This window comes from Salvelinus alpinus, chromosome 14 (genome assembly GCF_045679555.1).
Source record: "Salvelinus alpinus chromosome 14, SLU_Salpinus.1, whole genome shotgun sequence".
NCBI classification, from domain to species: Eukaryota; Metazoa; Chordata; class Actinopteri; order Salmoniformes; family Salmonidae; genus Salvelinus; species Salvelinus alpinus.
Window position 1 is genome coordinate 28,559,850 of NC_092099.1, and position 72,089 is coordinate 28,631,938.

Genomic DNA, 72,089 nt, shown 5'->3' on the forward strand with positions numbered 1-72,089 from the left:
ACAATGGCACCATCCATATGGCACGAGTGGTCACTGAATGGTTTGATGAGCATGAAAATGATGAAAATCATATGCCATGGCCAACTAATTAACCAGATCTCAATCCAATTGAACACTTATGGGAGATTCTAGAGTACCTTAGACAGTGTTTTCTACCACCAACAACAAATCTCCAAATTATGGAATTTCTCATGGAAGAATGGTGTCACATCCCCCAAATAGAGTTCCAGACATTTGTAGAATCTATGCCAAGGTGCAATGAACCTGTTCTGGCTTGTGGTGGTCCAACACCCTATTAAGACACTTTATGTTGCTATTTCCTTTTCTGGGTAGTTACCTGTATATATGGGCCTGACTAATGGAGAGCCACTGATAGAACTTTGTCTGTAAATGATTAAAACAGCAGTGGACTCAAACCCATTGTTTGGAAACTGGTGGGTTTCCAACAGACTCCTGCTGTGACCTGAAAAATATTATGCAAATCTCTCTCCTTCTCTCTCTCTCAGGCTGTTTTGCCCTACATCTTTTCTTTCTATCGCACTCTCTCTTCATCTCATAGTCTCCTTGTTCCTTCCTCTTCATCATTTTCTACCCTCTCCTATTTGTTCCGTGTATCAGTGACGATGACTACCTCTATATACTGTAGCTAAGTAGGTCAATCTTCAGGATCATTCCATTTGACCGCACCCCTGATTTGAACAAAACTTTCCATACATATTTGCAGTCAGAAAGTGAAATTTTGTACCTGAATGCCAAAACATTGAGGATATAGAGACATAGACCACCATGCCATGAGACATTCATTACTTCATCACTGGAAAAGATAAACAGTTGAGTTTGATATAATTGAAAAGAAAGCTAACAGGGATGTCAAACTATTTTATAATTTCCTGAAGAAAAAAAGTTTTTAATAATAAAATAAAATAAATCTTTATATGACTTTAATATCAATGATCTAAAAATGTGTAAACTCAGATAAAAACTAAAAAAGACATACTGAAATGGGAATATAATTAACATTTTTACTTTCAAATGGTACCACAAAGATGGTTGGAGGTCCACACATCACAGAATGTTGACTTGAATGGGAATATCAGTTGTTATAAATTGTACTGTCAATCTTCCATAGGAAACCTATTGAAATCATAGAAATATAGATAATAGAATATAACATTCCCAGATCCTCTCATGACTGCGGCCACCCGTCTGCTAGAGGCTTCAAGAAGCACTCAAACCGACTTGATCTAACTGATCTAACTGCTGGTGAAGCCTATGTATTACTTCTTGTCGTTTATTTTGATTTTCATGTGCTTTGAGATTCTGTAATGAAAAGTTTTTAATAAATTATTATTATTATGTAAATTGACATCTTTGTGGTAGTAACTGGAAGTTACAATTTAAATTCAATAAAAATGTAAATGCTGTACCAGCTAAATTGCAGGAGTCTGAAGGGATAGATCCATTCTGTAAATCCTACTTCTATGATTGAAATGACCTACCTTCTATTCAAGAGGATGCTGTGTCTCAACCAATGTTGGGCGCAACACAAACACCTCCGATTATGTTAATTCGGGTCTAAGACAGAAGATTTGTGAATATTAACTAAATCTGAGTTTAAATGTTAAGACAACTGGGGTTAATGGTAATTTTTTAAATATTTTTATTAAAACACAATTTTTCAAGAAATAAAAAAATATTTTGACAAACCTGTTTGTTACCTTTTAAATGATAACAGTCTAAACTGTTAATCTTTTCCCGTGATAAAGACAACTCTTATCTCCGAAATGTTTTGTCATTCAGGTTCAAAAAGTAACTTTCTGACCAGTTTCATTCAAATTAAAAGGGGTGCAGTCAAAAAGTAATTGAAATCAAATGGAACAACCCTTCAGTGTTTCAGATTCCCCACCTCTGCAGTTCTGCTCTCCCACTCCCACATCACTCCATAATCCACGCCGCCTCCTCTCTCACTCCTCATCCCCCTCTCCCATCCCCCAACCCTTTTTCACTCCCACTCTCTTAAACCATGTCTCTCTCTCTCTCGACCACTCTCACCTCTCTATTTTTTTGTCCCCTTAATATCTTCATCTCTTAGTTCTACTCCCTCTCCGCTCATACCTTCCCTCTCCTCTCATACCTTCACTCTCTTATTTCATCCTTTTCTCTCTCTCTCTATATGCCCCGACCAGTGGGGGTCCTTACTGTATCATCATATTATTCCATGGGAAAAGCATGCACCATTTAACAATGACCACATTCAATTATGGTTTAATATGAGACATGATATGTTTGAAATCTTGCACACACCCACACAGCTGTTAACTTTCATGTGTGTGTTTAACCCCCCCCCCCCCCCCCCAGATACACACACCCCACTCAAGCCCCATTCTCCACACTCCACTCCTCTTACGATCCCAACAGCCACACACACCCCACAGTCCCTAAACCTCTCCCTCTCAAACACTCCTAACACTCAGTGACAGTCCTCCTCCAACACATTAAATGATCAGGGAGCCTATTCTTTCACACCACCACACAACCTTTTCTCTCAGTTGCTCTCTGCCACCCTGTTTCCAATACCACTACTTTTACCCCAGCTCCCTCTCACCCTCCCCCCACACTCCGCTCCAGTTTCATATTTACTCCTGCAAACCGACAGCCCAGATGAACAGGTTCAAATGCGTGTGTATGGACAACACCAGGCACACGCGCACATACACACGCGCATGCACACGAGCACACACACACACGCACGCGAGCACACACACACACACACACACACACACACACACACACACACACACACACACACACACACACACACACACACACACACACACACACAGGTCCTGACTAGCCCAGACATTGACCCTGACACACAGCCCCTGGCCCACTGACACAGCAGCCAGTTATAGCCCAGGGAAAATAAACAAAGTCTGGAAGGCCACATATCACGTGGCAGGAACAGGCGGCTGATCATCACACAAGGAAGTGTTCTACTCAAAATAACCACTCTTTCACTGTGAGGGGGTGAAATTCATGACTGTAGCAGCCTTTGATGTGTTATATTGACTTGGCAGTGATTAAAGGGATACTGTGAGATTCAGGCAATTAAGACATTTTTCTACTCACCAAATGAACTTGTGGACACCATTTTCATGTTTCTGCGTGCAGTACGAAGGAAGTAAGACGTAGTTTCACAAGCCAACGCTAACTAGTGTTAGCGCAATAACTGGAAGTCTGCAGGTACAGTCATTGCGCTAACGCCAGTTGCCATTGGCTCACACTACCTTTAACTTCCTTCATACTGAACACCAGGACATAAACATTAGTGATGGCGCCGGAGGGGATGGCTGCCGTTTTATGTGCTCTTCACCAACTGTGCTATTTTGTTCATTTTTTCGCATTGTTTGTAACTCATTTTGTACATACTGTTGCTGCTACCATCTTTTATGACTGAAAAGAGCTTCTGGAAATCAGAACAGTGATTACTCACCTTGAACTGGATGAAGAATTTCTCTTTAATGAGTCGGACGAGAGGGATTTACTACAGACACACAACCAGGCCCTCAAACCCCTTATTTGCAGGAGAAAGAGATGGAAAAGGTATCACAGAAGGAGATCGGAGTGCCTTGTGAGCATCCGCTGATGAGTGGCTAATCTGCCTTTGCCATTGGTACTATTGGCCAATGTACAATCACTGGATAATAAATTGGACAAACTAAAAGGACGTATATCCTACCAAAGGGACATTCAAAACTGTAATATCTTATGTTTCACCGAGTCGTGGCTGAACGACGACATGACTAACATACAGCTGGTGGGTTATACACTGTATTGGCAGGATAGAACAGCAGCCTCTGGTAAGACAAAGGGTGGCGGTCTATGTATACTTGTAAACAACAGCTGGTGCACGATATCTAAGGAAGTCTCGAGGTTTTGCTTGCCTGACGTAGAGTATCTCATGATAAGCTGTAGATCACACTATCTACCGAGAGAGTTTATTTGTATTTTTCGTAGCTGTCTACATACCACCGCAGACCGATGCTGGCACTAAGACCGCACTCAATGAGCTGTATACCGCCATAAGCAAACAGAAAAACGCTCATCCAGAGGCGGCGCTCCTACTGGCCGGGGACTTTAATGTAAGGAAACTTACATCAGTTTTACCTCATTTCTACCAGCATGTTAAATGTGCAACCAGAGGGAAAAAAACCTCTAGACCACCTTTACTCCACACACAGAGACGCGTACAAAGCTCTCCCTCGCCCTCCATTTGGCAAATCTGACCATAATTCTATCCTCCTGATTCCTGTTTACAAGCAAAAATGAAAACAGCAAGCACCAGTGACTCGGTCAATAAAAAGTGGTCAGATGAAGCAGATGCTAAGCTACAGGACTGTTTTGCTAGCACAGACTGGTATATGTTCCGGGATTCTTCCGATGGCATTGAGGAGTACACCACATCAGTCACTGGCTTCATCAATAAGTGCATCGATGACGTTGTCCCCACAATGGCTGTAGGTACATCCCCCAACCAGAAGCCATGGATTACAGGCAACTTCCACACTGAGCTAAAGGGTAGAGCTGCCGCTTTCAAGGAGCAGGACTCTAACCTGGAAGCTTATAAGAAATCCCGCTATACCCTCTGACGAACCATCAAACAGGCAAAACATCAATACAGGACTAAGATCGAATTGTACTACACCGGCTCCGACGCTCGTTGGATGTGGCAGGGCTTACAAACTATTACAGACTACAAAGGGAAGCACAGCCAAGAGCTGCCCAGTGACACAAGCCTACCAGACAAACTAAATTACTTCTATGCTCGCTTCGAGGCAAGTAACACTAAAACATGCATGAGAGCGTCAGCTGTTCCGGACGACTGTGTGATCACATTCTCCACAGCCGATGTGTGTAAGACCTTTAAACAGGTCAACATTCACAAGGCCACAGGGCCAGACGGATTACCAGGACGTATACTCTGAGCATGCGCTGACCAACTGGCAAGTGTCTTCACTGACATTTTCAAGCTCTCACTGTCGGAGTCTGTAATACCAACATGTTTTAAGCAGACCACCATAGTGCCTGTGCCCAAGAACACTAAGGTAACCTGCCTAAATGACTAACGACCCGTAGCACTCGTGTCATTAGTCATGAAGCCATGAAGTGCTTTGAAAGGCTGGTCATGGCTCATATCAACAACATTATCCCAGAAACCCTAGACCCACTCCAATTTGGATACCGCTCCAACAGATCCACAGATAATGCAATCTCTATTGCACACCACACTGCCCTTTCACACCTGGACACAAGGAACACCTATGTGAGAATGCTATTCATTGACTACAGCTCAGCGTTCAACGCCATAGTGCCCTCAAAGCTCATCACCTAGCTAAGGACACTGGGACTAAACAGTACCTCTGCAACTGGATCCTGGACTACCTGATTGGCCACCCCCAGGTGGTAAGGGTAGGTAACAAAACATCCGCCACGCTGATCCTCAACACGGAGGCGCCTCAGGGGTGCGTGCTCAGTCCCCTCCTGTACTCCCTGTTCACTCATGACTGCACGGCCAGTCACTACTCCAACACCATCATTAAGTTTGCCGATCACACAACAGTGGTAGGCCTGATCACCAACAACGACGAGACCGCATATAGTGAGAAGGTCAGAGACCTGGCTGTGTGGTGCCAGGACAACAACCGCTCCCTCAACGTGATCAAGACTAAGGAGATGATAGTGGACTACAGGAAAGGAGGACCGAGCACGCCCCCATTCTCATCAACGGGGCTGTAGTGGAGCAGGTTGAGAGCTTCAAGATCCTTGGTGTCCACATCACCAACAAACTAACATGGTCCAAACACCAAAACAGTTGTGAAATTGGCACGACAATAACCTATTCCCCCTCAGGACACTAAAAAGATTTGGCATCGGTCCTCAGATCCTCAAAAGGTTCCACAGCTGCACCATCGAGAGCATCCTGACTGGTTGCAACACTGCCTGGTATGGCAACTGCTCGGCCTCAGATTGCAAGGCACTACAGAGGGTAGTGCGTACGGCCCAGTACATCACTGGGGACAAGCTTCCTGCCATCCAGGACCTCTATACCAGGCGGTGTCAGAGGAAGGCCCTAAATATTCTCAGACTCCAGCCACTGTAGTCATAGACTGTTCTCTCTGCTACCGCACGGCAAGCCATACCAGAGCGCCAAGTCTAGGTCCAAGAGGCTTCTGAACAGCTTCTACCCCCAAGCCGTAAGACTCCTGAACACTATTTGCATTGTCCCCCCCATTTTTTTACGCTGCTGCTACTCTGTTACTATCTAGGAATAAGTCCCTTTAATAACCTACATGCACATATTACCTCAATTACCTTGACTAACCGGTGCCCCCGCACATTGACTCTGTATATAGCCTCGGTATTGTTATTTTACTGCTCCTCTTTAATTATGTTACTTTTATTTCTTATTTTTCTGTAGGTATTTTTCTAGAAACTGCATTGTTGGTTAAGGGCTTGTAAGTAAACATTTCACTGTAAGGTCTACTACACCTGTTGTATTCGGCGCATGTGACAAATACAGTTTGATTTGATTAAAAATCACTTTGAAAAAGCCCCTTGTGAATCCAATCCATCAACATAATCATCATCATCACTCCTGGATAATGTGCTAATGTGAATTCCCAGTCCAAACACAGGGTAAGGTGCAGGTTTTCCTGGCAGTGTTCCAGACACGGTATTCCCATTCTTCTTATTTCATCTGTCTGTCTGTCCCCTCAGCTGTCAGCCCTCTAACATTTACATTTAAGTCATTTAGCAGACGCTCTTATCCAGAGCGACTTACAAATTGGTGCATTCACCTAATGACATCCAGTGGAACAGCCACTTTACAATAGTGCATCTAAATCTTTTAAGGGGGGGGGGGGGGGGGGGGCAGAAGGATTGCTTTATCCTAGGTATTCCTTGAAGAGGTGGGGTTTCAGGTGTCTCCGGAAGGTGGTGATTGACTCCGCTGTCCTGGCGTCGTGAGGGAGTTTGTTCCACCATTGGGGTGCCAGAGCAGCGAACAGTTTTGACTGGGCTGAGCGGGAACTGTACTTCCTCAGTGGTAGGGAGGCGAGCAGGCCAGAGGTGGATGAACGCAGAGCCCTTGTTTGGGTGTAGGGCCTGATCAGAGCCTGAAGGTACTGAGGTGCCGTTCCCCTCACAGCTCCGTAGGCAAGCACCATGGTCTTGTAGCGGATGCGAGCTTCAACTGGAAGCCAGTGGAGAGAGCGGAGGAGCGGGGTGACGTGAGAGAACTTGGGAAGGTTGAACACCAGACGGGCTGCGGCGTTCTGGATGAGTTGTAGGGGTTTGATGGCACAGGCAGGGAGCCCAGCCAACAGCGAGTTGCAGTAATCCAGACGGGAGATGACAAGTGCCTGGATTAGGACCTGCGCCGCTTCCTGTGTGAGGCAGGGTCGTACTCTGCGGATGTTGTAGAGCATGAACCTACAGGAACGGGCCACCGCCTTGATGTTAGTTGAGAACGACAGGGTGTTGTCCAGGATCACGCCAAGGTTCTTAGCGCTCTGGGAGGAGGACACAATGGAGTTGTCAACCGTGATGGCGAGATCATGGAACGGGCAGTCCTTCCCCGGGAGGAAGAGCAGCTCCGTCTTGCCGAGGTTCAGCTTGAGGTGGTGATCCGTCATCCACACTGATATGTCTGCCAGACATGCAGAGATGCGATTCGCCACCTGGTCATCAGAAGGGGGAAAGGAGAAGATTAATTGTGTGTCGTCTGCATAGCAGTGATAGGAGAGACCATGTGAGGTTATGACAGAGCCAAGTGACTTGGTGTATAGCGAGAATAGGAGAGGGCCTAGAACAGAGCCCTGGGGGACACCAGTGGTGAGAGCGCGTGGTGAGGAGACAGATTCTCGCCACGCCACCTGGTAGGAGCGACCTGTCAGGTAGGACGCAATCCAAGCGTGGGCCGCGCCGGAGATGCCCAACTCGGAGAGGGTGGAGAGGAGGATCTGATGGTTCACAGTATCGAAGGCAGCCGATAGGTCTAGAAGGATGAGAGCAGAGGAGAGAGAGTTAGCTTTAGCAGTGCGGAGCGCCTCCGTGATACAGAGAAGAGCAGTCTCAGTTGAGTGACTAGTCTTGAAACCTGACTGATTTGGATCAAGAAGGTCATTCTGAGAGAGATAGCAGGAGAGCTGGCCAAGGACGGCACGTTCAAGAGTTTTGGAGAGAAAAGAAAGAAGGGATACTGGTCTGTAGTTGTTGACATCGGAGGGATCGAGTGTAGGTTTTTTCAGAAGGGGTGCAACTCTCGCTCTCTTGAAGACGGAAGGGACGTAGCCAGCGGTCAAGGATGAGTTGATGAGCGAGGTGAGGTAAGGGAGAAGGTCTCCGGAAATGGTCTGGAGAAGAGAGGAGGGGATAGGGTCAAGCGGGCAGGTTGTTGGGCGGCCGGCCGTCACAAGACGCGAGATTTCATCTGGAGAGAGAGGGGAGAAAGAGGTCAAAGCACAGGGTAGGGCAGTGTGAGCAGAACCAGCGGTGTCGTTTGACTTAGCAAACGAGGATCGGATGTCGTCGACCTTCTTTTCAAAATGGTTGACGAAGTCGTCTGCAGAGAGGGAGGAGGGGGGGGGAGGGGGAGGAGGATTCAGGAGGGAGGAGAAGGTGGCAAAGAGCTTCCTAGGGTTAGAGGCAGATGCTTGGAATTTAGAGTGGTAGAAAGTGGCTTTAGCAGCAGAGACAGAAGAGGAAAATGTAGAGAGGAGGGAGTGAAAGGATGCCAGGTCCGCAGGGAGGCGAGTTTTCCTCCATTTCCGCTCGGCTGCCCGGAGCCCTGTTCTGTGAGCTCGCAATGAGTCGTCGAGCCACGGAGCGGGAGGGGAGGACCGAGCCGGCCTGGAGGATAGGGGACATAGAGAGTCAAAGGATGCAGAAAGGGAGGAGAGGAGGGTTGAGGAGGCAGAATCAGGAGATAGGTTGGAGAAGGTTTGGGCAGAGGGAAGAGATGATAGGATGGAAGAGGAGAGAGTAGCGGGGGAGAGAGAGCGAAGGTTGGGACGGCGCGATACCATCCGAGTAGGGGCAGTGTGGGAAGTGTTGGATGAGAGCGAGAGGGAAAAGGATACAAGGTAGTGGTCGGAGACTTGGAGGGGAGTTGCAATGAGGTTAGTGGAAGAACAGCATCTAGTAAAGATGAGGTCAAGCGTATTGCCTGCCTTGTGAGTAGGGGGGGAAGGTGAGAGGGTGAGGTCAAAAGAGGAGAGGAGTGGAAAGAAGGAGGCAGAGAGGAATGAGTCAAAGGTAGACATGGGGAGGTTAAAGTCACCCAGAACTGTGAGAGGTGAGCCGTCCTCAGGAAAGGAGCTTATCAAGGCATCAAGCTCATTGATGAACTCTCCAAGGGAACCTGGAGGGCGATAAATGATAAGGATGTTAAGCTTGAAAGGGCTGGTAACTGTGACAGCATGGAATTCAAAGGAGGCGATAGACAGATGGGTAAGGGGAGAAAGAGAGAATGACCACTTGGGAGAGATGAGGATCCCGGTGCCACCACCCCGCTGACCAGAAGCTCTCGGGGTGTGCGAGAACACGTGGGCAGACGAAGAGAGAGCAGTAGGAGTAGCAGTGTTATCTGTGGTGAGCCATGTTTCCGTCAGTGCCAAGAAGTCGAGGGACTGGAGGGACGCATAGGCTGAGATGAGCTCTGCCTTGTTGGCCGCGGATCGGCAGTTCCAGAGGCTACCGGAGACCTGGAACTCCACGTGGGTCGTGCGGGCTGGGACCACCAGGTTAGGGTGGGCGCGGCCACGCGGTGTGAAGCGTTTGTATGGTCTGTGCAGAGAGGAGAGAACAGGGATAGACAGACACATAGTTGACAGGCTACAGAAGAGGCTACGCTAAAGCAAAGGAGATTAGAATGACAAGTGGGCTACACGACTCGAATGTTCAGAAAGTTAAGCTTACGTTGCAAAAAAAATAAATAAAATAAAAGATCTAATTGACTAAAATGATATAGTACTGCTGGCTGGTGAAGTAGCCTGGCTAGCAGTGGCTGCGTTGTTGAAAGTGAAGCTGGCTAGGTGACCTCGACAATTTCTCTAAATTTCTCTAAACTACACAATTATCATGGATACAAGGACAGCAAAGACAACTAGCTAACACTACGCTAATCAAGTCGTTCCGTTGTAATGTAAGTTTCTACAGTGCTGCTATTCGGTAGAAGTTGGCTAGCTAGCAGTGTTAGCTAGCAGTGTTGGCTAGGTAGGAGGACGGCAGCGCGGCAGGCGAAAATAGCTGGCTAGCTAACCGATAATTACTCAAAGCTACACAATTATCTTAGATACAAAGATAGCAAAGAAAACTATGTAGCTAGCTAACACTACACAAATCAAGTCGTTCCGTTGTAATGTAATCGTTTCTACAGTGCTGCTAATCGGTGGCTAGCTGGCTAGCTAGCAGGGTTGACTACGTTACGTTACGTTAGGACGAGAATACCTGGCTAGCGAACCTCAGCGAACCTCGATAACTACACAATTATCCTTGATACAAAGACGGCTACGTAGCCAGCTAAGTAGCTAGCTAAGATCAAACAAATCAAAGATAGCAAAGACAACTGTGTAGCCAGCCAACACTACACTAATCAAGTCGTTCCGTTGTAATGCACTCGTTTCTACAATGCTGCTATTCGGTGGCAAGCTGGCTAGCTAGCAGTGTTGGCTACGTTGCGTTACGTTAGGACGAAAATAGCTGGCTAGCGAACCTCAATAACTACACAATTATGTTTGATACAAAGACGGCTATGTAGCTAGCTAAGATCAAACAAATCAAACCGTTGTACTGTAATGAAAATGAAAATCAGACCGTTGTACTATAATGAAATGTAATGAAAAGTTATACTACTATTGGGTAGACGGTGGACGTTTGCTAGCTGGCTAGCTGCTGGGCAGATAGCAGTGTGGACTACGATAGACGACGAAATACGATAATTACGCAATTATCTTTGATACACAGACGGCTATGTAGCTAGCTAAGAAGAAATTGCTAAGGTTGGACAAATTAAACAAATTAAACCGTTGTACTATAATGAAATGTAATGAAATGTAATGAAAAGTTATACTACCTGCAGAGCGAATGCAAAGCATCAGCCACATGAAATGGATCCATCTCGTGTGTGTGTGTGTGTGTGTGTGTGTCTTTGCAGAGATTCTAGACAAGCCTCAGATCGTGTTCTTAATTTCACCTGCCACATTATTTGACATTATGAAGCTTACCGTAGTTCCCCAGAACAGTTGAGCCAGTCAAGTGTTTGTTTGGAAATAGCACAACGGAAGAAAGTGGGAGCAGGTGAGTCCAGCTGTGTATCAACAGGGGTCACATTTTAGATTGAAAGTCAACAGTGTTTTTTTGCTACAATAGAGTTATCAGGGGCGTGTAACTATAGTTTTTTTCCACAGAAAGTACATTCGTGCAACATAATATGCAGAAAATAGCTTCATTTACATCAGATGACAACAGAAGTGCAACGCTATTTGGCTGGCAGCCACACAAGTAAATGAGAGTACAATGAAAAAACAATGCATGGACATCATATTTCTAATGTTTATCATAGAAATTATGTAACCAGCTACAATTCCTAATGTTTTGCTTAAAGGTAATCTTGCATTTTACCAGAGAAAAATAGTAGGCTATAGGGCTGTTACGGTGACCATATTACCACCACACCAGAGTCATGACAGCAGTCAAATTCCATGTGACCGTTTAATCACGGTAATTCGGCTTTTCCAAGCTCTGATGCTGCTGATGATCATTAGTAGCATATCAAACTTGCTAACTGCCCGCACTTGTCCCTCTAACCACTCTGACATCAATTCAAATGTAATCACAAATCTGTTTCCAGACAGGTGCATGATAATGGTCCATTCTAAATCAAAACAAATTTCACACATATATGATTTAGTACATGTAAAGACAAGATTAAATCAAGAATAGTGTGAGTGACAATATTATCCTTTCACTTGTGAAGGATATATTATAACTTGTGAATGATATATTATAACTTGTGAATGATGCCCAGCTTAAGGAAAACAGCGCATTATTTTTTTAGCGTCTTTTTCAAATCATAGTCTCACACCTCATGTAGCCTAGCCCGTAGGCCTGTATGTTTTGATAAGGTTGATAAGGTTCATATCACAACTAACGTGGCCAAATAACGTCTTAAAATTATGCACATTCATCCGCTTTACAAGGGGTGTAGAGCCTAACTGGCATACATAAGCAGCGCGTGAGTTTCAAGTTTGGGGAATATTATTTACACCACAAAAATACACCTTTATAATAAAAGCAATACATGCATAATCACATTTGTGGTCACTTTTGAGAATGGTGTTTTCCTGCTAACGGAACATTTGTGCCTGCCGTGTGTGCATTGCTGTGCTTATTATGTGAAGAAATAGCCTAATAGTTTATCAATATTTTAAGCTAAACGTTCTCATCTGTTGAGGCCGGCTCGTTGCTTAAAATATGTTTTTTTGATGTTAGTGGTTGTATTAATTTGGGATCGATTGCATCCCACAACTGTCCCAGACTATGTTAGGAATATTTATTTCTCACACAGGTCAATAGGTTAACTTTTGTACTATGGGGATAGTAGATTGACATAGGAGAGTGCGTTTGCTGTTCAGTAAGCCTACTCATCTTGTTGGCTGATGAAAAGTAAATGTGGACTGTTCTTCCAATATCTTCAAAATGCACCTCAGAATTGGATAAGGAAGAGGATGTGTCTGATGTGTCTGTCTTCACTTGTAGCCTGTGACAGAAAGGTGCGTCAGCACACAGCTGGGGGAATTGAAATATAATTATTATATTCAGTCCAAGGGCACAATGGCCACTGGCCACAATAGGTATAGATTTTTTTAGGGGGCATTACGGCCACACAAAGGGGATGCAGCCAGGTAATTCGAGGCATTATCAGGTGCTTGTCAAACTGTGAATGAGAGACTGATGACGTGTGTACAGCCTGCGCAAAACACAAAGCAGAGTTCATGCCTTTCATGCAACTTTTTTCAAATGATTATTAGTCGCATCATACAGACTTAGAATGTATAACACATCTAAACATCTAGCCCAACATTTGTATCACAACGAAAGTTTCATAAATAACTTTAAATTACGCATATACAGTTGAAGTCGGAAGTTTACATACACTTAGGAAGGAGTCATAAAAACTCGTTTTTCAACCACTCCACAAATTTCTTGTTAACAAACTAGTTTTGTCAAGTCGATTAGGACATCTACTTCATTATTGACACAAGTATTTTTTCCAAAAAATTGTTTAAAGACAGATTATTTCACTTATAATTCACTGTATTACAATTCCAGTGGGTCAGAAGTTAACATACACTAAATTGACTGTGCCTTTAAACATTTTGGAAAAATCCAGAAAATTATGTCACGCTTCTGATAGGCTAATTGACATCATTTGAATTCAATGATGAGTTGTAGCTGTATTTCAAGGCCTATCTTCGAACGCAGTGCCTCTTTGCTTGACATCATGGGAAAATCAAAATAAATCAGCCAACACCTCAGAAAAAAATTGTAGACCTCCACAAGTCTGGTTCATCCTTAGGAGCATTTTCCAAATGCTTGAAGGTACCACGTTCATCTGTACAAACAATAGTATGCAAGTATAAACACCATGGAACCACGCAGCCGTCATAATGCTCAGGAAGGAGACGTGTTCTGTCTCCTAGAGATGAACATACTTTGGTGAGAAAAGTGCAAATCAATCCCAGAACAACAACAAAGGACCTTGTGAAGATTCTGGAAAAAATTATCTAAAAAGTATCTACATCTACAGTTAAACGAGTCCTATATCGACATAACCTGAAAGGCCTCTCAGCAAGGAAGAAGCCACTGCTCCAAAACCACCATAAAAAAAGCCAGACTAAGGTTTGCAACTGCACATGGGGTCAAAGATTGTTCTTTTTGGAGAAATGTCCTCTGGTCTGATGAATCAAAAATAGAACTGTTTGGCCATAATGATCATTGTTATGTTTTGGAGGAAAAAGGGGGACGCTTGCAAGCCGAAGAACACCATCCCACGGGGGTGGCAGCATCATGTTGTGGGGTCACAAACTTGGTTTGCTGCAGGAGGGACTGGTGCACTTCACAAAATAGATGGCTTCATGAGGAAGGAAAATAATGTGGATATATTGCAGCAACAGCTCAAGACATCAGTCAGGAAGTTAAAGCTTGGTCGCAAATGGGTCTTCCAAATGGACAATGACCCCAAGCATACTTTCAAATGTGTGGCAAAATGGCTTAAGCACAACAAATTCAAGGTATTGGAGTGGCCATCACAAAGCCCTGACCTCAATCCCATAGAAAATTTGTGGGCAGAACTGAAAAAGCGTGTGTGAGCAAGGAGGCCTACAAACCTGATTGTTACACCAGCTCTGTCAGGATTCACCTAACTTATTGTGGGAAGCTTGTGGAAGGCTACCTGAAACGTTTGACCCAAGTTAAACAATTTAAAGGAAATTATACCAAATACTAATTGAGTGTATGTAAACTTCTGACCCACTGGGAATGTGATGAAATAAATAAAAGCTGAAATAAATAATTCTCTCTACTATTATTTCACATTCTTAAAATAAAGTGGTGATCCTAATTTTTACTAGGATTAAATGTCAGGAATTGTGAAAAACTGAGTTTTAAATGTATTTGGCTAAGGTGTATGTAAACTTCCGACTTCAACTGTAGGTGTACCTGTTTCATTGTTAACTGTTCAAAACAGAATAGCCGCATGTGCACACTCCCTCAAATCGTTTGGAGAAAATATCCTTTCTATTTTATTCAGCTTTTTTCAATTGTATTCTTCATACTATAAAATAATGACTCGGAATTCTAAGTAACTCTTGTCTGCAAAATGAACTAGTGTAGCCCACAGCCATTTGGCATAGCCAGATCAGGGCCTAACATAACGACAACTCAGAGTATGCTATTTTGTTATTTTGAAATAGACTACATTTTCTTCATATCATGTTTCTTTAGACCTGTCTAAAATAAATAATTGATTCATTGTTAAGGTGAAGGCTATATTACATCGACTTATTAGACTTCTTAAAATGTAGATGTTCCAAAGGTCTGCATTAGTGGCTTGTAGACTATTCGTGGAAGCCAGGAGATGCTAAATGTGTTTGTTAAATAACGGTCAAATCCGTGACACCGGCAGTCATTTGCTTGACAATCACCAGCTGACAAAATCTGCAATGTCTGCTGAATTCCCATCTGAGTGGAGAAGTGCAACTGAAATACAAAATGTTTCTGAGGCCGAGCAGAAATTACCGTAAGAAGCATTTTAGATCTGCATTTACAAAACGCAGAAAGACATTTCTTATGTATTGTATCTTTTGTCTCTGCTAGTTATCTAAGTAAGTGGCTGAATTCTGGATATCGCCCAACCCTACCCAGACTAGTTAGATCAGAGAAATACCCAGCAAGAGTCAGAGGCCAAATACTGTAGATCCAAGCCACATCCATCCATCCAAAAGTATCATACTTCTGAACACGCTTCTCATATCCTTCAAAAACTGCTGCCGTAATCAATCATGCAAAAAGGAGCTCATTTATACTGATCAGTAACTGTGGTAGGTGAACATCTCAACATGGGGGAACTACTTTACATTGTCACAACGGGGGAATTATTTTAAGTGAACACCTCTGGAGTTCCAATGGCAGCCAATCCATCAAGCTTTCCTCTGGGGAACCCTTGTCACATATCCCTTCCCTATCTATCCGGTTTCCAGGATAGCCAACAGCATAAATCATCCCATAATTATCATAGGGGGTTGTGACTTGGCAACATGTGTCCCAACAGCTGACCTAAGCCAGGGTCTAAGAGGGCCCAAGAACAATGTGGACTGAGAGGGAAAGGTCTAGAGCTCTCACCATTAGCCTCAAGCTGGCTATACTCGGACCTCATCAGTTGGCACAGACTTTTGGACGGAAACATCTATAGAAATTCTGAATAAAAATGGAATATTAGAAGAAACATATTAGGAAATATATGGTGTATGTGATCACTCAAAATGCAGACAGGGAAAAAATAAGCTTTTTCCTTGCTTTCTTACCACTTCTAAAAACAAACAAACTGTTCTTCTGGGGGTAGACTACACCTGACAAGGGAACGGAGAAACAAAGATGGGTATCAAAGAGAGAGAGGAAGATACGTGTAAGACGGAGGCAAATAGAAAGATAGAGAGAATGTGATGAAGAGAGAGAGAGAGAGAGTCAGACGGAAGGAAGGAGAGTAAGTGAGTGGAGCTGGTGATTTCTCCCTGGTGACGAGGAGGCTCCATGCTGTGCTGCTAGTGCCACAAGCCCACACCCTCTACCACCCTCAACCAATCTGGACTGAGCAAGCAGCCAGATGGGTACACACACACCCAACACACATGCACACAGACGCACAAGCACGCACGCACCCACATGCAAGGACACACGGACACACACACACACACACACTGAGAAGGGGAGATCCCTGTTGAAAGGAGGCAACAGGGAGACAGCAGAAGGGAGCTGTCAGTGAAAGAGGACCTCTTAAATCAAGTTACCATGATGGATCAGTTACTGAAGCTTCTCCAAGACCAGCCCACATTATACAGCCCAATAAAATCAGGTTAAACACCAGCAACCTCAAATCTATACACACACAAATATGCATGCACTCGCACACATGTGAGCACGCCCTCACACACACTAGTGTTATCTCAATACCAGAATTTTGATTTCAATACTGATACCAGGTTAAGTATTACAAAACTCAATACCATAACGATATCACCGCCAAATACATAAAGAGGGGGAAAAAATGTGTCTCTATATTTAGTGAGCTTTCAGACCCATCCAGCAACTTTTATTGGTAAAAGTGGCTAGTGACAAATTCAGCTACTTTTCAGGCTGCCTTTGGGGAGTTTTGACACCAAGACTTTCTATGGTTTTGATAGGATTTAGGGACTTTTCCCACTCAATTCTGCCGCAAACTAGAGTGGGAGAAGCTGTCCGTGCAACGGAAGTCACAGCAAACAGCGATTCTCACTGGAATAGTTGGCAACACTGCCAGAGTGGTGTCTGAATGAGAGACAAGAATTTTACTCTTCGCTAGCAGAGTCTCTTCGCTAGCAGTTGCTTCCAACTCAAACATTGAAAAACAACCTAACGTGTGAACAAAACGGTATAAATAGCCAAGAAACACCAGGACAAAGTCACACTTCAGTAGAGTTTCGGGTTAATTCGACCAACTTCTATGCCTGTGAGCTTCTAAAAATGAATCGATCAGCACTTCACTCATAGTGCGCAGAGCAAGGCACTGCATCCAGATGGGTGCACGCACGCACGCACGCACGCACGCACGCACGCACGCACGCACGCACGCACGCGCACGCACACATACACACACACACTCTCTCTCAGCATCTGGGTGAGAGCAGCCCAAGGACCTCTGAAAATGGGATGATTCCCAAATGTTGTACTGCCAGAGGGGTGTGTGTGTGTGTGTGCCAATAAACCTGGTTTCCCTTTCTGTGGTGCCGCGGGCATGGTCTCAGAGCAAACAACAGCACACAGCAACAACAAAACGTCTGAAATGAGAGAAAACCCCTCCCTTTGAAAAGAAAACAACAAACGGTCTCAACATACTGGAAATACTAGATGATTTTCATAGAGATATGCAGAACAACAATTAACATAGATTTCCAATTTCTACAAAATCATGTTCCCTAAACTCTTAACAATTATGTTCACTACATTCAGGCATGATTTACATGTTTTATTTTTATTTCACCTTTATTTAGCCAGGTAGGCCAGTTGAGAACAAGTTCTCATTTACAACTGCGACCTGGCCAAGATAAAGCAAAGCGGTGCGACACAAACAACAACACAGAGTTACACATGGAATAAACAAGCGTACAGTCAATAACACAATAGAAAAAAAGAAAGTCACTATACAGTGTGTGCAAATGCATGAGGAGGTAAGGCAATAAATAGGCCATAGTAGTGAAGTAATTACAATTTAGCAAATTAACACTGGAGTGATAGCTGAGCAGATGGTGATGTGCAAGTAGAAATACTGGTGTGCAAAAGAGCAGAAAAGTAAATAAAAACAATATGGGGATATGAGAGGTAGTTTGGGTGGGCTATTTACAGACGGGCTATGTACAGCTGCAGCGATCGGTTACCTGCTCAGATAGCTGATGAAGGGACCATCTAGTACACCTCATGAAGTTAACAAATGAAGTGAGCCTACATTCTTACACACACTGACACACACACACAATCTTGAGCGGTGAACGCTGACATACCTCATAGTGACAGATCCGTGCGCTGCTCGATGCTTCTCTCCAGGTGGGAAGTACAATCCAGGAACTAGCTGGTAGCTTCTCCAAAGAGATGAACACGGTGAGAGAGCGATAGAGCTAGAGAGCAAGAGCGAGAGAGAGAGAGAGAGAGAGCGTGCGTGAGAGAGTGAGTGAAATAGAGAGAGTGTGGGTGAGTGAGAGAGCGAGACAGAGTGCAACTCCCTCTGTAACAGCTCTCTCTGCATCTACTCCCATAGGCTAAGAACCTCCACTACTAACCCATCAGAGTCCCTCGCTCAGCAGAGAGAGAGATAGAGACAGAGCGAGACAGAGAGCGAAGCCGTAAGCATGTGGGTGAGTGTGGAAGATGGGGGAATAGACAGAAGGAGAGAGCACCAGAAGGGTGTACCAAAGAGAGAGAGAGAGAGAGGCATATCATATCAAATATAAATTCATGCAGAAGATCTGAGAAATGGTTTGATGAAGAATGAAATCGAGCAACCTTCCCAACCAAAACACAGACACCCAGAAAACCTGACTTTTTACTATGTGGAAAAATTAAATCAATACCGGAATACAGTAAGAAAAAGAACAGAAAAAATATGGAACTGCATAGCAAAATACCATACGAAAGACCACGTATACACCCTTATTGACAAACAAATGAACCAAAACAAAAACTAAAGTATTTTCATGCTTTGTTTACTTCGAGAAGCTTTTGACTCAATTTGGCATGAGGGTCTGCTATACAAATTGATTGAAATTGGTGTTGGAGGAAAAACATTATAAAATCAATGTACTCAAACAACAAGTGTGCAGTTCAAATTGGTAATAAACACAATATTTCTATCCTCAGGGCCGTGGGGTGAGACAGGGATGCAGCTTGAGCCTCACCCTCTTCAACATTTATATCAATGAATTGGCGAGGGCCCTATAACAGTCTGCAGCACACGGCCTCACCCTACTGCGGCAGAAAATAAAATGTCTACTGTTTGCTGATGATCTGGTGCTTCTGTCCCCAACAAGCAGCACCTAGATCTGTTGCACAGATTCTGTCAGATTTGGGCCTGACAGTGCATCTCAGTAAGAAATAAAATAATGGTGTCCCAATAAAGGTCAAGTTGCCAGAACAACAAATACAAATTCTATCTAGACACTGTTGCCCTAGAGCACACAAATAATTATACCTATCTCGGCCTAAACATCAACACCACAGTTAATTTCCAAAAGGCTGTGAACAATCTAAGAGACACGGCAAGAAGGGCCTTCTATGCCATCAAAAGGAACATAAAACTGGACATCCCATTTAGGATATGGCAAAAAAATACTTGAATCAGTTATAGAACCCATTGCCCTCCATGGTTGCATGGTCTGGGGTCCTCTCACCAACCAAGAATTCACAAAATGGAATTGAGACTCTGCATGCAGAATTCTGCTAAAATATGCTTTGTGTACAACAATAAATTCCAAACAATGCATGCAGAGCAGAATTAGGTATATACCCACTAGTTATCAAAATCAAGAAAAGAGCTGTTAAATTCTACAACCACCTAAAAGGAAGCGATGCCCAGACATTCCACCACAAAGCCCTCGCCTACAGAGAGATGAACCGAGACAAGAGTCCCCTCAACCAGCTGGTTCTGGGGCTCTGATCACAAACAGACCCCAAGAGCCACAGGCCAACAACACAATTACACCACCAAATTATGAGAAAGCAAAACGCTAACTATTTGACACACTGGAAAGAATCAACGGAGCAAATTGGAATTCTATCTGGCCCTAAACAGAGAGTACACAGTGGCAGAATACCTGACCACTGTGACTGACCCTAAAATAAGAACATCCTTGACTATGTACAAACTCTTGAAAGAAGTCGCTATAGGCAGACCTGGCTCTCAAGAGAAGACAGGTCACTGTCCACAAAATGAGGTGGAAACTGACCTGCACTTCCTAACTTTCTGCCAAATGTATGACCACATTAGAGACACATATTTACCACAGACCCACAAATCATTTGAAAACAAAACCGACATTGATAAACTTCCATATCTGTTAGGTGACATAGCACAATCTGCGAACAAAGCAGCAAGATTTATGGCCTGTTGCGATGAGAAAAGGGCAACGAATGGAGCACAAAAAACATTGTAAATACCACCAATACTTAACTGTTTATTCATCTTTCCCCGCTAACATACTAGAACTATTTGCATATTGCTGAAACACAGTACATACAGTTAAAGTCGGATGTTTACATACACCTTAGCCAAATACATTTAAACTCAGTTTTTCACAATTCCTGACATTTAATCCTAGTAAAAATTCCCAGTCTTAGGTCAGTTAGGATCACCACTTTATTTTAAGAATGTGAAATGTTAAAATAATAGTAGAGAGAATTATTTATTTCAGCTTTTATTTTATTTAATCACATTCCCAGTGGGTCAGAAGTTTACATACACTCAATTACTATTTGGTAGCATTGCCTTAAAATTGTTTAACTTGGGTCAAATGTTTCGGGTAGCCTTCCACAAGGTACCCACAATAAGTTGGGTGAAATCTGGCCCATTCCTCCTGACAGAGATGGTGTAACTGAGTCAGGTTTGTAGGCCTTCTTGCTCGCACATGCTTTTTCAGTTCTGCCCACAAATTTTCTATAGGATTGACGGCCGGGGCTTTGTGATGGCCACTCCAATACCTTGACTTTGTTGTCCTTAAGCCAATTTTCCACAACTTTGGAAGTATGCTTGGGGTCATTGTCCATTTGGAAGACCCATTTGCGACCAAGCTTTAACTTCCTGACTGATGTCTTGAGATATTGCTTCAATATATCTACATCATTTTCTCTCCTCATGATGCCATCTATTTTGTGAAGTACACCAGTCCCTCCTGCAGCAAAGCACGCGCCCAACATGATGCTGCCACCCCCGTGCTTCACGGTTGGGATGGTGTTCTTCAGCTTGCAAGCCTCCCCCTTTTTCCTCCAAAACATAACAATGGTCATTATGGCCAAACAGTTGTATTTTTGTTTCATCAGACCAGAGGACATTTCTCCAAAAAGTACGATCTTTGTCCCCATGTGCAGTTGCAAACCGTAGTCTGGCTTTTTTATGGCGGTTTTGGAGCAGTGGCTTCTTCCTTGCCGAGGGACCTTTCAGGTTATATTGACATAGGACTCATTTTACTGTGGATATAGATACTTTGTACCCGTTTCCTCCAGCATCTTCACAAGGTCCTTTGCTGTTGTTCTGGGATTGATTTGCACTTTTCGCACCAAAGTACGTACATCTCTAGGAGACAGAACGCGTCTCCTTCCTGAGTTGTATGATGGCTGCGTGGTCCCATGGTGTTTATACTTGCGTACTATTGTTTGTACAGATGAACATGGTACCTTCAGGTGTTTGGAAATTGCTCCCAAGGATGAGCCAGACTTCTGGAGGTCTAGATTTTTTTTCTGAAATCTTGCTTGATTTCTTTTGATTTCCCCATGATGTCAAGCAAAGAGGCACTGAGTTTGAAGGTAGGCCTTGAAATACATCCACAGGTACACCTCCAATTGACTCAAATTATGTCAATTAGCCTATCAGAAGCTTCTAAAGCCATGGCATAATTTTCTGGATTTTTCCAAGCTGTTTAAAGGCACAGTCACCTTAGTGTATGTAAACTTCTGACTCACTGGAATTGTGATACAGTGAATTATAAGTGAAATAATCTGTCTGTAAACAATTGTTGGATGTTGTCATTTTGGATTTTGTCATGCACAAAGTAGATGTCCTAACCGACTTGCCAAAGCTATGGTTTGTTAACAAGAACTTCGTGGAGTGGTTGAAAAACGAGTTTTAATGACTCCAACCTAAGTGTATGTAAACTTCCGACTTCAACTGTAGCTAATAACATAAAACTTGAACCGTCTTTATCTTTTTGAAACCTCTGAGTGCAATGTGTACTGTTAATTTCTGATCGTTTTTTGTTGATGTTGTTCAATTTGTTTCTTCTCAGTTTTGTTTGTTTATTTCACTTGCTTTTGCGATGTAAACATATGTTTCCCATGCCAATAAAGTCCCTTTGAATTGAATTGAATGAGAGAGAGAGAGAGAGCTAGATAGATAGAGTGTCTGTGTGAGTCTGTGTGTGAGAGACAGAAAAACAGGAGTCTAAATCTAAAGCCCACAAGCGGCTGGTGAGAGTGAGTGACACAGAACTTCCCGACATTCTGTGTTTGTGTGTGTGTGAGTGTGTGAGCGTGTGTGTGTATGCTTAAGTACGGCTGGAGGCTCAGGGGTTGTCATTAATATTGCGTCTCTGATCTGCCTCTAACACTCTCACAGAAAATCGTCATACAAAATAACACACACATACACACACACACACACACACACACACACACACACACACACACACACACACACACACACACACACACACACAGCAATAGACACAGGAACTGAGGCAGTTAGGGACTGAACTAATGATGAAAAGCACAACATAGGAGAACAAAAGGTATGTGCAACAGAGGTAATGAGCCAAAGGAACCTTCATCATGCCATCCTCTCCTCACGCTCTCCTCCCTTCTACTCTCTCCCCTCCTCTTTTTACTCCCTCCTTTCAGGGGCCTTGTCTGTTTCTCCTCCTCTCTCTGTTGGTTCTGCCCGCCCTGGCCTTCATCAACATGACAAAGACTGCTGGCTGACCTGCAGAGAGAGGGGGGGGGGGGGGGGGGGGTTAAAGAGAGAGAGGGCAGGAGTGGGAGAGCGGGGGGTTGAGAGAGAGAGATGAGGGGAGGAGGAGGAGTGAGTGAGTTTGGAGGAGGAGAGGGGAGATATACACCAGTTTAAAACTTGTGTGAGTAAAACTAAACATAGCAACATCAATTCAATCTAAGTACCAAACACAACGTTTGTGAACTATCTCCAGCTGTCTCTCTCAGAATGTTCAGTTTGAGCTGGTCAGACACTGCCCTATTACTCTACCATGAAAAATACAACCCCAGTTCCTCTCAGGGGGGACCTCTTTCAATGTGATACCAGCAACTAAACTATACACAGACCACTAGCTTTTATGTGTTTACTGTATATCTGCCAGTTCTCTAGCGTAGACCCTTAAAACAGGACTACAGAAACCAGGGGATGTAGAGAGGGGAGAGAGGGAAAGAGAGGGGGGAGAGGAAGAGAGGGGGGGTTGAGGGATACAGCTAGAAGGGGGGAAGAGAGGGAGAGAAGGTGTGAGCGGGGAAGAGAGCAGAAGAGAAGAAGAAGGAGGAGCAGATAGAGAAAGATAAGAGAGGGATGGGGGAGAAGTGGAGATGTGGAGATGTGGAGATGTAAAATACCACAAAAAAAGCTGAGGGCCTTGAAGGAAGGCCAGAGTATAAAGCATTATTTATCAAATGGACATAATCTGGTTCCACTGTTCTGTCACACGCACAGACACACACAGCTTGTCTTGTTTCTCCAGCTCCACAGTTGGATTCCAGGCAAATGCAGCTAGCGCCATATGAATTATAGATCACCTTATTTGAGCAGATCCCATCATGCAGTTAGTCTGGAGAAAAAACAACTCTATGAAATGGTAATGTTACAAATAGCTCCTAAATAAACAAACAACCATTTTAGTCACATGCTGTGGCGAGTATCAATTAGTATCCATACTATCAAATTAAATCACAACAGAAGAGGCAATGTTAATGGCACTATAATGATGATGGTAAGAGTTGCCGGACAGTACCACAGTGTTTGGACTAGCAATCAGACTAGTTCTAACCGGTCTGGTTGGTAACAAGTCAAAGCCCCACTTGCATCAAAAATCCACACTCCAGTCTGCCAGTTCTGCTAGAGGATCTTTGGATTAACCTGATTATGGTGATTTGCTTCGGATCAAAGTAAAGCTGCCTAAATACAAGTGTAGTGCAGAGCGAGTGTGTGTGGTGTTGTAGGGAGGCGTGTGTGTACTGTAGGTGTGTAGAGGTATGTGTATGTGCATGCTTGCGTGCGCTTGTATGCCATGCATGGTGGAGTGTGTGTGTGTGATAGGATGATGCATGGTGGAGTGTGTGTGTGTGATAACATGATGCATGGTGGAGTGTGTGTGTGTGTGATAGCATGATGCATGGTGGAGTGTGTGTGTGTGAAAGCATGATGCATGGTGGAGTGTGTGTGTGTGTGATAGCATGATGCATGGTGGAGTGTGTGTGTGTGATAGCATGATGGAGTGTGTGTGTGTGATAGCATGATGCATGGTGGAGTGTGTGTGTGTGATAGCATGATGCATGGTGGAGTGTGTGTGTGTGATAGCATGATGCATGGTGGAGTGTGTGTGTGTGTGATAGCATGATGCATGGTGGAGTGTGTGTGTGTGATAGCATGATACAGAAAGAGAGAGCGTGCTGGAGTATGATCCAGATTCAGGAATCACCTTTAGCCCCTATCATCAGCCAGACATGACCAATAGGAGAAGGGGGGAAATTAGAGGGGGAGAGGTAGGTGGGAAACATTGAAATGGTAGTAGAGAGGGAGATGGAATTGGAAAGACCATAGATAGATTGGGTACGGAAGGGGCTGTGGAAGAGAATTTGGGCAATCTCAGGCGCTTGTGTTTTTGTAACTGTGTGAGATTAGATGAGTTTATTAGTCATATGAGCAGTGTAGCAGATGTAGTCGCAGGGTACAGTGAGATTCTTATGCTCCGAGCTGCAACAGTGCAGGTCAAAAAGAGAAGTGAATTAAACAATACATTAAAATAATAATCTATACATATTTACAACTGTAACAATGATACAAGTATGTGTGGGGGGGTTGGGTTAGAATGCCCAAAGGAAATGTCCAGAGGGGGAGCAGCAGGGCGGGAGAAGTGGATGAATAATACATATTTACAACTGTAGCAATTATAATATCTCCACGGCGGGGCGTGTCCAGGCTGGTTCCTCCTGAAATCCACAATCAGCTCCTTTGTTTTGTTGACGTTGAGGGAGAGGATCAGTCTGGAGGGGGTAAAGTTGCCTACCTTCACCACCTGGGGACGGCCCGTCGGTTATTCCAGGATCCAGTTGCATAGGAAAGAGTTCAGTCCCAGGGCCGTGAGCTTTGTGGTGAGCTTGGAGGTGTTGGAGGTGTTATTTTTTTCCAAGTGGGAAAGGGCAGTGCAATAGAGATTGCATCCTCTGTGGATCTGTTGGGGTGGTATTCGAATTGGAGTGGGTCCAGGGTGTTTGGGATGATGATAACCAGCCTTTCAAAGCATAGAAGGCATCTAGCTGGTATGGTAGGCTAGTGTCACTAGACGACAGCTTGTGGCTGGATTTCCCTTTGTAATCTGTGATAGTTTGCCACATCCGACGAGCATCAGAGCCGGTGTAGTAGGATTCGATCTTAGTCCTGTATTGACACTGTCAATGATGGTTCGTCGGAGGGCGTAGCAGGATTTATAAGTTATAAGTGTCCGGTTTAGTGTCCCGCTCCTTGAAAGCGGCAGCTCTAGCTTTTAGCTCAGTGCGGATATTGCCTGTAATCCATAGTTTCTGGTTGGGATATTTACGTACGGTCACTGTGGGGACAATGTAGTCGATGGACTTATTAATGAAGCCATTGACCGAATGCCATCAGATGAATCCTGGAACATATTCCAGTCTGTGCTAGCAAAACAGCCCTGTAGCTTAGCATCATCTTCATCTGACCACTTCCGACTTGAGCTTGACACTGATACTTCCTGTTTGAGTTTTGCTTGTAAGCAGGAATCAGGAAGATAGAGTTATGGTCAGATTTGCCAAATGGAGGGTGAGGGAGAGCTGTGTACGCGTCTCTGTGTGTGGAGTAAAGGTGGTCTAGAGTTTTTTTCCCTGGTTGCACATGTAACATGCTGGTAGAAATGAGGTAAAACTGATTTCAATGTATGTGTTTGTGTACACAGTCTCAGCAAGTACACAGCAGGTTTCATTTCCTGATTTCCACCCTGCCACTCATTTCTCTTTGAAAATCGGCTTCCGCCAACACACCAGTCGTTGCCATGGCGCTACACAAATATATTTTTGGGGAGAGGGAGGGGGAGCATCTTGCTTGACACATTCGCCCATTAGGAGGACCGATCCCCCTCTCCCCTTCTCTTCCTCCTCCATTGGCGTTTGCACAGCCGGTTGGTGTTTGTAAAGCAATCAAAGAGCTTTAGGTCTCCTTATTTGTTTGAGCTTTGCCTCCACCACTCTCTCTCTAGCTCTCCCTCTCGCACACTGCTTTCTAAACGCCATTGCTCTGTTTATCTAAAATGGTGAATCTCTCTCTCAGTAGTAGTAGCTGGGTGCGATGCCAATGGTCTGATGGGGAGGGGAGCGGGAGACACAGGGCCCAGACTCCAGGGGCAGGACGCCCAGTTAAGAAGTGACTAACCAGGGTGCTTTGTGTCTCTCTCTCCCTGGTGCCCTCACAGACAGAGGGAGTGTGCGGCATGTGTGTGTGTGTGTGTGTTTATTGAGAAGGGGGGGGGGGGGGCACCATTAGTTGGAACTGGAAAAGGACAAAATCATTGCAGATATATCAAGGTTACAACACAAATCCAAAACACTATGATACAATGCTAGAACCAGGGAAGAGAACATAGTTATACAACCCGTGTGTCCCTTTTCCTGATCCCTGAGGAGGACTTAGTGAGCCGGGGTTTGTTACAATGGCTTCTACAATCAACACATAAAACAACAATACAGCACATTCTGTAACTATAATTCTGACACGTCTCTTTGCTTCTGTATTTCTCTCTCTCTTTCTCTCTCTGTGGCCGTCTGCCACACAGAAAATGATCTCTTTGTCCTCTTCTCTACCTGTAATATCTTAACTCTCACCCCTCTCCTCTCCCTAAGGGTATGTCTCCTCTCTCAGACACTGGAACCGAGTTTACGATTTGCCTGGCAGGCACGCATCCCGCTCATCTCTCCTTCTCCAGACAGTCTGTGAAAGTGAAAAATAATGACTCAGAAACATTATAATGAGAAAAAGATGTATATATTTTGCATACAGAGGAAACAGATAAGGTCAGTTAGATTAATCTAAACCAGTAAAAGTATTGACTCTATAACAACCAGAAATTACCAATATCATACTGATATTACTAATGATACATGGCGCATGACTCAACATCATCACTACCATCATTATCAGTATAATCAGGCCAGTTGGCCCTAACCATTGACATAATTCCTGTCACATATATCTGGTTGAGGGTATAAGGAAGAGAAGAGTTTAAATGTCACCCAATTCTTCTGACAATCCAGGGTGGCGTACAAAGTATGATGATACAGTCTCAGAGGAGAAAACTGTGGCATTTTGATATTTCTATGAGGAGAGAAAACAATTGAACGCTTTAGGGCTGTGGCGGTCACAAAAGTTTGTCAGCAAATAACTGCTGGTCTCAAGGTAATTTACTGTAAATTAACACAAACACATTTAGCATCTGCTGGCTTCCACACACAGGCTACAAGCCACTAATGCAGACCTTTGGAACATCTACATTTTAAAAACCCTAATAAATCCATGTAATATAGCCCACACCTTCACAATAAATCCAGTATTTATTTTAGACAGGTCTAAAGAAGCATGATATAAAGAAAATATAGTCTATTTCAGAAGCAAAGAATAGCATACTCTGAGTTGTCCTTATGTTAGGTCCTGATCTGGCTATGCCAAATGGCTGTGAGCTACACTAGGTCATTTAGCAGACAAGATTTGCTTAGAATTCCATTATTATGCATTATATTATATTATTTTATAGTATGAAGAATACAATTGAACAAAGCTGAAAAAATATAATTATTTTCTCAAAACGATGAGGGAGTGCACACATGCGGATATTCTGTGTTGAGCAATTAACAAAGAAATAGGTACTCCTATATGCTTAATTTAAAGTTATTAATGTGACTTTAGTTGTTCTACAAACGTTGGGCTATATGTTTTGATTTTTAGTACATTGTAAGGCTGCATGATGCGACTCTAATGATGATTTGAAAAAAGTTGCTTGAAAGGCATGAGCTCTGCTTTGTTTTTTGCGCAGGCTGTACAGTTTATTAGTCTCTGATTCACAATTTGACAAGTACTTGATAATCCCTCAAATTTCACGGTGGCATCCCCTTTGTGGCCGTAATAAATCCTAAAAAAATCCATGCCTTTTGTCCATTCCTTTTGCGGCCGTTGTTCATTATGCCCTGGGCCTGGAGTGCTGCGTTGTGCCCTTCTCCCAGAGTGCTGCCCACTTCTAAGCACCTCTCACTCACATGGCTCTCCATCACCTCTCACTCACATAGCTCTCCATCACTTCTCACTCACATAGCTCTCCATCACTTCTCACTCACATAGCTCTCCATCACCTCTCACTCACATAGCTCTCCATCACTTCTCACTCACATAGCTCTCCTTCACCTCTCACTCACATAGCTCTCCATCACTTCTCACTCACATAGCTCTCCATCACTTCTCACTCACATAGCTCTCCTTCACCTCTCACTCACATAGCTCTCCATCACTTCTCACTCACATAGCTCTCCATCACCTCTCACTCACATAGCTCTCCATCACTTCTCACTCACATGGCTCTCCATCACCTCTCACTCACATAGCTCTCCATCACCTCTCACTCACATGGCTCTCCATCACCTCTCACTCACATAGCTCTCCATCACTTCTCACTCACATAGCTCTCCATCACCTCTCACTCACATAGCTCTCCATCACTTCTCACTCACATGGCTCTCCATCACCTCTCACTCACATAGCTCTCCATCACCTCTCACTCACATGGCTCTCCATCACCTCTCACTCACATAGCTCTCCATCACCTCTCACTCACATAGCTCTCCATCACTTCTCACTCACATGGCTCTCCATCACGTGATCGGGTCTTTCTCACAGGGTACAAGTGAAGACAGACACATCTGGGACGCAACTGCACACCTCCTTATCCAATTCCCAGGTGCATATTGAAGATATTGAAAGAACTGTCCACATTTACTTTTCATCAGCCAACAAGATGAGTAGGCCTTAACAAACAGCAAAAACACTAGCCTATGTCAATCTACTATCCCCCATAGTAAAAAGGTTTACCTATTCTATTCTGTGATAGAAATAAATATTCCAAACATAGTCTGGGACAGTTGTGGGATGCAATAGATACCACATTAATACAACCACTAGCATCAAAAAAAATGTTTTTATGCGATGTGGCTGACACAACAGATCAGAACATTTAGCTTAAAATGTTGATAAACTATTAGGCTATTTCTTCACATTATAAGCAGAGTATTGCGCAAATAGGTTAGAAGCGCGAATGTTCCATTAGTGGGAAAACACCATTATAAAAAGTGACCATAAATGCAATTATGCATGTAATGTTTTTACTATAAAGGTGCATTTTTATTGTGAAAATTATCTTCCCCAAACTTGAAACTCACGTGCTGCTTATGTATGCCAGTTAGGCTGTAAACCCCTTGTAAAGCGGATTAATGTGCTTCATTTTAAGAAGTTATTTGGTCACTTTAGTTGTGATACAAACCTTATTAAAACATACAGGCCTATAAGTGATAATATATCATTCACAAGTGATAGGCTAATATTGTCACCCATCACACTATTCTTGATTTAATCTTGTCTTTAAATATACTAAATAATATATGCATGACATTTTTTATTTATTTAGAATGGACCATTATCATGCACCTGTCTGGAAACAGGGGCAGCAGGAAAAAATACATGTCATCTATGCACTTAAGTAGCGAATGGAGGACACTTTTCCCGTGGTTCATTTTCATGCCAGCCAGGTAGGCTATACTCCTGTGGTAAAGATAAACAATGTGCTTAATATTAGGAAAGTTACGAAATAAATATAGTAGACCTAACATCACAGAGCTTGGAGAAGCTTGGAGAAGCCTAATGACCGTGACTAAACCGTGACTAAACAGTCACGTGGAATTTGACTGCCATCATGACTGGTGACCGCCGGTGTGGCGGTAATACGGTCACCACAACAGCCCTATGTTTGACCGATAGATAATGCTATCAAGGGCCTATATTTGACAGAAAGTTGAACATTTTAAAAGTGGCCGGTATTTAAAGAAAATACCTCAGCACATCTCCAGTGACTGAAGATGATAGTGCAGCTATTCAGACAGCAACTCATTTGACTGCAACACTGTTAATATGTTTGAAATCGCAAATTGTTTGCATAGTCAACTTACACAAACACTTACCCCACCAGATATGCCACCAGTGGTCTTTTCCCATTCCCAGGTCCAGAACACATTCAAGGAAATGAACAATATTATACAGAGAAACAAGTGCTTGGAACTTCCATCTTATACAGTACATTTACATTTACATTTAAGTCATTTAGCAGACGCTCTTATCCAGAGCGACTTACAAATTGGTGCATTCACCTTATGATATCCAGTGGAACAACCACTTTACAATAGTGCATCTAACTCTTTTAAGGGGGAGGGGGGGGGGGTTAGGAGGATTACTTTATCCTATCCTAGGTATTCCTTAAAGAGGTGGAGTTTCAGGTGTCTCCGGAAGGTGGTGATTGACTCCGCTGACCTGGCGTCGTGAGGGAGTTTGTTCCACCATTGGGGTGCCAGAGCAGCGAACAGTTTTGACTGGGCTGAGCGGGAACTGTACTTCCTCAGAGGTAGGGAGGCGAGCAGGCCAGAGGTGGATGAACGCAGTGCCCTTGTTTGGGTGTAGGGCCTGATCAGAGCCTGAAGGTACGGAGGTGCCGTTCCCCTCACAGCTCCGTAGGCAAGCACCATGGTCTTGTAGCGGATGCGAGCTTCAACTGGAAGCCAGTGGAGAGAGCGGAGGAGCGGGGTGACGTGAGAGAACTTGGGAAGGTTGAACACCAGACGGGCTGCGGCGTTCTGGATGAGTTGTAGGGGTTTAATGGCACAGGCAGGGAGCCCAGCCAACAGCGAGTTGCAGTAATCCAGACGGGAGATGACAAGTGCCTGGATTAGGACCTGCGCCGCTTCCTGTGTGAGGCAGGGTCGTACTCTGCGAATGTTGTAGAGCATGAACCTACAGGAACGGGTCACCGCCTTGATGTGAGTTGAGAACGACAGGGTGTTGTCCAGGATCACGCCAAGGTTCTTAGCGCTCTGGGAGGAGGACACAATGGAGTTGTCAACCGTGATGGCGAGATCATGGAACGGGCAGTCCTTCCCCGGGAGGAAGAGCAGCTCCGTCTTGCCGAGGTTCAGCTTGAGGTGGTGATCCGTCATCCACACTGATATGTCTGCCAGACATGCAGAGATGCGATTCGCCACCTGGTTATCAGAGGGGGGAAAGGAGAAGATTAATTGTGTGTCGTCTGCATAGCAATGATAGGAGAGGCCATGTGAGGATATGACAGAGCCAAGTGACTTGGTGTATAGCGAGAATAGGAGAGGGCCTAGAACAGAGCCCTGGGGGACACCAGTGGTGAGAGCACGTGGTGCGGAGACAGATTCTCGCCACGCCACCTGGTAGGAGCGACCTGTCAGGTAGGACGCAATCCAAGCGTGGGCCGCGCCGGAGATGCCCAGCTCGGAGAGGGTGGAGAGGAGGATCTGATGGTTCACAGTATCAAAGGCAGCCGATAGGTCTAGAAGGATGAGAGCAGAGGAGAGAGAGTTAGCTTTAGCAGTGCGGAGCGCCTCCGTGACACAGAGAAGAGCAGTCTCAGTTGAATGACTAGTCTTGAAACCTGACTGATTTGGATCAAGAAGGTCATTCTGAGAGAGATAGCAGGAGAGCTGGCCAAGGACGGCACGTTCAAGAGTTTTGGAGAGAAAAGAAAGAAGGGATACTGGTCTGTAGTTGTTGACATCGGAGGGATCGAGTGTAGGTTTTTTCAGAAGGGGTGCAACTCTCGCTCTCTTGAAGACGGAAGGGACGTAGCCAGCGGTCAAGGATGAGTTGATGAGCGAGGTGAGGTAAGGGAGAAGGTCTCCGGAAATGGTCTGGAGAAGAGAGGAGGGGATAGGGTCAAGCGGGCAGGTTGTTGGGCGGCCGGCCGTCACAAGACGCGAGATTTCATCTGGAGAGAGAGGGGAGAAAGAGGTCAAAGCACAGGGTAGGGCAGTGTGAGCAGAACCAGCGGTGTCGTTGACTTAGCAAACGAGGATCGGATGTCGTCGACCTTCTTTTCAAAATGGTTGACGAAGTCATCCGCAGAGAGGGAGGAGGGGGGAGGAGGGGGAGGAGGATTCAGGAGGGAGGAGAAGGTGGCAAAGAGCTTCCTAGGGTTAGAGGCAGATGCTTGGAATTTAGAGTGGTAGAAAGTGGCTTTAGCAGCAGAGACAGAAGAGGAGAATGTAGAGAGGAGGGAGTGAAAGGATGCCAGGTCCGCAGGGAGGCGAGTTTTCCTCCATTTCCGCTCGGCTGCCCGGAGCCCTGTTCTGTGAGCTCGCAGTGAGTCGCCGAGCCACGGAGCAGGAGGGGAGGACCGAGCCGGCCTGGAGGATAGGGGACATAGAGAGTCAAAGGATGCAGAAAGGGAGGAGAGGAGGGTTGAGGAGGCAGAATCAGGAGATAGGTTGGAGAAGGTTTGAGCAGAGGGAAGAGATGATAGGATGGAAGAGGAGAGAGTAGCGGGGGAGAGAGAGCGAAGGTTGGGACGGCGCGATACCATCCGAGTAGGGGCAGTGTGGGAAGTGTTAGATGAGAGCGAGAGGGAAAAGGATACAAGGTAGTGGTCGGAGACTTGGAGGGGAGTTGCAGTGAGATTAGTGGAAGAACAGCATCTAGTAAAGATGAGGTCAAGCGTATTGCCTGCCTTGTGAGTAGGGGGGGAAGGTGAGAGGGTGAGGTCAAAAGAGGAGAGGAGTGGAAAGAAGGAGGCAGAGAGGAATGAGTCAAAGGTAGACGTGGGGAGGTTAAAGTCACCCAGAACTGTGAGAGGTGAGCCATCCTCAGGAAAGGAACTTATCAGGGCGTCAAGCTCATTGATGAACTCTCCAAGGGAACCTGGAGGGCGATAAATTATAAGGATGTTAAGCTTGAAAGGGCTGGTAACTGTGACAGCATGGAATTCAAAGGAGGCGATAGACAGATGGGTCAGGGGAGAAAGAGAGAATGTCCACTTGGGAGAGATGAGGATCCCAGTGCCACCGCCCCGCTGACCAGAAGCTCTCGGGGTGTGCGAGAACACGTGGGCAGACGAGGCGAGAGCAGTAGGAGTAGCAGTGTTGTCAGTGGTAATCCATGTTTCCGTCAGTGCCAAGAAGTCGAGGGACTGGAGGGACGCATAGGCTGAAATGAACTCTGCCTTGTTGGCCGCAGATCGGCAGTTCCAGAGGCTGCCGGAGACCTGGAACTCCACGTGGGTCGTGCGCGCTGGAACCACCAGGTTAGAATGGCAGCGGCCACGCGGTGTGAAGCGTTTGTATGGTCTGTGCAGAGAGGAGAGAAGAGGGATAGACAGACACATAGTTGACAGGCTACAGAAGAGGCTACGCTAATGCAAAGGAGATTAGAATGACAAGTGGACTACACGTCTCGAATGTTCAGGAAGTTAAGCTTACGTTGCAAAAGTAAAATAAAATCTTATTGACTAAAATGATATAGTACTGCTGGCGGTGAAGTAGGCTGGCTAGCAGTGGCTGCGTTGTTGACTTTGTTTGAACGTGTAGCTGGCTAGGTAACCTCTAACTGGCTAGGTAATCTCGACAATTTCTCAAAACTACACAATTATCTTGGATACAAGGACAGCAAAGACAACTATGTAGCTAGCTAACACTACGCTAATCAAGTCGTTCCGTTGTAATGTAAGTTGTAATGTGAGTTTCTACAGTGCTGCTATTCGGTAGAAGTTGGCTAGCTAGCAGTGTTAGCTAGCAGTGTTGACTAGGTAGGAGACGGCAGCGCAGCGCGGCGGACGAAAATAGCTGGCTAGTTAACCGAATAATTACTCTAACCAACTCTAAGCTACACAATTATCTTAGATACAAAGATAGCAAAGACAACTATGTAGCCAGCTAACACTACACTAATCAAGTCGTTCCGTTGTAATGTAATCGTTTCTCCAGTGCTGCTATGCTGCTATTCGGTGGCTAGCTGGCTAGCTAGCAGTGTTGACTACGTTACGTTACGAAAATAGCTGGCTAGTTAACCGAATAATTACTCTAACCAACTCTAAGCTACACAATTATCTTAGATACAAAGATAGCAAAGACAACTATGTAGCCAGCTAACACTACACTAATCAAGTCGTTCCGTTGTAATGTAATCGTTTCTCCAGTGCTGCTATGCTGCTATGCTGCTATTCGGTGGCTAGCTGGCTAGCTAGCAGTGTTGACTACGTTACATTACGTTCGGACGAAAATAGCTGGCTAGCGAACCTCAATAACTACACAATTATCTTTGATACAAAGACGGCTATGTAGCTAGCTAAGATCAAACAAATCAAACCGTTGTACTGTAATGAAAATGAAAATGGTAAAACTACCTGTGGAGCGAAGCGGAATTGCGACTGCACGCTCCAAACCGGAAGTTACCGGTTATATGTTTGTTGTCCTTTGTTTTTACTCTGTGCCTATAACTCAACCTCAACCCAACAGGTGGAGCGGGAGCAGCCTGTGGACCACTCAGACATGGTGGACCAGATGTTTGGCTTCATATCCCTTGATTTTTCCCCACATTTTGTCACGTTACAGCCTTATTCTAAAATCCTCAATCTACACACAATACCCCATAATGACGAAGTGAAAAAAGGTTTTTAGAAATTGTTGCAAATGTTTTAAAAATAAAAAATAGAAATAGCTTATTTACATCAGTGTTCAGGCCGTTTGCTCTGAGACTCGAAATTGAGCTCAGGTGGATCCTGTTTCCATTGATCATCCTTGAGACGAACTCCAATCAAGTTGTAGAAACAACTGTGGTAAATTCAATTGATTGGACATGATTTGGAAAGGCACACACCCGTCGATATAAGATCCCACAGTTAAAGTGCATGTCAGAGCAAAAACCAAGCCATGAGTTCGAAGGAATTGTCCGGAGAGAGTAGAGTGCCGAGACAGGATTGTGTCAAGAAAGCATTGAAGGTCCACAAAAACACAGTGGCCTACATCATTCCTAAATGGAACAAGTTTGGAACCCCCAAAACGTTTCCTAAAGCTGGATGCCTGGCCAAACTGAGCAATCGGGTGAGAAGAGTCTTGGTCAGGTCAGGGATCTGGACCCTTTCTTTCTAAAACTATCTGCTGAAATTGTTGCCACCCCTATTACTAGCCTTTTCAACCTCTCTTTCGTGTCGTCTGAGATTCCCAAAGATTGGAAAGCAGCTGCGGTTATCCCCCTCTTCAAAGGGGGGGACACTCTTGACCCTAACAGCTACAGACCTATATCTATCCTACCCTGCCTTTCTAAGGTCTTCGAAAGCCAAGTCAACAAACAGATTACCGACCATTTCGAATCCCACCATACCTTCTCCGCTATGCAATCTGGTTTCAGAGCTGGTCATGGGTGCACCTCAGCCACGCTCAAGGTCATAAACGATATCTTAACCGCCATCGATAGGAAACAATACTGTGCAGCCGTATTCATTGACCTGGCCAAGGCTTTTGACTCTGTCAATCACCACATCCTCATCGGCAGACTCGACAACCTTGGTTTCTCTAATGATTGCCTCGCCTGGTTCACCAACTACTTCTCTGATCGAGTTCAGTGTGTCAAATCGGAGGGTCTGTTGTCCGGGCCTCTGGCAGTCTCTATGGGGGTGCCACAGGGTTCAATTCTTGGACCGACTCTCTTCTCTGTATACATCAATGATGTCGCTCTTGCTGCTGGTGATTCTCTGATCCACCTCTACGCAGACGACACTATTCTGTATACTTCTGGCCCTTCTTTTGACACTGTGTTAACAACCCTCCAGGCAAGCTTCAATGCCATACAACTCTCCTTCCGTGGCCTCCAATTGCTCTTAAATACAAGTAAAACTAAATGCATGCTCTTCAACCGATCGCTGCCTGCACCTGCCCGCCTGTCCAACATCACTACTCTGGACGGCTCTGACTTAGAATATGTGGACAACTACAAATACCTAGGTGTCTGGTTAGACTGTAAACTCTCCTTCCAGACTCACATCAAACATCTCCAATCCAAAGTTAAATCTAGAATTGGCTTCCTATTCCGCAACAAAGCATCCTTCACTCATGCTGCCAAACATACCCTTGTAAAACTGACCATCCTACCAATCCTCGACTTCGGTGATGTCATTTACAAAATAGCCTCCAAAACCCTACTCAATAAATTGGATGCAGTCTATCACAGTCCCATCCGTTTTGTCATCAAAGCCCCATATACTACCCACCACTGCGACCTGTACCCTCCCGTTGGCTGGCCCTCGCTTCATACTCGTCGCCAAACCCACTGGCTCCAGGTCATCTACAAGACCCTGCTAGGTAAAGTCCCCCCTTATCTCAGCTCGCTGGTCACCATAGCAGCACCTACCTGTAGCACGCGCTCCAGCAGGTATATCTCTCTGGTCACCCACAAAACCAATTCTTCCTTTGGCCGCCTCTCCTTCCAGTTCTCTGCTGCCAATGACTGGAACGAACTACAAAAATCTCTGAAACTGGAAACACTTATCTCCCTCACTAGCTTTAAGCACCAGCTGTCAGAGCAGCTCATAGATTACTGCACCTGTACATAGCCCATCTATAATTTAGCCCAAACAACTACCTCTTTACCTACTGTATTTATTTATTTATTTTGCTCCTTTGCACCCCATTATTTCTATCTCTACTTTACACTTTCTTCCACTGCAAACAAACCATTCCAGTGTTTTTTTTGTTTTTTTACTTGCTATATTGTATTTACTTCGCCACCATGGCCTTTTCATATTTTTATTTATTTATATATATATTTTGTTTGCCTTCACCTCCCTTATCTCACCTCACTTGCTCACATTGTATATAGACTTATTTTTCACTGTATTATTGACTGTATGTTTGTTTTACTCCATGTGTAACTATGTGTTGTTGTATGTGTCGAACTGCTTTGCTTTATCTTGGCCAGGTCGCAATTGTAAATGAGAACGTGTTCTCAATTTGCCAACCTGGTTAAATAAAGGTGAAATAAAAATAAATAAAATAAAAAAAGGGAGGTGACCAAGAACCCGATGGTCACTCAGAGAGCTCCAGAGTTCCTCTGTGGAGATGGGAGAAACTTCCAGAAGGACAACCATCTCTGCAGCACTCCACTAATCAGGCCTTTATGGTAGAGTGGCCAGACGGAAGCCACTCCTCAGTAAAATGCACGACAGCCTGCTTGGAGTTTGCCAAAACGCCCCTAAAGGACTCTTAAGACCACGAGAAGCAAGATTCTCTGGTCTGATGAAACCAATATTGAAGTCTCTGGCCAGAATGCCAAGGGTCACATCTGGAGGAAACCTGTCTAAACCTGTTTTTGCTTCGTCATTATGCGGTATTGTGTGTAGATTGAGGGGAAAAACATATTTTAATCAATTTTAGAATAAGGCTGTAACATAACAAAATGTGGAAAAAGTCAAGGGGTCTGAATACTTTCCAAATGCACTGTATTGCGCAAGTGAAAAGCAAACCTGGTTTCAAAACAAATAAAGCAACACCTCACTACACAACGTGGTGTGTGACCCACTTGTTGTGTGGATGTACTGCGTGTGTAACTAATAGATGCGCGCACACACACTACATGTTGTTTTCAAATGTATGGAAATTGTAAAGCCTTTTGTCTGTAATGTCTTTTTCGTTATGTGTCGGATCCCAGTAAGACTAGTTGTCGACATTGGCGTCGGCTAATGAGGACGCAAAAAATTCCAAATGAAATCTCTCAAGGTCTTTTCAGAGGCTTTTCAGACACTTACTGTAACCTACAGACATTAATTAATGAGTCACTCACAGTCACAATCCTCTGTTAGGAATTGCGTTATTTGAACAAACGACTTTATCATACACTAGCTGTATACAAGGAAGTTCAGTGGTAGAGACAGGATGTCCTATCCAAATGACTGTATGAATTATGGGGGGTGAAAGACTCCCTCTCTTATTTGGAAAGGGTAGCCTCATGTCTGTTTGGGCTGTTTAGCTAGACCCACATTATTTATTTGCAAACAGGTACAAACAGGTGCTGTGAATTAAACAAAGAGGCATACCACTGTATCCTCTGAACATAAAATTCCACCAACAGGTCCAGTCTTTGCTGTGCATCTTGTGTATCTTATTCTTCCACTCCCAGGATTTCCTGACAACATTCTCTCTCAGAATAAGACTACAACTCCCCCTGTTTTCAACAGCACCTGTGGTGCTTTGGGATTTCACAGCGGCCATTTCCCTTCCTGTACAGCTACAGTCATTCAGTTTCTATTGAGAAAGTCAAAACTATTTTTAAACCTGTACAAAAATTCAGACTTCCTCAGAATTAAGGCCAGTCCAATTCAACATAAAGCAGTATGGATATTCCAAAGATAATGTGATGTTTGTGATTGTGAATCAAGTCTCCCCAAAGACCGCAGAACTAGGCCACATTGAAATGCCTAGGAGCATTGTGTTGTGTAATCCACTAGAGGGCACAACAGCACGGTGAGCAAGAGTCTCCTTTCCTCCTGGTTCTAGGATGTTGTTATTCCTTATCGTTGTGTGTGTCAGATTATGTAAAACACCAAATGAGGTTCCTCATCTCTTATACTCTCCAGCATAATTTAAAAAAAAACATTATAGACCCATTCTGCTGCTACATCTAAAGGGTATAACCTTGCCCCCATCTTTTTCTATATTGATTTGATAGCTATTTTAAATGGTAATCTCTCCATCTGTGTCCTGCCATTGCAGTTGAGGAAATTGCTAGCTAGATTGAAGGTTATTGGAGTGTGGTAGCCTACCTCTACATTCATAGTTAAAGTGCTTTTGTTTCTCCTTGCACATCACAATACAGCCATAGTGGGCTAACATAACTGGCAGCACCATGTGCAGGCATACGTCCTTTCATGTCAATTTGTTTCACTCTAACTACACTACTTTTGGGAGTGTTCTATTAGATACAGACCTGCATCCTGCCTACACGTGTCAAAGAAGTGCCCTATAAGCTAATTACAAAGCTCACGGCACTGGGTCTGAACTCTTCCCTATGCAACTGGGTCCTGGACTTCCTGACGGGCCGCCCCCACGTAGGGAAGGTAGGCAACATCACCTCCTCGACACTGATCCTCAACACGGGGGCCCCACAAGGGTGCTTCCTCAGTCCCCTCCTTTATTCCCTGTATACCCACAACTGCGTGGCCTCACATAGTTCCAAATCCATCATCAAGTTCGCTGACGACACTACAGTAGTAGGCCTGACTACCAACAACAACGAGACAGCCTACAGAGAGGAGGTAGCGTCGAGAGCATACTGTCGGGCTGCATCACAGCCTGGTACGGCAACTCCCTCAACAGTCTTTACTCTGGAAATGTATTTAATCATCACTGCCACAGTTAATATGTATATATATATTTATTTTTATTTATTTAACTAAGCAAGTCAGAACAAATTCTTATTTACTATGACTGCCTACCCCGGCCAAACCCGGACGACACTGGGCCAATTGTGAGCCGCCCTATGGGACTCCCAATCACAGCCGGATGTGATACAGCCTGGATTCGAACCAGGGACTGTAGTGACGCCTCTTGCACTGAGATGCAGTGCCTTGACCGCTGTGCCTCTGGGGAGCGTTATAATATAGTGCTATTTCTATAGTTTTTTTATTACAATTTTAGTTATTTTATTTCACTTAGTCCTGCATGTTGGAGCTTGAAGCCTAAGATAATCACAACTGCAACCCTGTACATGTGACTATTAATCACGGAATCTGAGCGAGATTCACCATAGAAGCACCAGTACTGTGCTACACTGCTGTTTCCTGTGGGAAGGTTTCCCTCTGGTGGTCACAAAGGGTACAACTAACCCCCTCTCAGGACGGGATAATATTGCTATCATTACCACCAGCCATAGTGATTAACTGCATTTATTGTAATACATGGTCAGGTGCTGCTTGGGAAACCAATTAATTGAGTGCTGCTGCTCCCTTCTGGTAGAATGATGACAACTCACTCTGCACCATTCAATAACATTGTCATAGACAGGATACAATACCATGAAATACAACAGGGCCTATTTTACTAGTATGCAGGTGGTCAAAATGATCATCAAGGCATCAAAGTGTAGTCATGGCTGGGGCTGTGTAGTCATGGTTGGGGCTGTGTAGTCATGGCTGGGGCTGTGTAGTCATGGCTGGGGCTGTGTAGTCATGGTTGGGGCTGTGTAGTCATGGCTGGGGCTGTGTAGTCATGGTTGGGGCTGTGTAGTCATGGCTGGGGCTGTGTAGTCATGGTTGGGGCTGTGTAGTCATGGCTGGGGCTGTGTAGTCATGGCTGGGGCTGTGTAGTCATGGCTGGGGCTGTGTAGTCATGGCTGGGGCTGTGTAGTCATGGCTGGGGCTGTGTAGTCATGGCTGGGGCTGTAGTCATGGCTGGGGCTGTGTAGTCATGGCTGGGGCTGTGTAGTCATGGCTGGGGCTGTGTAGTCATGGCTGGGGCTGTGTAGTCATGGCTGTGTGCATTGTATATGATCATAACATTTAAGAAGTTATTGAGTGAATGGTGAGAGACCTGCCAGTATAAGCATCAAACATTTCAGATCACACACAGTGACAGAGGCTGACACTGCTGTCATCATCATCATCACTGGCATCATCAGCCAGGCTCTCCAGTAATAGGCCATGATTCTGAGTCTGTCCGTCCGTCCCTCAGTCACTCTGTAAAGCAGATGGCATCATAGTAGAATAGATAATGTTCCATCAGACCCACAAGCCATAGTTCATTTAAAATAATTATTGTACACCACCACCAGATCAAAACTTCTAGTACCAGCAGTGTCCATTTCCACATGATGGCAATTGTATCTCCTAGTCCCCCCAGTCCAACTCCCCTGGTCAGGGTCAGGCCAGTCTGACAGCGCCCAGGAAAGTGGAGTCTCCGTCCAGAGAAACTTTGGCTGTAGAGCGAGGGATCAACAGCTCCACACTGTCCCCGACCTCCAGCTTCACTATACCTACAGAGAACACAGTTAACACACTCAGAAACGGCACACAAACACACGCATTCACACACAAAGACAGACTCACCTCCTGTGTAACAGGTGTTGTATGGGTAGACAGGGTTCATGTTCTGGATACAGCGGAACAATGTGACATGCTGAGCTTCATCTCCCACCACGTTCCTCTTCTTCCTGATCACCACATGACCCATGGCAAAGGTCGTATCCATGTAGTACACCTACATGGGGGGGGGGGGGGGGGGGGTGATAGTTACTGTTGGGTTTTTGAGCAATTGTGAACACTATTGCAGTACACCTGGAGAGGGGGAGAGTTAGGGCTTGTGAGATGTCTATGTGATACACCTATTTTCCACCTGAAGGAGACTAGCTCTCACCTGACTGTAGACAAAGTAGTATCCCTCCTCTCTGACCAGGATGCTGTCGCTCTCTGCCTCCAGGGCGGAGCCTCTTCTAAGCCCCGCCTGCCAGGGGATCCCTGTGTAAGGCTCCAACGCAAACTCTGCACAACACCAGAACACACACACCATGCATCAGTCAATCTAAACATGATGAACTATCTAGCCTCAGACTGTATGTCCTTCAATCAACTTAAGTATTTCTGGTTTAAAAAAAAGAATGTGTCTGACTGCATTTCCAGGTTCAGTACCTTTCTGGAATGTTTTCCTGTTGCTATCTGCCAGCATCTGTAGACAAGGCTGAGACACTAGCGGGAGGGGAAGACAGAGGGACAGTTTTGCATTGATTCAATAACCTCACCATGTACAAGATTAGTTATTTCTAGTCAGAGAGAGAGGAGAGGAGAGAGGAGAGAGTGAGCAAGATTATAAACATGAAACTTTGCAGCTTGCCAGAAATAAGTCAGTTCAGTGTTCAAATGTTCAAAGCAACAGACCCGTTTCACAGAATATGAGCTAAAAATAGCACAGCATTGACACTGACAAAGTGTTATATGAGAGAAAAGTAATGTCCACAACTCTAGTATGCTCCCATGGTGATTTAATCAAATGCACAATAAGACAACGTTTTGATACGAGGTGGATCTTCGTCAGGTTAAATCACTATGGGATCATACCAGAGTTGCGGACATTACTTTTTTTCTTTGATACGTTCTTCGGTCCTGCACCAGATAAGTGTGTGCATAATTAAAAAATTTCTATCGTGCTATATGACCCACTTCAACATGTCAAACAGACACAAATAGTCCCACTGAATAGTATTGTTAGTCTTGCCTGAGTTCTCAGTTCCTGTGCCCACACTCCTCTTCCTGACGAAAGACAGCCCAGGCTGGGGGTCAGGGGGGTGTGGAGGGTCTGGGCTGCTCCTTCTGGCTCTGCTGCTCATCTGCTGCAGTGTCTGGGTAATGCATCAGAAACTGAAGGTTACCTCCGTAACCCGGGTTCTCTGATAATGAGTGATATGTCTTACAATGAGGGAGTTCGATTAAATGCAACGAGCTATCGGCCTGTGACATAAACAAGCAAAAGCAATGAGGGAGGAACGCCCTTCTCAAATCGCAACAAGCTCTCACAGTCTCATGTCAGAAGACATTTATCCATGTTTCTCAAAAGTCACATTTCAACGTTTTTCCAAAGTCAAATTTCTAAATGTTTGGATACTTTTCTGTATCGTTCCAAGGTTAAGTTGAGGCATTAACTCCAAATTCTTACGGTTAGGCATGAACTCTGAATGGTTAGGGTAATGGTTAAGGTTTGGGACGAGCTTAAAACAAAATGTTCAAAAACAACTCTCTAGCACTGGATTCGAACATGCAACATTTGGAACCAGAGGTAGATGCTTGTAATCATCCACAACACCCAGGCCAGGGCAATTCCAGTCCTCGGGGGCCTGATTGGTGTCACACTTTCCCCCCATCTCCAGCAAACACACCTGATTTAAACTAATTGCATTTTTAACTGAAAATCACGATTAGTTGATTATTGGAGTCAGGTGTGTTTGAGGTCTTGGCTGATTCATTACAGTGAATTATAAGTGAAATAATCTGTCTGTAAACAATTGTTGAAAAACGAGTTAATGACTCCAACCTAAGTGTATGTAAACTTCCAACTTCAACTGTATATTATGTATGTATGTATATTACAGACCACAGCATCAGATATGAACATGTAAATGTCTTACCTCTCCATGCCTAGCCTCTTGTTGCTCCTCTCTCCTGCGGAAGACCTCTGACCGGAGCTCCTCAACCTCGGCCCTAAGGGCCAGCAGGTGGTACAGAGACAGAGCAGAGAGAGACGAGGAGGTGACCGCTGCAAGAGTCAGCAGCAGGACCAGCCAGGACAGCCTCCGACCTCCAGACTCCTGCCCAGAAGCAGGTCCACCACCCTCGGGATTTGGACCTGCAGATGCCATCACAGGGCCCAGACAGCCTCCTCTGTAGTCAAACAGGCTGCATGACCTGCCTTCTGAATCAAATCACATTTATTTGTCACATGTGGCGAATAGAACAAGTGTAGACCTTACCGTGAAATGCTCACTTACAAGCCCTTAACCAACAATGCAGTTGAAGAAATAGAGTGAAAAAATATTTACTAAATAAACTGAAGTATAAAATCGAATAAAAAAGTAACAAGAAAATTACCTAACAATAACGAGGCTATATACAGGGGGTACCGGTACCGAGTCAATGTGCGGGGGTACAGGTTAGTCGAGGTAATTTGTAAAGTGACTACGCATAGATAAACAGCGAGTAGCAGCAATGTAAAAACAAAAGGATGGGGGGGGGGTCTCCTCTTGGGTTAGTAATGCTGGATCTTTAGCCTTTAGTTAATGTTACTCTCTCTCCGGTCTTACCTTCTCTCCTGTCTCAGTGTCTGCACCCTGTACTGTAATGTTGCATAAGGAAGGGTAGAACAGCAGCTTCCCTCCTCTGTTCCGCTTGATTAACCACACGCAGAACTTCCTGCTCTGATGACGGCCCAGCCAAACCACTCTCCTTCACTTTTTACCCGTCTACGCGCTGTCCATCCTCCCCACTCTAAACGACAAACTCTGCTTGCTCCATCCACATTAGTCTGAAAGGGCACAGCAGGGGTGAGACATCTGATCCAGATTATAGTCACAGCTGATATGCCAAGCTTAAAAACGTGTCAAATCACACAATGTGGCGTGGAAGAGGAAAGGGTACAAATATGATGACTCTTAGATGGCTAAGTAAAAAAGGAAGTGCAGAAATCACCCTTGCCTCTTAAAAACCTGCATAGCAAAACTAAACTGCATTAACAAAAAGTATTTGCAGCCAACTTCTTTCAGGGAATGTGGAACCAGACATTTTACAGACAAAAACATTTGTCTGAACATCACAGACAGTTGAGCAGAATCCTGAGTTTATTCAGTTATTGCATGTTACTGTACAGAGAATAGAAAGTGAGATTGTGTACTTAGAAAAGAAGAATGAATATAAAAAAAAACATCAACACTAGAGTAGGGAAATGAGTGCAATGGTTGTTTTCCTAAACAGAATGGATGAACAGTACAAATTCAGTTAATGAAAAGGTACAGAGCGCTCAACTACAATACCCATAAGCCTCCGGTTCAGAGAAGAGTGAACATTCATCACCATCATCATGCATTTAGTGCTTCAACATATCAGTATGTTAACATATGAACACTTCAGTACATCAATAATACCCATGCATCCTTCTCTCCTGCATATTGTCAGCTTCCACACCATTCTGAGAAGAATTCATCATCGAATAACTGTACAAAGGCTATTTTACACAATGCCAGTGCAAAAATGTAGAATAGCAATTGCTTTGAGACAAAACATTCAGTTCGATTTTAAATGATTTCACAATGGGACCTCGTCGGTGGTTGGTAATCGGGCAGGGCCAAAGATTCTATCAGCAAAGTATTTGAAAAAAAGTCCCACACCTATCAACTCGATCAACAACTTTGGTGTGAGTCTGGGCCAATTCCAGTCAATTCAGACATTGCATTGCACTCTTAGAACGTCTAACTATGTCCAAGTTATCTTACAGTAATTTAAAAGAAATGGGTATTGACTCCTGCTGTTTATGGCACATTGCCAGGTCATTGTCTACAGGTAGTGGTGTGTGTAACTGACAGGATCTGATTGTGACAGCACAGCACACACTCACACACACTTTGATATGGCAGCAAGCCAGTCAGTTCCTGCCATTGAAATATTTTGGCAGTCTACTCTCAGAGAGGGTAGACTGGTACTATAAGGTCTATAAACACAAATGCATCAACACAGACTCAGTAGTGTTTGTCCATCACACACACAACAAGCCAACCACTGCAGACAAAGCATGCACCCCTTGTTGGGTTACAAAACGTCCCACATAACGCTGTATAATGCTGGGGATCTCACACTGTACAGAGCTTCTCTTCATGTAAAGCACACTGGTAGACTCACATCCACACTGACTGCACATTCAGTAGGTAATTGCCTATATATTGTAAAATAAGTGCGCTATTTAAAAGTTAACAGTTAAAACCAGAAACGTCACCAACACTGAGACAGTTTCATCTCACTGTGATGGAAAGAGTTTAGTCTGAAGTTAGACTCTAGAGCCAACATGTCTGCTGAGTGTCTCTGTTGTGTCAGAATGGCTTTGATACTGTAGAACTGCACTGCAGCATGCTGCACTGAGACTGAGAGCAGGGTCATATTCATTAGGGCACAATGTAGCAAAACATTTTACAATGGACAACTAAACATTAGCATTTCTTTTTGGACATGTTTCATTACATTTCCTTTTGTTTGGTGCCTAATGAATAGGACCCAGCACAGTAAGAGTGCATTTTTGTCTAGCTCACAAGCACACCTGAATCAACTTCTCAACTAATCATCAAGCCCTCAATGAGCAGTGTTTTCCAAGGCTACAACAAAAATGTGTACTGTTGGGGGTACTCAAGGACCAGGGTTGGGAAACACCGGTCTAGCTCACCTTCAGTCACTGGGAGACATGCAGGAAAGGTTAATTAGCTTGTGAAAAGCACTCCAAGAGGATAAAGCCATTTCTCCACAAGAGCCATGGGGAGAGATGAGACACTAGCCTACTTGAAGGAACAATTATGTTGAGAAGAATAGATTAATACAAATAATAATACAACTTAGTCCCACTCAAGTCCCAAGGCAATAACACAGGGATCAGAATTCAATCATTACACACCCAACACACACTCTATCTAACCAAAGCCTGTGTGTACCTGGCTCAAAGGAAGTATAAAGTAGAGCCAGGTGTTTTTTCAGGCCATGGTATTTGGAAGAGTGCACTTTGATTTTTAATAGTGTGCAGAACATTGCAGATAGATGTGTATTGTACAGACAGACACGGCTCACGTCATAACCTGAAGTTCACATCCAACTAAAAGCCCTGGTGTTGCCGACCAAGATAAAGGGTCATGGGTAAACTACGCAAAAAGTTGACAAACAGTTCCGGCCACATCTGAGTTTATATTTATTGTCAGAGAACATAAGAACGGGACCTTTGCAAAAAAGGAATATAATCTGGGAATTTATAACAAAACAGTTTGGGAGTGAAACTTGCAGTTTGTGCATGCAGCTTTTCAATGTGCCACACAGTCTACAGAGAACCAATATGGTACAGCCCATATGGTAATCTACCAGCTGATATGAACATGATTTTATATTATGAAGCCTTTAAGATACTCACACATTTAACTTTAAACAGCGTGTCCTGAAATAGCATAGATTATATAATTTTTTTTAAATGCCAATATCTTGGGTCTTACGTCCTTACAACAGGCACAACTTTTATTGAATTAGTGAAAAGCTATCATATTTGTCAAACATTTCTTATTGAGTTACTGAAATGCTATTACGCTAATCAAACATTTTTATTGATTTACTGAAATTCTGTTATGTTCTTTGCAAAAACTGTGGTTGTGTTGTGTCTGACAGTTTGAACATGGTTGTGTGTATGGTGTGTGTGTAAGCCATTCAAAGAAGGCCATAACAAGTACATATTCACCCATGCATTCATAGTTCAAACACAAAAGCATTTCCATGTTAATCATCCCCCCACATCAAACACTGTCCCCCTCCAAAAATACTCCCCAATTGTTTGATCTGGTACAATTACACCAACGGAATAAGATGATAAAAACCAAACCCCCCAAAAAACATAGAAATGTACATTCTCTCCAACCTGACCCTAGTAGTTGAGCCCAGTTTAGTTACTCCTGTTCATTCAAATGGAGTCAATACCCACTCTCCTGTATCCTACTATCACACCAACTCCATGACCTGGTCCAGGAACAACCCATAACCCACCATAGGTACTTAAAGTAGATCATAAAGAACTGGACAGGTATAAGCAATAAGGTAGTGGTTGGCTGCACCTTGCCCTAGCTTTTCCATTTTGCTTATTAGACTTATTCAATCATTTCCGATCTACACAACTGCCTAGGGAGTATGGAATGCAGGGTTCTCTCGAGACCAGACACAGTCTTCCTCCGTCCCCACTAGACTAGATGATGGTGACGCTGGCAGTGGACTGGATGCTCTCCTCGTGGGCGTGGCTCTTCATCAGGTCCTTGACAAACTGCTCGAGGGCGGCGAAGTAGCCCTGGCACTGCCACGTGTCGTTGTGCGTGCCCTCTGGGAAGATGGCCAGCCGTTTAGTCCGCGCCGGCGACAGCTCGTACAGCTGCTTCATCATGACGGGTGGGATGAGCTGGTCTGAGAGGCCTGACACGAACAGCGAGGGCATCCGGCACAGCGCCACCTGTCTGTAGGACAAGAACTGGTTCCGGTAGCACAATAGGGGCAGGAGCCTCATTGGCAAGAAGGAGAAGAGTGTGGCGGCCATGTGGGGGATGCTGAGGAAGGTGTTCTCTACCACGATGGCCGCCACGCGGTGAGGGTTGGCCGAGGCCAGGCGTACCGCCACCGCCCCCCCCAGAGAGCGCCCGAACAGCATCACCTTGGTCTTGTCTAGGTCGGGCCGGGTCATCACATAGTCCAGAGTGGCCTGGGCGTCCAGGTACAGGCCATCCTCACTGGGCTCACCTTCACTCTTCCCATACCCCCGGTAGTCCACCAGCACCACGTTGGCCTTCAGGTTCACCAGCATCAGGAGTGCGTTGGGCACCCGGTGCCCGATGTTGCCCGCATTGCCGTGGAAATAGAGGATGGTGGGTGGGGCCGTGGAGCAGGGGTTAGATGCATTGCCGGGGGCGATCCCAGGGTTGCCCAGGCTGTCTCCACCGGTGTAGCGGAGCAAGATAAGATTGAGGCGCACGCCGTCCTTGGTGTGGATGTAGACGTTCTCATGGGGGATGCCTATGGGCAAGGGCACGTATAGACGGGAGGAGGAGGGCTGGTCGGGGAAGTAGAGCAGCACGTCCTGGAACTTGTAAAGGATGCCAGCCACCGAGGCCAGGATGAGAGCCAGGAGGAAGAAGCCTCCATAGAGGTGGAAGGTGAGGATGAGGGCCAGGAGGGAGATGCGACAGGCACCCCAGGACCAGGAGGCCAAGGCCAGGGCACAGCGCTCCACCGAGCCCCACAGCCTCCACGGCTTCTCCATGGCACAGAGAAGACACACAGGATCACACCACCACACACACTCTGTGCAGAGAGAGAGGAGGAAGTAGATTGGGGGGAAGGGGAGTGGGGGAGAAGAAATTGAGTGGGGGAGAAGAAATTCAAAGTTGTGACTCATGCACTGCACTAGACGACACCACTTGAGGTTCTTCACCTCCTCTCACAATTTACAGATCAGCCAGCCTACCACAGGTGGTAACAAGGTCATTAAATAAATAATGTAAACCTTAGAGTTGAGAGACACCAGTGGAGCCAAACACACACAAAATGACACTATCAGCCGATATGCTACCTGGCCTCAATGTTAAAGTATGCGTGGCTTTGGAATAACTCCAGTCTCAGTGGTGGTCAAACTGGCTGACGGCTGACGGCTTTCACCCGTGGGTCATTAACATTGTACTATATGAGAGTAGCGAGTACTTTCCCCGCATCATTCCAATGTTTGGCCTTAATCTGCCAGGCCATTAAACGGATTAGAACCAAACACGCCTCAGTTACACAAAACCTGGTTGCTACTGCGAATCAGCACCACTGTGAATTGGTTGGCAAATATGAGACAGGTCTTTCACCATACAAAATATAGTATGGTTGGTTCTAATGCACATCTGAATAAATAATTGTAATAGAACACAGATTTGCTGATAAATTCCCTCCATGTTACATAAGAGGTGGTGTTTTAGAGCTGAAAACACTCGAGGCATGACATGCCAAACTGACAAATGGATCAAATAAGGAATGCAGCCTTGTCAACATCATCATTGTCAGACAAGTTGTCAACATAAACAATTAATGACATGTAGTCATCAACAACAAAGACTATTTGAACAATTAGTTAACTATTTACTACACTGTAAGTTAACTTGAAAAGGGGCGGCTAGTGGTAACCAGGCAGTGCATGCAGAAACGTTAGCTAGTTAACATTAACTATGTAAAAGTCACCAAGTTGTCAAGTTTGAAAATGTGTATGCACCGAAACACTACATTACTTTGGCTAGCAAGCAAGCATGCAGCTCATCTCTGTGTGAACTACGATTTGCAATTCACAGTGGAAAATGCCAGTTAGCTAGCCACATAATTAGCCACCTTGTTGTTGGCTAACAAGCTAGCAACAATTTGGCACGTATAGCTAGCGAGCTACACACTTACCGCCCTCTCATAATTTTTCGATTCAACTGCATGCAGCGAGGTAAACAAATTGCACAGTAAACGCAGTCAATGCCATTCGGTCCAGAAGCTAACACAAAATGTATATTCAGATATGAGCAGCTATAAATAAACAACCCGACAGACAAGCTAATGCAGTTATGTAGCTAGCTACTTCCTGTATAGTGTTTCTTCACTCATGTCACTTTGATAAATTCCGTGTAGAACGTGGCAAACAAAGAACAAGGTTCCACATTAACTTAAACGTGCAAAAAACAGATGTAGTTCCACTGGTCTCCACTAGATGGTAATGTGTGAATATGGCTTTTGCTGGCCAAGGCCCACTGAGTGATGCCAAACTGGAGCGTCTCACAGTAATCCATGGTCCACAGGCATAAGAAGAACAAATGAGCAGTATTTAGACAAATGCAACACCTCTAAATTATGGCAAAGTAAGTGAAAACCTCTGTTCAGTTATTATTTTCATAAAACATTGTAGAATATCAGTAGTGCTATCAACTGCAAGGTAGAGAAACAATTAAAATAGCTAGTGACTGATGGTGATAAAGCAGAATCATGGGACCCCCGTGGAAGTTGAAAATATTTTAAGCAGAATGTGTCAGCACTAAAACTTTGTCGGAATATCTCATGATAGAACAGCATTCAGTCAAAAGTTTTAACACACCTACTCATTGTAGGGTTTTTCTTTATTGTTACTGTTTTCTACATTGTAGAAAAATAGTGAAGACATCAAAACGATGAAATAACACGTATAGAATCATGTAGTAACCAAAAAAGTGTTAAACAATTTAAAATATATTTGAGATTTGAGATTCTTCAAAGTAGACGGCCTTTGCCTTGACAACAGCTTTGCACAAGCTTGACATTCTCTCAATCAGCTTCATGAGTCACCTGGAATGCATTTCAATTAACAGGTGTGCCTTGTCAAAAGTTAATTTGTGGAATTTCTTTCCTTCATAATACATTTGAGCCAATCAGTTGTCTTGTGACAAAGTAGGAGTAGTATACAGAAGATAGCCCTATTTGGTAAAAGACCAAGTCCATATTATGACAGGGACAGTTAAAATAAGCAAAGAATAATGATAGTCCATCATTACGTGGAAAATCTCAAGAACTTTGAAAGTTTCTTCAAGTGCAGTCACAAAAACCATCAAGTGCCATGATGAAACTGGCTCTCATGAGGACCGCCACAGGAAAGGAAGACGCAGAGTTACTTCTGCTACAGAGGATACGTTCATTAGAGTTAACTGCATGTCAGATTGCTACCCAAATACATGCTTCACAGACTTCAAGTAGCAGACACATCTCAACGTCAACTGTTCAGAGGAGAATCCAGGGTTGAATTACTGCAAAGAAACCCCTACTAAAGGAGACCAATAAGAAGAAGAGACTTGCTTGGGCCAAGAAACACAAGCAATGAAAATTTTTTATGAAAAAAAATATTTTACCTTTATTTAACTAGGCAAGTCAGTTAAGAAGAAATTCGTATTTACAATGACGGCCTAGGAACAGTGGGTTAACTGCATTGTTTAGGGGCAGATTGAGAAATCTGTCCTTTGGTATGATGAGTCCAAATTTGAGATTTTTGGTTCCAACTGCAGTGTCTTTGTGAGATGCAGAGTAGGTGAACGGATGATCTCCGCATGTGTGGATCCCATCATGAAGCATGGAGGAAGAGGTGTGATGGTGTTGGGGTGCTTTGCTGGTGACACTGTCTGTGATTTATTTAGAATTCAAGGCACACTTAACCAGCATGGCAACCACAGCATTCTGCAGCGATTTGCCATCCCATCTGGTTTGAGCTTAGTCAGACTATCATTTGTTTTTCAACAGGACAATGACCCAAAACACACCTCCAGGCTGTCTAAGAACTATTTGACCAGAAGGGGAGTGATGGTGTGCTGCATCAGATGACTTGGCCTCCACAATCACCCGATCTCAACCCAATTGAGATGGTTTGGGATGAGTTGGACTGCAGAGTGAAGGAAAGCAGACAAAAAGTGCACAGCATATGTGGGAACTCCTTCAAGACTGTTGGAAAATCATTCCTCATGAAGCTGGTTGAGAGAATGCCAAGTGTGCAAAGGGTGGCTACTTTGAAGAATCTCAAATATAAAATATATTTTGATTTGTTTAACACTTTTTTGGTTACTACATGATTCCATATGTGTTATTTCATAGTTTTGATGTCTTCACTATTATTCTACAATGTAGAAAATAGTAAAAATAAAGAAAAACCCTTGAATGAGTAGGTGTGTCCAAACATTTGACTGGTACTGTATATCATGACCACTTAATTCTCAATCCACCACAAAAACAGTGACACTGAGGAAATTCAATAGGGTCGTGGTGTGTGTGTTTGTCTAACGACATATACTGTACAAACAAAAACAAACATGCAACTACATGGTTATGTCAGCTCGTATTTGAGTACACAAACAGCGGTGTCATACACAGGGTATCAATTTCTATCCAACATAATTATTTAAAATGATGGAAACAGCACAGTGTTGTTTACTGCTGACATCAATTGCTCCATCTCCCACCCCAGTGTCCTTGTAATGAAAGGCAGAGCTACAGAAGAATAAACTGCATCCCCACAGCATACACATCTCACCCCATATTCTGCTGATCAACAAGAACACTAGCAAGAGTGACTCTGTTGCTTTGATACCAGAGGTTTAGGTTAGCCACAGAGAGCTCAATAAACCAAACACATAAATATTCTACAGTTGAATGTATGTAACAATAAAAGCAGGACTTACAATAAAACAACCATACAGCATTTTGTTTCCCCCCCCAAAAAAACACACAGGGTGCCTCTGAGGGTAGGTTCTGGTGTGTTTAATGTTACTAACTTGTCGTCCTCCACAGGAGGACCTTGCTAGGAAGGAACAGACAGACAGACAGACAGACAGACAGACAGACAGACAGACGATGTGTAGAGACTGAGACACAGCTCTTGACCACTCTGCTCCTCAGTCCTTCAACTTGATTTATCTGATTATCTGATTCACAGATGTTAACTCACAACAGAATCCTTGAGAAGGAGAGTCGGTTTTCTCTGGATCTTGTAAGACAAATGGAATAGAATGTGAGATAGATAGAGAGAGATTTAAGGTATAGTATTGAGTAAATGAATAAAACAGGTAAATTAGATACAGTGGGGAGAACAAGTATTTGATACACTGCCGATTTTGCAGGTTTTCCTACTTACAAACCATCTAGAGGTCTGTAATTTTTATCATAGGTACACTTCAACTATGAGAGACGGAATCTAAAACAAAAATCCAGAAAATCACATTGTATGATTTTTAAGTAATTAATTTGCATTTTATTGCATGACATAAGTATTTGATACATCAGAAAAGCAGAACTTAATATTTGGTACAGAAACCTTTGTTTGCAATTACAGAGATCATACGTTTCCTGTAGTTCTTGACTAGGTTTGCACACACTGCAGCAGGGATTTTGGCCCACTCCTCCCTACAGATCTTCTCCAGATCCTTCAGGTTTCGGGGCTGTCGCTGGGCAATACGGACTTTCAGCTCCCTCCAAAGATTTTCTATTGGGTTCAGGTCTGGAGACTGGCTAGGCCACTCCAGGACCTTGAGATGCTTCTTACGGAGCCACTCCTTAGTTGCCATGGCTGTGTGCTTCGTGTCGTTGTCATGCTGGAAGACCCAGCCACGACCCATCTTCAATGCTCTTACTGAGGGAAGGAGGTTGTTGGCCAAGATCTCGCGATACATGGCCCCATCCATCCTCCCCTCAATACGGTGCAGTCGTCCTGTCCCCTTTGCAGAAAAGCATCCCCAAAGAATGATGTTTCCACCTCCATGCTTCACGGTTGGGATGGTGTTCTTGGGGTTGTACTCATACTTCTTCTTCCTCCAAACACGGCGAGTGGAGTTAGACCAAAAAGCTCTATTTTTGTCTCATCAGACCACATGACCTTCTCCCATTCCTCCTCTGGATCATCCAGATGGTCATTGGCAAACTTCAGACGGGCCTGGACATGCACTGGCTTAAACAGGGGGACCTTGCGTGCGCTGCAGGATTTTAATCCATGACGGCGTAGTGTGTTACTAATGGTTTTCTTTGAGACTGTGGTCCCAGCTCTCTTCAGGTCATTGACCAGGTCCTGCCGTGTAGTTCTGGGCTGATCCCTCACCTTCCTCATGATCATTGATGCCCCACGAGGTGAAATCTTGCATGGAGCCCCAGACCGAGGGTGATTGACCGTCATCTTGAACTTCTTCCATTTTCTAATAATTGCGCCAACAGTTGTTTCCTTCTCACCAAGCTGCTTGCCTATTGTCCTGTAGCCCATCCCAGCCTTGTGCAGGTCTACAATTTTATCCCTGATGTCCTTACACAGCTCTCTGGTCTTGGCCATTGTGGAGAGGTTGGAATCTGTTTGATTGAGTGTGTGGACAGGTGTCTTTTATACAGGTAACGAGTTCAAACAGGTGCAGTTAATACAGGTAATGAGTGGAGAACAGGAGGGCTTCTTAAAGAAAAACTAACAGGTCTGTGAGAGCCGGAATTCTTACTGGTTGGTAGGTGATCAAATACTTATGTCATGCAATAAAATGCAAATTAATTATTTAAAAATCATACAATGTGATTTTCTGGATTTTTGTTTTAGATTCCGTCTCTCACAGTTGAAGTGTACCTATGATAAAAATGACAGACCTCTACATGCTTTGTAAGTAGGAAAACCTGAAAAATCGGCAGTGTATCAAATACTTGTTCTCCCCACTGTATGTGCATCAAAGTACATGTTCAATAACAAGTGGCATTGTTGATACTGAGGTGTGTGAAGAGCATGATACCATATAGTCATAGAAGTCAATCATAGAGAGACAGACAATCACCCCTGTCAACAAGATTCCCTGCTGTCGTTCACACTCTATAGGCCCCAGCTGTGTCTAAGAGGTGGGGTCACCAGAGGTCAGGAGCTGTCACTCCAGGATGACAGCTAAGGGGGTCAAAGATCAGTGTTCACAGCAACATTAACTTCCTGGAAACGGTGTATCTGTTCATGTCGACATTACCCTATTGGAAGTCCTTTATCCACAGGACTGAAAGACAGTCTCATGTCTAGATTGTTTACTGAAATGGACTTGTGGGAAGAGCTTAGCTGCTTGCTGTGTATTTCTGCCCGATCGGCATCAAGAGTAGAGTACAGCTGGATCCAAGCATAACTTCACTTCTGTCAATGGGTAATGAGTAATGTATAAGCTATAAAGATATATTCAAGACAGCCCCCACTGTTAGGAAAAGAAAAGTAATTAGCATGAATGAGCCAACAATACAACATAAATTCATATGAGGACACACCCAATCCCACAGAAGTATGCGCAGGCTTGCACACGCACGCATGCATTCGCATGCATGCATGCACGCTCAAGCGCATAAATGCACAACACACACATGTTTGTCTTGGGTTATAGGAGACTGACATTGTGTTGGGTGCAGTTTATAAGAGATTGACAGCTGGCAAGTTCACTTTATCTACCTACGACTCAATTACCTTAGTCATGCCAGTCAAAACAGCTATTATACGTACGTACGCATGCACGCACACACACACACACACACACACACACACACACACACACACACACACACACACACACACACACACACACACACACACACACACACACACACACACACACACACACACACACACACACACACTCTTCTGGGCACTTTCCCCAATCCCACGACTCAATTACTTTAGATGTGGCAGCAGTCTAAACAGCCGGCGGCCCCCTGCTCAATAACAGTTAATATAACACAGAGGCACTGGGACGGGCTGGCTGGGGATATGATAGCATCACAGCAAGAGACACGCTTGTCATTCACCTCACGTCACTCAGAGGAGTGCTTGGACCATACAGTAGGACGCAATGAATGAGATAAAATGTCAGCCTCTTGAATCAAGTGAGTGAAAAATATTTCAAGAAAAGAAGTACTCTCTATTTCTTTTTCAAGTAATGGAATGTGCTTAGCATCCCCTCTATCCATTTTTGTCACACATGTCACACAATTTTGGCTTAAATGTTATGGCATTGGTCTTGATTGCTGTTGCTTATTTGTATAGATGACTATATGTTGAATATTGTGTTATTGATGTGATACTGCCCAGCCATTGGTTGTGATACTCAAGGTGACAGATTTGAAGTCTGTGACTATAGTACAGTAGACAAGTGGTCACCTTGGAGACGAGCATGGCAGTGAGTCAGAGAGTACAGCTATAGCAACAACTCAGTTAGACATTTCATCCCCTACTGCCCACACCTAGCCCCAGGCCCAGTATGTGTATGTGGGACAACCTGAGGATGACACAGACCTCACCTGACAGAGACATCAGAGCGGTAAAGTGCATCCTCCATTTTCTCCAGATTCGTAATTAACAGAAGCTGCTGCTCAACTCTGCTCTGATGTCTTTGTTCTCAACGCCAATCACTGAGCGCTAACGCCAGTGTGTCCAGTACAGTGAGGGCCTGATAGCTAAGAGTAATAGCTGGTCCTATCTGGGCCCACTAGGCTGCTCCACACCATGCCTGCCAGGAATAAATTGGGTGGAAATTGCTGCATGTCTCAGGCGGCAATTAGAGGGCCTCCTGTGGCGAAGAGGCAGACATTAACTAATAAAGGCTACATTTCCCTTGCAAATGAGCATCCCAGCATCCAGCTCTCTCTCTTGCCCGCCTCACCCACCCGAGCAGATGAATGCATATCATTCCCTTAACCCGAGGATGGGGGAAGGAGAGATGGGGGGGAGCATGGATGACCTCAAGGTAGATAAAAGGGACGCCTCAAACCGAACCTTTAAAGTCATCTGAAGAATAACATAGAAAGTCTAAGTCGCAGCACACTACACTCTCTCTGTGATCCATACACAGCACCATCATCATCCTTTCCGTCTAACTAAATCCTCTCTCTGTTACTGTAACTGCACCTGATTGTAACTATGGTGATGGACTAATGTGGTAATAGCTCAGTGCTGAAAATGCGTCACAACAGGTAGGCGGTGGGCCAGAGCATCGTATCTGCTTTAGTTTTCGAGATGATCGGTCTCTGGTGAGGGAGTAGCTGTTTTTTACATGTTCTTTTTTTCTGAACACATTTCTGTTTGTTGGCAATGTCCATTCTTGCTATTTAAAAAAATACTTACTTTTATGTTGACTATCTGGACAGGCAAACGCTGCAAAGCACTAAAAAGTAAATCAATCAAAACTCATTGTAACGGTTCCATAACCACAGATGCTGGGAATCGGGAAGCAAGTACAGGGTGAGGATTTAATAATAAGTAGACATGAAACTAACAAGAACAGTATCTGGACTAGAGAAACAAAACAATATAAATAAAGACACGGGAATGAAACTGAGGAAGTGACAGATTTAGGAGAGGCAATCATTGACGTGATGGAGTCCAGGCGAGTCTGATGAAGCACGGGTGCACGTAATGATTGTGCCAGGTGTGCGTAATGATGAGCAGCCTGGCGAGCTTGAGCGCAAGAGAAGGGGAGCGGGAGCAGACGTGACAGTACCCACCCCCTCTAGGGGCGCCACCTGGCGTCCTACCTGGGCGAGCCTGACAGGCCGGCTGAGGCAAGAGAGCTCTACGAGCCGGCTGAGGTGCGGGAGCCCGACGAGCCGGCTGAGGTGCGGGAGCCCGACAAGCCAGCTGAGGCATGGCTTGGGAGCCTGCCGAGCCAACTGAGGCTTGTGAGCCTCTCGAGTCAGTTGAGGCAACCCCGGTTGCTTCAGCAGCGGCACTCGGACCGGACGTCACCCCCCCAAAAAATTTTAAAATCCCTGATACTTCCAATTGCGGTGTCTTGATTCTGTAACGGTTCCGTAACCACAGGCGCTGGGAAATGAGATGCAAGTACAGGGTGAGGATTTAATAATAAATAGAAATTAAACAAAACAAGAACAGCGTCTGGATAAGAGAAACAAAACAATATCAATGCAGACACAGGAATGAAACTGAGGAAGTGACAGATTTAGGGGAGGCAATCAATGACGTGATGGAGTCCAGATGAGTCCAATGAAGCACGGATGCGCGTAACGACGGTGACAGGTGTGCATAATGATGAGCAGCCTGGCGACCTCGAGCTCCAGAGAGGGGGAGCGGGAGCAGACATGACACTTGTGTACTATTCAGCTACCATCTCTGCTGATCACGTCTGCCGCTCACATTCTCTGTACGTACCTAAGGTACATAAACACAGCTAGTGACAGCTCGAGAGAGATTTTTATCCAAGAAACTGCTATCAGGTAGTCTTTTTTCAATATTTGTAATCTATGTACTTATAGAAACGTGATACAGTTAATGCAATCTGTAAAATAACGCAACCATAGAAAAATAACTGGTTAGCTAAAACAACTATACCTGTTGCTAGCTAGCAGGAGCAGATAGCTTCATCACTAGCATGCCGTTTGGCAGAGGGAGATTTTCTTATCTTTATTCCAAGTAATAATTTAAGACTACACAAATCTATAGGACAAGCCTGTTGTCTTTTCTTTGTGGGTTTTGTCTTACACTCCTAAGGATCTGACCTTTGTTTTTTTGTTTTTTTCGCCTGAAATGACATACCCAAATCTAACTGCAAATCTAATATTCTTGACACCATTTGAAAGGAAACACTTTGAAGTTTGTGGAAATGTGAAATTCATGTAGGAGATTATAACTCATTAAATCTGGTAAAAGATAATAAAACCAAAAAACATGCGTTTTCGATTGTTGTTTTTTTCATAATTTTTGAAATGCAAGAGAAAGGCCATAATATAATATAGGGACACCGATCCTGTAGAGGCTACACTGCCTAGTACTGCCTGTACTTCTCAATCTCTACATCGGTTTGCTACATTAGTGACCAGGGTGGGATTCTTTCGATACACCTATTGGGCCTGGGTATACAAATGTACATTGAAGCATTTGTTGATGACAGTTCTACTGTCTATATCAGAGGCTCAGGCTTTTGGCATACAGTGCATGCGAAAAGTATTCGGAACCCTTGACTTTTTCCAAATGTTGCTACGTTACAGCCTTATTTTAAAATGTATACAAAAAAATATTATCAATCTACACCCAATACCCCATAATGAAAAAGCAAAACATGTTTTTTAGACATTTTTGCAATATCAAAATTACATAAGTATTCAGTCCCTTTACTCAGTACTTTGTTGAAGCACCTTCGGCAGCGATTACAGCCTCGAGTCTTCTTGGGTATGTCGCTACAAGCTTGGCACATCTGTATTTGGGGAGTTTCTCCCATTCTTCTCTGCAGATCCTCTCAAGCTCTGTCAGGTTGAATGGTGAGCGTCGCTGGACAGCTATTTTCAGGTCTCTCCAGAGATGTTCGATGGGGTTCAAGTCCGAGCTATGACTGGGCCACTCAAGGACATTCAGAGACTTGTGCTGAAGTCACTCTTGCGTGGTCTTGGCTGTGTACTTAGGGTCGTTGTCCTGTTGGAAGGTGAACCTTTGCCCCAGTCTGAGGTCCTGAGCGCTCTGGAACAGGTAGGTTTTCATCAAGGATCTCTCTGTACTTTGCACCGTTCATCTTTCCCTCTGTCCTAATTAGTCTCCCTATCCCTGCTGCTGATAAACATCCCCACAGCATGATGCTGCCCCCACCATGCTTCACCGTAGGGATGGTGCCAGGTTTCCTCCAGACGTGACGCTTGGCATTCAGGCCAAAGAGTTCAATCTTAGTTTCATCAGACCAGAGAATCTTGTTTCTCATGGTTTGAAGGTCCTTTAGGTGTCTTTTCGCAAACTCCAAGCAATCTGTCATGTTCCCTATACTGAGGATTGGCTTCCGTTTGGCCACTCTACCATAAAGGCCTGATTTGTGGAGTGCTGCAGAGATGGTTGTCCCTCTGGAAGGTTCTCCCATCTCCACAGAGGAACTCTGGAGCTCTGTCAGAGTGACCATTGGGTTCTTGGTCACCACCCTGACCAAGACCCTTCTCCTCCGATTTCTCAGTTTGGCTAGCTCTCGGAAGAGTCTTGGTGGTTCCAAACTTCTTCCATTTAAGAATGATGGAGGCCACTGTGTTCTTGGGGACCTTCAATGCTGCAGAAATTATTTGGCACCCTTCCACAGATCTGTGCCTCGACATCATCCTTTCTTGGAAATCTACGGACAATTCCTTTTACCTCGTGGGTTGTTTTTTGCTCTGACATGCCAAGTTATCTGTGGGACCTTACATCGACAGTTGTGTGCCTTTCCAAGTCATGTCCAATCTATTGAATTCACCACAGGTGGACTCCAATCAAGTTGTACAAACATCTCAAGGATGATCAATGGAAACAGGATTCCCCTGATCTCAATATCGAGCGTCATAGCAAAGGGTCTGAATAATTATGTCAATAAGGTATTTCTTTTAAAAAATGTTAATAAGTTTGAAAAAAATTCTAAAAGCCTGCTTTTGCTTTGTCATTATGGGGTATTGTGTGTAGATTGATGAGTAAAAAAAATATGTAATACATTTTAGAATAAGGCTGTAATGTGGAAAAAATGTGGAAAAAGTAAAGGGGCCTGAATACTTTAGATGGTAAAGCTCTCATTTATAGACTACAACATTGTGCGATTTTGTGACCCACGGCACTTATTTCTATACAGTGCATTCGGAAAGTATTCAGACCCTTAGACTTTTTCCACATTTTGTTAAGTATATATGCATGAAACATACATTATGGGAAACGTCTCACTCAGTCAGTAGTAGAATAATGGATTGACAATAATTTGGCACCGTCAACTTTTAGAAGGTTAGTAGGAAAGTTACCCTATTCTTTAAACCACATAAATATATCACAACATTTAGTATTTGAAACTCAAACATTAATTTCTATAATTCTGCAGACTCTTTATCATTCTCCATACCTTATATTCCACTGCATCCAACATTATACATGCCCACCATGGTATTGGGCAGCTGCTAACATTTGAGAACTCATCTGGTTAAGAAATCAAACTGTGGTCATCTTATTGCAGAGAACATTGTATACATTTTGCCCAGCTGTTTTTTAGAGAATATTGTATATCAAGGTACAGTATATGTGTAGGATATGCCATGTCGGCTGATACGGATAAGCAGCTGTAGTTTTTAAACCTCCATTCTAGCATACATACACCTATTTCCATCTACATGCTTTTGTTTGGGTTTCTACGCCAATTATATGATTGAATGTTTCTTTATGCCTGCAGCTAGTTACTTGAAATGAGACATATAACCATGCTAAGACATGATTCAAAAATTGAATTATACAACTAATTGTATGCTAATGAAACACTAGTTTCCTGAGCAAGCAAATTTACATTTACAGTAGCTGGCTAGCCTAGTCAAACGGTAACATTGGCTAGCTTTCAATAAATTAGCTAAATGGTCAATGGAGTTACCTCTTCATAGTTAAGGCTGTGTTTACATCTTAGAGGGAAGCAGGCCATTGGCTGCCTTCATCATGAGGGGTATGTAGGGTAGTTTTGATTGGTTCCAAGCTTAGCAGTTTGGCAATTGAAGGTGCCAACAAATGTTATAGTCATCATTAGAATGTTTTACTGTCATATACAACAAATCAGCTCTTCCCTCGATGGGGATCAATCAACTTCACATTCTTCAGATTCGGCCTACCACCTAAAGCAATATTGAATTCACAAGAGCATGGATGTGCGGTCTGGTCCTTTTCAGTCACTAAACATCTTGGACTCAGTCCCACTCTCGTCTGGACTGGAACCTAGCTTTGTTTACATCCCCTAGCATCATTATCAATAGTGCCATCACAGTTGTTGTCATTACCATCATTATCATCTCTTTACTCCCACGCACTCCTCTGAAAGGGTATCAGAGATGACCTCGTTACACGTTGACCTTTCGAGTCGTGATCGTTCCGGTGCTCTGTAGTCCACATTAGAGTTTAGGATGTTTATTAAAGGATAGGATATGGTACTGTTTTGTAGGGTTTTGTGGTACTCTCTTTTTGAAGGGGACACTCAGTGTGCTAAGGGCATAGTTAATTACTGTGTGGAGAGTGGACTCTGTGGAGAATTATACTCACTCTAATAATAGTGTTTGGAGGATACTGTACTTGCGAAGGGCACATTCACTCACTTCATGAAAGGTATGCACTTTGTGAAAAATCCATACGCTTTTGTTAAATCCATACTGTTTTTATGGTATACTGTACTTAGGATTAGCTTTGTGTTACAAAGTTAACACTTTCATTCTGTAGAGCATACTCTCTTTGTGTGTAGTTGGGAAGGTAATCTCATACAATGCACAGTCTACTGTCATGTAAATGGAGGCAGAGTCACTTTGTTGAGTACACAGTGGCCGTGGCCACATCTGTCTTACCTACTACTTATTAAAACGACATACTGTGTACTAATAATATTACATACTATTTTGAACGTACTGTTTAGTAAAAAATAATGCAGTAAGCAGCACATATCAACATAGTAGGCTTAACCATACTTGGAATGTGTTATCTAATAAACAATTGCATTGATTCCCACCATTCGTTCATTTTGATACAGTGCATCACCTTCGGATTATCAGCTGATGTCAAACACACATGGGTCTGGAAATCCTCTTCCTCAATAGTGTGCAGCGAACTATACTAGATAAAAACCTTAAATTAGTATGACATCTTGTTATTAAACATGCACTATGCAGAAATCGCTCCGCCATTTCCTGGTGGCAAAAAATGTAAATAGTTAGCCTAATTTGAGTTTATGTTACAAAATCATTGTACCATCTAAACCGCTATGAACATTTTTATAATATAATATTGTATTTTCAGATGTTTGAAGCTGGTGTACAAAACTGAAAGTAAAAGACACAAAAACAAAACTTAGAAATGGGAAGAATAGAAATTGCACACATAGAACAGATCTACTGCTTCTTAGAGTTGCTTTCAATGAAAATGATACATCTAGAACTCACATTTCTATGTGAATTGTGTTGGGTCTCCCCAAAAGCAAAATATTGCAGCTTTAAAAGCATACTACATTTTTGAAATTTCATACAACTTTTTATTTTCCGATATCCAAAACGCCTACTATTTAGAACACAATTATGGTTATTCGGACAAAGCAAGTCACTTTGTGAAGGTCACTCAGCCCGATAATAAGTGATGGATGGAGTTGTTTTGTGTTTTTCTCCTCTGATTGACTTGATGTCTGGGGACACACAGACTCTGGTCTCCAGTAGTAACGGACAGGCCTGCAGTCCACACTAAAGGTTACTGAGCTACCCTGTGGAATAAAATGCCATCTCGCATCACTCATCACTATGTATGTGTGTGCGTTTGCGTGTGTGTGCGCATGTGTGCAAAATGGACGATGCCCCACACTCTATGATATGCAAACTGTCTTGTGTCTATGTGTTATACATTGTATGTGTTGCTGTGCATTTGTGTGTTGCTGTACATTCTTATGAGCGTGAGTTTGAGCATTTTCAACTCATATTCTGTGTTTTGTGATATTGGATTTCCCCCACTCCTTTCATGTTGATGAGATATAATCCATTTATCTGAATGAAATAATTGACCACAGTATAATTGCTGTTCTGCATGTGTTCTGTGCAGTTCCACTCCAAGGCTTTTTACAGAAATGATGGAGGGAAAACTCAACTCAGATCATTACTCACACACAAACACACACACATCAGACACATGCACAGGCAGGGACACACTCAGACAGGCAGGGACACACACATGCACACGCACGGACGCATACACAAACACACAGACACACACAGGCCATGGCATTTTGCTTAAATGGTAGAGGACGATCCAGAGCAGAGCAACAGTTTGTGTGTGCGTCAGAGCTGTGGTCTGTGGTCTGTGTTCTTTAGCTGATCATAGCCATTAATTCATTTAGACTGGTGCTTCATTTGGTGCCATGGGGGAGGAGAGGAGCATTTTATCACTAAGTGTCACCAGGCCACACTCTATAATGCAGGATGGCATTGCCCTGGCTCATGGTTTTGCCTGAAAACAGATAGAAACACAGCTTGGCAAAATTCACCTGAAAGATGGGTTCAACTACAGTTGAAGTATGAAGTTTACATACACGTTGGTTGGAGTCATTAAAACTAGTTTTTCGACCACTCCACAATTTTTTTGTTAAGAAACTATAGTTTTGCCAAGTCGGTTAGGACATCTACTTTGTGCATGACACAAGTGATTTTTTCAACAATTGTTTCTAGACAGATTATTTCACTTATAATTCACTGTATCACAATTCCAGTGGGTCAGAAGTTTACATACACTATGTTGACTGTGCCTTTAAACAGCTTGGAAAATTCCAGAAAATAATGTCATGGCTGTTGAAGCTTCTGATAGGCTAATTTACATTTTCTGAGTCAATTGGAGGCAATTGGAGGTGTACCTGTGGATGTATTTCAAGGCCTACCTTAAAACTCAGTGCCTCTTTGCTTGACATCATGGGAAAATCTAAAGAAATCAGCCAAGACCTCAGAAAAACAAGTGTAGACCTCCACAAGTCTGGTTCATCTTTGGGATCAATTTCCAAACGCCTGAAGGTACCACGTTCATCTGTACAATCAATAGTACGCAAGTATAAACACCATGGGACCACGCAGCTGTCATACTGCTCAGGAAGGAGATGCGTTCTGTCTCCTAGAGACGAACGTACTTTGGTGCGAAAAGTGCAAATCAATCCCAGAGCAACAGCAAAGGACATGTGAAGATGCTGGAGGAAACGGGTACAAAAGTATGTATATCCACAGTAAAACGAGTCCTATATCGACATAACCTGAAAGGCAGTTCAGCAAGGAGAAGCCACTGCTCCAAAATTGCCATAAAAAAGCCAGACTACGGTTTGCAACTGCACATGGCGACAAAGATCGTACTTTTTGGAGAAATGTCCTCTGACCCACTGGGAATGTGATGAAAGAAATAAAAGCTGAATTAAATCATTCTCTCTACTATTATTATGACATTTCACATTCTTAAAATAAAGTGGTGACCTAACTGACTGAAGACAGGGAATTTTTACTAGGATTAAATGTCAGGAATTCTGAAAGACTGAGTTTAAATGTATTTGGCTAAGGTGTTCGTAAACTTCCGACTTCAACTGTTTGTAATAGCATAGAATTAATGCAGGCTATAAAGGCTATAAAGGCATACGATACCATGCTTGTTAAACTTTACTGTAAAGGACTTTTCTGTCAAGCACATATCTATTAGGTTAACCGTTAGCCACGTAACCGGTAAAACAAATCATTAGGGACACTAGATAACCAATTAAAAAGTTCCCAAACCCAACTAGGGAAGCTGATTGATCAGTTAGTCATCCAACCAAATCAATAAGACTATTCAATCACCTGCACAACAGACCAATCAGCCGACCAACTGACCAGCGTAAACAAGTCATAGCAACCAATCAATATGGCCCATTCACTACACAGAGAATGAGAGAAAGCCCTTACTAACCAACTGACCAACCAGTAAGCCACCTAGCTAGTAAACCCTGGAATACTACTCATCAGATGGGGAAGAACATGTAGTGAGGGGGTTATTCAAGTAAATATCATGTTTATCTAAAAATCCATATAGGTTAATGTAGACATGATCTCATCAGAAGAGAGGGTAATATGATAAAGTCAAAGAAAGGTGCGTGTGTGTGTGGGGGGGGGGGGGGGGTAAAGAATGAGAAAGAGGAAGGAAAACAAGGGAAGGGAGAGGAGAGAAAAATAGAAAGAATACACAGAGAGAGAAAGAGAGAGAGTGTGGTAGGTCAAGAAAAAAGAGAGAGAGAGAGAAATAAATAGAGAGAGAGAAAGACAGAGTGGGTGTAGAGCTATAGAGACAGATCAGCATGCAGGCTTTGCGTAGCTGTCTGTCTGCACCCCATATCTCACCACCCCCTGCAGACCCCATGACCTGGCAGTAAGTCAGTGGAATGGCTACTGCCCAGGGAGCCCTTTGATTAAAAGACAAGAATTTAAACCTATACATCAGAGTTGTATATCACTCCCCTCCCTCTGTTGCTCCCTCTCTCCCGTCTCACTCTTTCCCCTGTCTCTCTCTCTCTCGCTCTCTCTCTCACACACACATACGCACGCACGCACACGCACGCACGCACACACACACACACACACACACACTAACACACACACACACTGCCCCCTGAGGCCGGCACAGTAAGAGCTTAATGAAAAGGCACTTTACACTAGCCGATGTGAGCCAGGGAGACATCTTTTAATGTCACTGTTAAAAGGGGGGACTCAACACAGGACGCTGATGATGAACGAATGCTCTATGTGAAGAAGTATGTGTGTACAGTGCATTCAGAAAGTATTCAGACCCTTTAACTTTTTCCACATTTGATACATTACAGCCTTATTCTAAAATTCATTAAATATTTTTTTCCCTCATCAATCTACACACAATACCTCATTAAGACAAAGCAAAAACAGTTTTTGGACATTTCACATTTACATAGGCCTTGGGGAGAGTTTGCGCTGCGAGCCGGCAACACAACAACGCAGGGCACAGTGTGTCTTTTGTTCCTGCATGCCGACTAATGCCGAGCACTGTCCTGCAGTAAGGAGAGGAATGTAGCTAGATTATGTAGCCAATATCAGGCCAGGGTTACCGCTACAGCACATTTATTGTAGTGATTTTCACTGAAAATGTACAACTTTGGCATTAATGTGTACATTTTTGTAAAAATATCAGATAAAAAAAGAATAATTCTGGAGACTCTCCCAAGTCCCAACTTCGGCAGACAAGTTTCAAATTCTCGTTGAAGTTTCTAGCCACAAGCATAAACTAGCTAGTTGGGAAGGGCTTATTAGGACGACAGACTGAACTGACTGAACCCAATCTGTTCAGCTCCACTGTTATAAACTAGCTAGTTGGGAAGGGCTCATTAGGACAACAGACTGAACTGACTGAACCTAATCTGTTCAGCTCCACTGTTATAAACTAGCTAGCTGGGAAGGGCTCATTAGGACGACGGACTGAACTGACTGAACTGACTGAACCCAATCTGTTCAGCTTCACTGTTATAAACTAGCTAGCCTGGAAGGGCTCATTAGTACGACAGACTGAACTGACTGAACTGACTGAACTGACTGAACCCAATCTGTTCAGCTCCACTGTTATAAACTAGCTAGCCTGGAAGGGCTCATTAGGACGACAGACTGAACTGACTGAACTGACTGAACCTAATCTGTTCAGCTCCACTGTTATAAACTAGCTAGCTGGGAAGGGCTCATTAGGACGACGGACTGAACTGACTGAACTGACTGAACTGACTGAACCCAATCTGTTCAGCTCCACTGTTATAAACTAGCTAGCCTGGAAGGGCTCATTAGGACGACAGACTGAACTGACTGAACCGAATCCGTTTGTCCCCACTCAACTCTCTCTACATTACATACTGTACGTCATCAATTTTGGGCACCAGGCCAGTTCCGTATAGCTTCTCACGTACATGTTACACTTGGGGAAAAGCGCAACTGGGCGTACGAGCTCCGTACAGGGCAGATCAACAGGCGTAACCGGGTGGGGGGTGGCAAATGTTTTTGGCGAAATTATACCACCACCCAAAAGGCGTCTTTGGAGAGGGCAAAGGGGCATGTGTTCTCCACAGGTAGAGCCCTATCTGTGTCTGTCTGTCTGTCTGTCTGTCTGTCTGTCTGTCTGTCTGTCTGTCTGTCTGTCTGTCTGTCTGTCTGTCTGTCTGTCTGTCTGTGCTCACCTATTTGTATCTATGTGTGTAGGACTCTCTTACTGTTCAAATCAAATCAAATGCTATTTGTCACATGCGCCGAATACAACAGTTCTACTGTAGACCATGCCGTGAAATGCTTACTTACAAGCCCTTAACCAACAATGCTTTAAGAAGTTTTAAGAAAAAATAACCACCGGTTAGTCGAAGTAATTTAGGTAATATGTACATGTAGGTAGAGTGTATAAATAGTGTGTATGAGAAAGTACAGTATGTGTGATGGTCACTGTTGTTTAGGTGTCTACTGAAGGTAAAAGAGAGAAGTGTGTATAGTAGTGTGTGTATGCCCAAGGGTGCTTACATGCATGCCTGTGTATGTGTCTGTAAACTATCACATATATTCAGCAGTATATGACTGCAAGTGGTCAATTTACATCCCCCTGCACCCCTCCCTCTGAAGGACCCTGGCTGATTAGAGTCTCTCAGCACACATAGTCATGACCCCGCCATGACCCCATCAATCAGCCCAACTGTCTGATGGAAGCTTCTAAAGTCAGATGATGGGCAACCACAGGGACAGAGGTGTGCACGTGACTCCCTCCCTGACTGCAGAGTACTGTGTCTGCCAAGTCATCTGAGGTCACCAACCCAGCTAGTCCTCGACTGATGATGTCACTGATGCAGAGACCTGCCTGTGATGCCTAGTACCAATCCCACTGAGGCTCGCACCGAGAACACACTCTGCATGTATATATGAGCAACACACAAATGCACATGCAGCTATACTCACACACGCACGTGTGCACACAAGAACACTCGGTCTGCATATGTGAGTGGCTAGATATTGAGCCCACACGCTGTCAACACACACAGCACACACACCAAGGAGAAGAATGTTCCTGGATCATCTAAATGCTGTGGTAACCTACATGCCTCCAGCCAAGGAGCTAACCGCTCTCTTCAGGTGTCAGGCCAGGAGAATGGGAACATTGAGATGTGGGGGAGACGGAGATTGTGATGTGTGTTGTTGGGTAAAGTGCAGCCTTGGGGAAGATGTTTTAATTCATAGCCAGAGTGACCATATTTTATTTCTACTCTGACCGAATTTGTTGTCAGCTCACGTCCACTCCTCCTCTTTTGTAGTTTAGTTGGCTTTGCGAGCAGGAATAGGAAAATGAAGAAGTCAGCGAGCGAGAGAGAAAGAGACAGACAGAAGAGAGAGAGATGGAGAGGAAATGGTGGTGGAGCTCTGCCAGTACCCCTGCTGGCTGCCTTGCGGGTAAAGGGAGATGCGGGAATAGGGGGCGACGGGGGAGATTGCGGGGGTAAGAGAATCGTCTGTAGTGTTCTGAAGCTCAGCAAGGCACTCCGGCTGGGACAGACATAGCATCGGAGCGGAGCTGAGCTGGCCTCTCTCCAGCCACCACAGCCCCGGGCGAGATCTGGGAATTAGTTGCATGTTTTTTCCGGTGGCAGTGACTGCCACTCTACCACTGGGACTGGATGAGATGTAAATCCTGGTGTAGCATCCTAGTGAAGCTCGGTGGCAGCTAGCTAAGCCAGGCTAGCAACATGGGGACTTGACTGAGCTCCCAGTCCTTCGAAAATAGTGCTATGGGGTTTCCTGTGTTGGTTCCAGGGGCAGGCAAACATCTCCCTTTCATCAGAGCAGGCTTTTCCCTGACAGAGCAGATTAGCAAGGGAGAGGAGAATGCATTTAGAACAGACTGGCTCATCATCTCTACCCACACTAAGCACTCACTCACTATACTCTGTTTAAGTGGCTCATTGAATGTAATGATATGCTGCTGTTGTTGTTTTAACTTTAATTGAATCACGACGATAGAAATCTACCTCTTAATCGCTGCATTGGTAGAATTTACTGTAACCGTGATAAGGACAAGAATTCAAATTACAGTATGCTCATGGAAAAAGTAAAGACCACTGAAAAAGGTTGTGGGAAGTGAAACAAGTCTAAACATGATCAGTTGCCTTCAGCGTACATTGACAAAATACTGTATTTTGTAGTTGATTACACGCTAGAAGCTGAAATACTGTTCCCCTTCCTTCCATCTTTTCCTGATTCTTGCCTCACTGGTCATGTATTGTGGATGCACTCTATTTGTATTATCCAGGTGACCTCTCCAGCGAGCCACCAGGCGAGAGATGGGGGGATAGGAGGGGGGCAGGTTGAGAGCTCTGGGCTGGGCTCCAGCTATCTCTGCTGGGGTATGGAGGCTCAGTCTCAGCCTGGGGCCCCTGGAGCTCCAGCCTTCTGCTGTTTACACTGGGGCTAACGCTACCGCTAGCAAGGGCCTGCTCCTTCCATCTGGACCTGGGAGTGGAGGTGGGAGTGGGAAGGGGGGATGGGAATCAGACGTCAGACCACCGCCTCAGGGGGGCTGGCGTCCTGGGGAATATTGGCAGAGAAGGACGTGTGTTGTGTGGTATGTGTGTGCGTGCGAATGTTGGGTGGTGGGGTGTTTGTGTGTGTGTGTGTGTGTGTGCGCGCGTGTGTGTGCGTGTGCGTGTGTGTGTGGTTGTTTTGGGGCTAAGGAGAGTGGGAATAGGCAGCCTTCATGTTTGTGGTCTTGGTGATGATCAAGAGACCGTTTGAATTTAAGACCTCTTCACACGAACAAAGGAAGCTCTGATCTAACTAATGGAAGATCATTGAGCTGTTTAAATAACTTATTTGATCAAGCTTTTATAATATGGTCTGAAGCCAACTCTGAAAGGAGTATTCCAACTATCATTGACATCATCTTCCTCATTGTTCTCCTCATCATCATCACACGTACGTACACATCTTAGTACACCTTTGTTCAAACCTGTATACTCCAGCTCCTGTGCTGGAGACTAGCTGAGACCGAGGGAGTGAGAGGAGGATGCACAGATTCAAGCAGTCATGATGAAACACTAAGGCAAGACCTTTGCTCGTATATAGATTGATAGAGAGAGAGAGAGAGCATGTGCACATTTGGCTTTCAGTCGGCATTCAGTGCTGTATTTCCACATGCTTTTGCAAACATTGGTATATTGTGGATGTAGATATGTGAGGGAGTAGGCCTACTTCAAAGCAGAGTGTTTTCCGAGTCTCTCTATATTCTGTGTAAGACAGAGGCAATGATACTCCCTGACAGAAAAAAACATGAATCAATAAACACAAGGCATATCAGAACCAAACAGCACATACCCCAACACTATTAAAATAATTCAAATTACTTTCATTCTAACGTTGATAGGACTGAAATCAATATTTCGGAAAACATGACATGGAAGAATTCCCATTTCAGATAAAATACTGCTGTCACATTCGTTGTTGTAAGAATCGGACCAAAATGCAGCATTGTTTGGGTTCTTAATCTTTTATTATGAGAACCGGCTCAAAAACAATAAAGAGCAAAGAAACGAACGTGCAGCTTTGTCGTGCTCAAAGGCAACAATACAAAAACAAGATCCCACAACAAACAGGTGGGAAAAGGCTGCCTAAATATGATCCCCAATCAGAGACAACGATAGACAGCTGCCTCTGATTGGGAACCATACCAATCCAACCTAGAAATAAAGAAACTAGAATGCCAACCCTAGTCACACCCCGACCTAACCAAAATAGAGAATAAAGGATCTCAAACATCAGGGGGTGACAGTACCCCCCCCCCCCAAAGGTGCGGACTCCGGCCGCAAAACCTAACTCTATAGGGGAGGGTCCGGGTGGGCATCTAGCCTCGGTGGCGGCTCCGGTGCAGGACGTAGACCCCACTCCGCTCGCGGATCTGCCCGCTTTGGTGGCGACTCTGGTGCGGGGATCGTCGCCGGAAGCTCCGGACCATGGATCGTCGCCGGGGACTCCGGACCGTGGATCGTCGCCGGAGGAACCGGGCCGTGGATCGTTGCCGTAAGCTCCGGCCCGTAGATCGTCGCCAGAGGTACCAGACTGTGGATCGTCGCCGGAGGCTCTGGACTGCAGACCGTCGCTGGAGTACTGGTGCGTGGAGCTGGCACAGGGCGTACCAGGCTAGGGAGGCGCACTGGAGGCCTGGTGCGTGGAGCTGGCACAGGGCGTACCGGGCTGTGGAGGCTCACTGGAGGTCTGGAGTGTAGAGCTGGCACAATGTGTTCTGAACAGATGACAACCTGCTCACGGCAAGTGCGGGGGGCTGGCACAGGACGCACTGGGCTGTGGAGGCACACTGGA

General features: G+C 44.3%; 3 protein-coding genes across 6 annotated transcripts in view; all 3 read right to left on the reverse strand.

Annotated features, from left to right (window-relative positions):
- The window catches only part of LOC139538704 (unconventional myosin-XVI-like), a 307,739-nt gene extending 289,052 nt beyond the window's left edge, over nt 1-18,687 (reverse strand). The window contains exon 1 of the mRNA XM_071341081.1: nt 18,375-18,687. The gene's annotated coding sequence lies outside the window, so the exon portion shown is untranslated. The remainder of the gene's footprint in view (nt 1-18,374) is intronic.
- Nucleotides 18,688-39,816: 21,129 nt separating this feature from the next.
- tnfsf13b (TNF superfamily member 13b) lies at nt 39,817-44,382 on the reverse strand. Of its 4 annotated transcripts, XR_011667787.1 has the most exons (8): nt 44,246-44,382; nt 43,574-43,857; nt 42,667-42,790; nt 42,084-42,140; nt 41,812-41,936; nt 41,505-41,655; nt 41,248-41,431; nt 40,997-41,135 (listed from the first exon to the last, which is right to left on the reverse strand). XR_011667787.1 is itself a non-coding variant. In XM_071341084.1 (7 exons), the coding sequence occupies exons 2-7, from the start codon at nt 43,802-43,804 to the stop codon at nt 41,319-41,321; spliced, it is 801 nt and encodes a 266-aa protein (XP_071197185.1). In that variant the 5' UTR covers nt 43,805-43,857; nt 44,246-44,382; the 3' UTR covers nt 39,817-41,318. The 4 variants fall into 4 exon arrangements, 3 of the variants coding, with proteins under 3 accessions (XP_071197185.1, XP_071197186.1, XP_071197187.1); XM_071341084.1 differs by having other exon boundaries at nt 39,817-41,431; XM_071341085.1 differs by having other exon boundaries at nt 39,817-41,431; nt 43,574-43,854; nt 44,246-44,374.
- Nucleotides 44,383-46,864: 2,482 nt separating this feature from the next.
- Nucleotides 46,865-50,368, reverse strand: LOC139538705 (protein ABHD13-like). Its single transcript, XM_071341083.1, has 2 exons — nt 50,139-50,368; nt 46,865-49,016 (listed from the first exon to the last, which is right to left on the reverse strand). The coding sequence occupies exon 2, from the start codon at nt 48,973-48,975 to the stop codon at nt 47,914-47,916; it is 1,062 nt and encodes a 353-aa protein (XP_071197184.1). The 5' UTR covers nt 48,976-49,016; nt 50,139-50,368; the 3' UTR covers nt 46,865-47,913.
- Between the last annotated feature and the right edge of the window lie 21,721 nt (nt 50,369-72,089).

Excerpts from the sequence above, each read along its gene's own strand:
- tnfsf13b (XM_071341084.1), bottom strand. The coding sequence starts at position 43,804 with ATGGCATCTGCAGGTCCAAATCCCGAGGGTGGTGGACCTGCTTCTGGG. Across the intron at positions 42,141-42,666 it reads CACAGGAACTGAGAACTCAG|TGTCTCAGCCTTGTCTACAG; the intron begins GCAAGACTAACA and ends CCCTCCCGCTAG. Across the intron at positions 41,432-41,504 it reads CAACACCTGTTACACAGGAG|GTATAGTGAAGCTGGAGGTC; the intron begins GTGAGTCTGTCT and ends TGTTCTCTGTAG.
- LOC139538705 (XM_071341083.1), bottom strand. The coding sequence starts at position 48,975 with ATGGAGAAGCCGTGGAGGCTGTGGGGCTCGGTGGAGCGCTGTGCCCTG.